We start from the raw sequence: 70,882 nt of genomic DNA, 5'->3' as shown, positions 1-70,882 counted from the left end.
GGCTGCTTTCGGCTCAGGTCATGATCCTGGAGTCCCGGGATCGAGTCCCGCATCGGGCTCCCTGCTCGGCAGGGAGTCTGGTTCTCCCTCTGACCCTCCTCCCTCTCATGCTCTCTGTCTCTCATTCTCTCTCTCTCTCAAATAAAAAAAAATAAAAAAAAAATCTTTAAAAAAAAAAGTACTCTTTGTTCATTAATAATTTTAGCAGAATATTTTGTCAGATTTAGATTAGCAACTTAGGGCAAAAACTGAGGATTTATGTATACTTCATAAAAGAAATTAAAACAGGGCAGAGAATAACTAATCGTAGTGTTCGAAGATCATTTGCTTTTCTAGTGACTAAAAGTTTAGTTATATATAATTTGAAAACAGAAGAGGAGGACATAGGGTTAAATTATAATATGAAGAATTTAAGTGAAGAAAAAACAAACCTTGTAAACCAAAGCAGGAGAATTTTCTGTAGGATGTAGAGAATATTTTGAAGAGAGGAAGTGTTTGGTTATGAACAAGGTCTTGAGTGATAAAATGAAGTAGGGCTGCTGTGTCCCCTTTAGAATTTGCTTTGCATTCTCTAGTTATTTATATTTATTTAGTGTTGTGGTTTGGGTCTGTATTTTGGAACTTTGGATATTTTTAACATGCTTGATAAATTTGACAATGTGTTACGTTTTATAAGGAAACAAAGCGTGTATTTTAAAAAAATCATATTTTGACTGTTGTCATTGTTTTAAAGAGATGTACAAGAACGTTTTCATTAGCTTCATTTCCATTTCTTTGTAGATGTTTGTAATGTGATAAATTGTGAAAGAGAAGTTATGACTTGTATTATATACAGTGTATAATATTGTATGTTTATCATCTTAATAATTAGAAAAATGTTATCTTTGCCATCTATTGGAAACACATGAAAAGTGCAGTGCTCATGTGAAATATATTCTTAAAAATAACCTCCAGTTATGTTTTTATGTTTTTCAAATGGGACAGAAGTGATGGTGAAAGTTCACGTTGTTGATCTTAAGGCAGAATCTGTAGCTGCTCCTGTCACAGTTCGTGCTTACTTAAATCAAACAGTCACAGAGTTCAAACAACTTATTTCAAAGGTAAGTTTTAAAATTGGTCAGTGAGTATTTTTGAGTGCCTGCTCCATATAAAGCATTATGTGTTAGTTACGAGTAAGGTATAGAAACTAGTATTTCCTGGCAGGAGGTAAGTATATTTAGAAGAGAAGGACACTTTGAGTGGAAGACACCAATTGACCAAAGTAGGGAGGTCAGGAAGGGTGAGGCGAGTGCACACAGCAACAGCACATGTGTTTGGCTGGATCTCTGTCAAGTACCTGCCTAGAAATAGAAAGTAGTTTATTTCATGGAGGGTCTTTAAGTAGTAAACACAAAAGGATGGGCTCTACTTGATGTAGGCAATAGGAAGTAGGATATTTGTTTGTTTTCCTAAGAACAGCAGTGGTATGTTGAGAGCTGTGCTGTAGAATGGTTAAGTCTGGTGACACTAGACTAGTGTTCCACACGGATGGAGGGGGAGACAGGAATGTAGATGGGGAGGCTGTTGAAATAACGCAGGTGATGGCATAGGACCAGAAATGAGAGGTGTAGATTGTTACAATGATTCTATAAATAGAATCTGCCAGACTTGTGATTGGTTGGAGTAAGGCAGGAAGGAGCACAGATGACCTGAGGAGTTGCAAACTTGGGTAACCACAGAGGTGTAGTGATCTAGTGATAGAAATAGAAGAGCAGGGTGGGGGAGCAGATTTGACAGGGAAGGTGATGAATTAAATGTTGACCACATTCAGTGAGTTAGTGATAAAGAACAAACTCATTCAGAATTTTTGAGCTGGAAAAGTTTGATGAAAACATTCAAATTTCCTTGGACAAAAAGCTGGTCCACTCCAAATAAAACTGTTATACCATACTCTGTAGAACATTGAGCACACAAACATAGGTAAAATTGTTCAGGGTTCTTAAGCCCTAGGTTCAGATGCCTTGGTGTAGTGGAAATTGTTCAGTAATAGCAAAGCAAGAAGTTGATCTACTTTCCAGTCATTCATCTTAAGGCAGTATTGGCTTTTATCTCATCTGGGGTCTTTTAATGCCTACTTTAACAGGGTTGTTGTGAATGTTAATGGAATAAATAAATGCTTTGTGGGGGAAAAAATTGTTAAGTATTACATAAAAGTTGGGTTTTCTTACTACATTAACAAAGCAACAACTTCTAACACTTCTGCCTGAGTAATAACTGGAGGAGACAAATCATGTTTTGGAGTTATATTTTACAATTAAATTGCTCATAAAAGGACTGCATTAGTGTACTTGCTCTGTATTACAGTTTAATCTAGAGTATGAACACTGAGGTAGAATACAAAAGAAACACATGATGTTCCTTTCCCTGAAAAAACTAGTAATTTTGTTGGGGAAAAATATGTCTGTAGAGAATAAAGGCAGTTACAAAATATTTTGCCAAGAAATGCAGTGGTTAAAGTATAACTAGACTGCCTAAGAATTAGTTATCATTAGTTGTATTGAAAACAAATCATATTTTTTAAAACGCAAATTTTTTTGTTCATTTCTTGTGAAATTCCTATAATGACACCTCAAATTAAGGATGTGTAATTTTAGAATAACTTTAAATTTTACTTATTAATTAATATCATTTTACATAGAAGAAGAATGATTTAGAAAAGTATTAACAACTGTTCACAGAATACAAAATAACCCATCAAAAGTTCAGAAGTTAAACAGGTATTGGTTTGACATCCACTCTCAAAGAGTCAGTTATTCTGTTTCGTTGGAACCAGATCACCTCATTTACTTTGCAAGTATGAGAGGAATAGAAGTTTTAGTAAAAAATCGTTACCTTAAAAATAGTTTCAGAGCATACATTTGTTAAGTGATACTTTGTTCACCTAATTTAGAACATAATTAATGGATAAGACTAAAATTTTTCCACAGATCCCTAAAAATTTTGTAAACCTCTACAAAAATTATTTTCTCTGAATTTTTTCTGCTGTTTTTAAGAAGAACTCAGCAGTGTCTCATTGTCCACATTTCCAAGTCAAGAAGAATTATCCTTGCGAGTCCTTTTTTTATCAAATCATTTCCGTTATAGGCCATCCACTTACCTGCTGAAACAATGCGGATAGTGCTGGAACGCTGCTACAATGACCTCCGCCTTCTCACTGTGCCCAGTAAGACCCTGAAAGCTGAAGGGTTTTTTAGAAGTAACAAGGTACGTCTTTTAATTGTTCATTACTATTTTCTATGCTGGTTACAGTAAATTAAGTTTTATATTTTAAGGCTGGCCTCTAGAGCTCTCCACCATTTGTCTTTAATTTACCTTGTGAATTCTCCCATTCTCTCAATAATTATCTTCCTTTGTAATCGGTCAGATCAGGCTTCTTTCGGTCCTTCTCAGTCAGTCCTGCTGGTTCTCCTTTATGTCTTGTTCACCTGCAGTGTTCTTCCCCCTCTCCCTACATTTATTTTTCAAGCCCCAGATTAGTCCTGCCTCTGGTGAAGCCTTATGACTGTTTCTATCCACAACAGTCATGTCCTCTGAATTCTTGAATTATGATTCTGTGAATTATGTTATGTTCATTATTGAGCTTCTCCCATAAAGCAGTACTTCATGGTGAAAGTCAAAGACATGCCTACTCTAGAGAAGGTTGTCATTTTGGGTTCACCCAACATGATTCCCTTTCTCTACTTAGTTATCTCTGATAGAAAAGAGAAAGCTCTCATTAATCTGTTTGTTTCACCTCTTGATACCATTATGTGTTCTATCATTCATTTATCATTTTTCCTGTGTGTTTATTCCTAATGCCATCAGTTTACTCTAGATAAATTGTATCCAGAATTTTCCTTGTTTGCCATGTTTTATTTATTGCCTTTTCCAGTCTCATTCATCTTAATGCAGTCTCGAGTCTTTTATCTCATTTAACCTTTTTTGGTGTTGTCATATTAATCCCAATGTGTAATTTTTATTCACCTCTGTTTTCTTTGGATACTTTTGCACAGTGCTTGTGTGTGTGTCATTAAAATCTCTAATGCATCCTAATGCCGTTGTAGGGTGAAAAGTGGGAGGGATCACACTTTATTTTTTTCTTTAAATGGTCAGCTAATAGTCCTGATTGTAACATTTATTGAAAGTTATCAGCTCTCGTTTGATTTATATTTAACCACCTACTTCCCTCAGATTATTTGAAAAACATCCCCAGATGAAATATTATTTCATCTATAAATAATCTGAATATATATCTCTAAAAGGTGAGAACTTTTTTAAAAAAATAACTATAATTATATTATTACATCTAGAAAATTAAGAGATGCTTTAATATCAACTGATATCTAGTCAGTATTCACATTTCCCTGATTATCTTGTAAAATTTTTTTCTGATAAGATTTGTTTGTTCAAATAGGATCCAAATAAAGTCCATGATATACCTCTCAAGTTTATTTTAATCTAAAGCTCCCCCATGTGTGTTTATTTCCTTGCCATTTATTTGCTCTAGAATCAAGTCATTTGTCCATTGGATTTTTTTTCTATAATCTGGATTTTGGTATTGCATTCCCAACATGTCTTTATACATGTTCCTCTATCTGTATTCGTGCTAAACTCGTTTTCCTAATGGGCAAGATAATGGAGTACAAAAACATTCTGAAAATGGGCAACCCAGTAAACAAGATATCTGTGTATGCGTGTGTGCATCTGTGTGTCCCTTCTGTCTTAGCAGTTTTATGGCTAATTACAAAGACATATGAACATAATATTAATTTTATTTAGTCTCCAAAAACAGTACACATTCCCTTTAGAAATGTTATTATCCCAAATTTTACAACTTATTATGCACTTTCTTGTATTGAGGTGATATGATGAACGAGAATGAATGTCACTAAAATTAATGATGTAATGTAACTCTTTGGCTTACTATGTAGGTGTTTGTTGAAAGTTCTGAGACTTTGGATTACCAGATGGCCTTTACAGACTCTCATTTGTGGAAACTCCTGGATCGTCATGCAAATACGATCAGATTATTTGTTTTGTTACCTGAACAGTCCCCAGGATCTTACTCCAAAAGGACAGCAGGCCAGAAAGCTGGGGGCGATTCTGGTAATGTGGATGATGACTGTGAAAGAGTTAAAGGACCTGTGGGGAGCCTGAAGTCTGTGGAAGCTATTCTAGAAGAAAGCACTGAAAAACTCAAAAGCTTGTCACTACAGCAGCAGCAAGATGGTGATAATGGGGACAGCAGCAAAAGTACTGAGACAAGTGACTTTGAAAACATAGAATCGCCTCTCAATGAGAGGGACTCTTCAGCATCAGTGGACAATAGAGAACTTGAACAGCACATTCAGACTTCTGATCCTGAAAATTTTCAGTCTGAAGAACGGTCAGACTCAGATGTGAATAATGACAGGAGTACAAGTTCAGTGGACAGTGACATTCTTAGCTCCAGTCATAGCAGTGACACTTTGTGCAATGCAGATAATGCTCAGATTCCTTTGGCTAATGGACTTGACTCTCATAGCATCACAAGTAGTAGAAGAACTAAAGCAAATGAAGGGAAAAAAGAGACATGGGATACAGCAGAAGAAGACTCTGGAACTGATAGTGAATACGATGAGAGTGGCAAGAGCAGGGGAGAAATACAGTACATGTATTTCAAAGCAGAACCCTATGCTGCAGACGAAGGTTCTGGGGAAGGACATAAATGTATGTACTTAGAAAGAAAAAGGCTCCTTGAAACAGCACCATTTGTTTTCTGTTTATTTAAATTTTTAGTTAAGAAAAGAATCAGCTAAGAGTTAGGTACTTTGTTCTAAGACCACCCGTAACTTCCTAGATTGTAAGAATGTCTTCTGTTGTGTTTGCTTTCATTTTCGGTGCAGTTGTAGTAGCAAGTGTTCTTGGACCTCTGCAACACATCAGACCTGTGACAGCAGTGATATCACAGCTTTGGGGAAGATAAGTGAAAAAGAGAAAAGAATTAAGAATTTTGTAAAGGAAAGAATTATGATAAAAGTACTAAGTAAAAAAATTAAGGAATAGCTTAAAAAGTAAATAATATACCAAAAAGAAAGGGCTAGACAAGAAAATTTGATATTTACTGCCCAGGACAATTGTTTATTTGTGCATCCCCTCTCTTTTCTTTATCCCACAATGCAGAGAACTCCCTCCCCACCCCCCTTAAATAGTCCATAATTAACTGGGAAAGTCAAAAAAGCGAAACGGGCTTTTTTTTTTAGTTGATACTATGAAAAAAAAATTGATACTATGAAGTAAGCTCCAGGCAAAGTATAAACTAGAAATTCTCAATTGCATAATCACAAAAAGATTGAAGAGATCTGTCAGTTCGGGCCTTTGGGATAAGCAACAACAACAAAAACACACCAATATTAAAATAAAACAACTTTTTTGGGCGCCTGGGTGGCTCAGTTGGTTAAGCGACTGCCTTCGGCTCAGGTCATGATCCTGGAGTCCCGGGATCGAGTCCCGCATTGGGCTCCCTGCTCGGCAGGGAGTCTGCTTCTCCCTCTGACCCTCCTCCCTCTCATGTTCTCTGTCTCTCATTCTCTCTCTCTCAAAAAAAAAAAAAAAAAAAATCTTAAAAAAATTTAAAAAAATAAAACAACTTTTTATAAAACATCAGACTAAAAACAGGCCAGAGAATTAGCAGGACAACCAGGTTCAATATACAAAATTTTCTTCAGGTTTATAAGGGATAGCTCAAAAACCTAAATACTTTGCATTAGTCTTTAACAATGCAAATATTAATACTACCCCTTATATTTTTATATCTTAGTTTTCAAAACACTTGTTTGTTCTCACTTGAAGCTTTTCTGAGATTAATAAAGCAAATATTGATATTCTCATTTGACTGATAAGAAAACTGAAGCTCATAAAGGATGAATGACTTGCCCAAAAGTACATGTATAGCTAGTAAGTAGTGGAACCATTACTAGAATTTAAGTCTGAATTGAATGCCTTTGCTCCGTTACCTTTGTAATAGTGGGGAGGGAGTCCCACTCTTTATCCCTCCGTTGATCCACCCACCCAATTAATATTCCTGGATCCATTCAAGATGCCAGGCCCTACGTAGATTTTAGAAGTAGAGATGACAAAGATGCGGCCTTATGTTTCATCTGGTGGGAGAAGACACAAACAACCAGTATAAAAGTTAAGTGCTATGATGCTTATAGTCTCAAATTTAGTCTTTTAAAAGTGGTAGAAATTATGGAATCAGTGTAAAAATACATAAATTTGTGTTTTTAACTAGTTCCAAATAACACTGAAACCATGTGACATCCATATGCATATCTTGCAGAAACCTCAAGTGGGAAAATACGGATTGGTGAGCCACAGTGGAGACAGAAACTCTATACTAATGCTTTAACTTCCTATGGAGTTTTTACTTCATAAGGCTCAGTAACTTACTTTATTTCATTTAGTTCTCAACAACTGTGTGAAATTGATGTTGTTAGACACTTTTCACTGATGAAGAAACTGGTTGCAACTGGCTAAAATAATTTGCCAGAGGTCACACAGCTAGTGGGTCACATTGCTGGGATCAAACTCATATATTCTGATTATAAGCCTGGTATGTATTTCTCTATTTCTTAACTGCTACCACTCACTGTCCCTTACTTTCCTCACATCATAGTAAAGGAAAAATAGCTAGTAGCTATGGTTACTTGCTTTCTTACCATCCTCAACCCTTCTAGGGCACTGGAAAAATTAAAAGTAGCTCCTCTTAGGAAGAGGTTAGAAATTTCTTTTAAGTGGTTTGTTTTGTAATGATGTGCTGGATATTTGACTGCATGAGAGTCTCAACCTTAAGAATTTAATGGGAATACTTAGAATTATAGTGTGCAGAGTCTCATTCCACCTTTTTGGAAATTCATAGTGGACTAATTTACTAGCATTTATTGAAATAGTAAACATGATCAAGAGGACCCATTTAAATACTACAGTTTATTTCAGCTTTCAGAAGCCACACAGAAAGCTTGTTTGTGTTTGAAAAGAAAAAGTGAAAACCATGGAAACTGGCTTAGAGGGAGAGGAGTGGGGATGATAGCCAGCAGCCAGGTGTTTCAGGAGTCTGTACTAAGTAAGGCTGGTTCATCACAGTTCCTCAGTGATCTGAACGTAGGTGCCTGGGTAACGTAGATAATATAATACAGATTCGGAAGAGGGATGAAATGGCAAGGTATAATAGACAAAGAACTTGCTACCTGAAGAATGACATTCTATGTACAGTATAGGAATTAACTTAGGTAATAACTGAAATACACTTAAAGAGATGGTCTTTAAGCTATTTGTTAAAATCCAGGAATTGTTTCAGGGAGTAATTATAGACCTTTCTCTGAAAATACTGTTCCACTGTGACCTAGTTGCAGTCTGCAGGCATTCAGGTATAGACAGCGAGATCAAGGTAATAAAAATGGCAGTGTGTTTGCACTGAAAATTTCTTTGTACAATTTTGGTTACCACCTCATTCAAGAAATACATAAAGGAAAGAAAAAGAAAAACCTTTTTAAAGATATTTTGAGGTTGCACTGAAGAGACTGAACTCTTCTGTTTGAAGAGGTAAATAGGAAAAATGGTATGATGGTAATCTCTAAATTATAATTATAGCCAGTCAATTAAGCCATCAATTTTGGCCTGGGCTATATTAAGCATTTTACATATACTGACCCCAAAACACATGAGGTTGTAAATACTCTTGTCTCCATTTTATAATAGAGGTAATTGAAGTACAGAGAAGTTAAGTCAGAGTCACAAATCTAATGTACAAGGAGGGGGCAGGAATTCATTCAGGCCAGGCTGTTTCACTGCAACAACGAACACTTGTGTCTTCCTGTGATACATTACTACAGGTTATCACAGAAACCAAAATGGCAGTAATAGCTTATTATTTAGTAATGATTTAGAATTTGCTGCATTTGTCGTAACAGCAATCAACGAGACTGGTGTAATGATCCCATGAGAAAACTGAGGCTCAGAGACATTGGATGACTTACTGATAGTCATTTATTAGGCAACAGCAGCAAAGCTGAAATCTAGTCATTGACGTCTGATTTCTAATCAAGTAATTTTTTCGTTATATCCTTCTCAAGAAATGTACCTCCTGGATAGTATAAATAGAGGCTTATTTGCCAAAAGCTGGATTATTAACATTTAGGGACACTCCTTAAAGTTTAGAAATGGACATTTTAAAGAAATTAAATGCTGCCTGAAAAGGTATATATAACAAAAAAGTTCATCACCATGTTTCTATTCTAATTCATACTTGTCACCTTTTCTGTAGTCTATCTGAATCTTATAACCAGGAAAACAGTAAATGAACATTAATTTATTTGAAGAAGTCCACTCAAAAATTCATCAACCCAAAAGTTGGGATGACCTGAGAACATAAACCAGGCGTGTTTTAGGGTCTCATCCTTGACTAGTGATGTAAATTTCACAGAAAACCAAAGCCTACCCCAGAGAGAGGCTTATGGCTATGGCTCCAGAGGCCTCATGGGCCTACGACAGCATGCAGCTCATGTATTCTGTACTGCCTATTGTAAGAGAAAGAGAAAAATGAGTGTAGTTGTTGCTCTTTTAATATGAAGACTCGAGTAAATAGAAATATTCCAGAAGTATGCTCATGAGTGGCTTATAAAGGACAAAAGAGTAATAAGTATTAAAAAAAAATAAAGCTCACCAAAAATAATCCTATTACAATGCCAAGAGAGCTTTTTATAGAAGTTTGGAGGATGGTGGGAGTTTCTGCTCCATTTAGATACTCTTCCTATTCCAGTCCAACCACATGATAAACAGACATCTTCATATGCTAGTCTTGACATTTTTATTCTAGTAGAAATCCCAGAACTAGATTTACTAACACTTTCTGAAGTAAGTACTAGATTTTGGCACTGTGCCAAGAGCATGATAAACCTATTAACCCCATTGAATTCCCACTGCAATCCCATGAGGTAGGTGCTATTCTCTCCATTGTTTAAATGAAGAAGTGGATATACAGAGGCTGGGGGCTTGCTCCATGTCACGTGGCTAGTCAGGAAGCAGAAGAGATAGGGGTGGAGCCCGGCCAGAGCCACATTATTACTGTGTAGAACTAGAAATGTATGTAATGGAAAAGAATTCCTGGAAGCTTGGTTTGGAATTCAGCAGCCTAAATAAATAAATAAGCACTTAAATATCTCTGAACATTTGAAGCTGTTGGAGTCTATCATATGCTCAGTGTCCATGTTTTTTGTCCATTCAGTGTTGTGTATGAGCTAAAAGTCAAGTAACTGAAAGGGGGTACTTTTTTCCTGCTTACAGTATAATAAAAAGCATATGATCTGTTTTATTTATATTCTAAGAGGTTTCTTTTACATTTTTGTTTCTGTTTTGTTTTGGTTTTTTTGTACTTAGGGTTGATGGTGCATGTTGATAAAAGAATTACTCTGGCCGCTTTCAAACAACATTTAGAGCCCTTTGTTGGAGTTTTGTCCTCTCACTTCAAGGTCTTTCGAGTGTATGCCAGCAATCAAGAGTTTGAGAGCGTCCGACTGAATGAGACACTTTCATCATTTTCAGATGACAATAAGGTTGATTAAAATAATTTTGAATAATTAGAGTCTGTTTTAAGTGATAGATTTGAGAACATCTTGCCCTGTTTCCAAGTAAGGTGAAATAGATAACCCTAAAAGGGTAATTTTATTTTTATGTTTAGTGGTTGTTTTTGTTGTTGTTGTTGTTTTTCTTCATTCATCTAACAAAGCTTTGTTAAATGTTCACTCTGTGTCAGTTACTATTCTAGGTGCTGGGAATCAGAGGTAAAAGATATACCTGTTCTCAAAGAGTCCATAATCTAGAGAATTTTTGAAGACCAAACTAAACAATGTGGGGAGAATGGGTTGTTTATTCTGCTGAGATAATACATCTAAAAAAAAATGTTTTAATTTATAGATTACAATTAGACTGGGGAGAGCACTTAAAAAAGGAGAATACAGAGTTAAAGTGTACCAGCTTCTGGTCAATGAACAAGAGGTAAGTAATACCCTTCAGAGCAATGTAAGGTCACTTTTGGCAGTTAATGAAAACATAGAGTGCAGAGATTTTATGACTAGTCATTTCTTTTTATCTCTTTAAAGCAGAGGCCAGCACACTATTTCCAGAAAATATTTTAGTTGTGTAGACCATACTGCCTCTGTTGCAGCTGCTCATTTTTGCCACTGTAGCACAAAAGCAGACGTAGATGATACACAAACCAGTGGGATTAGCTATGTCCCAGTAAAATTTTATTTACAAAAACAGGCAGCAGGTGAAGTGGCTCTCAGGCCTTTTTTTTTTTTTTTTTTTTTGCCATCCCTCTGCTTTAAAGTGTTGATACCAGTGCTGGAGTGAGGCAGAAATTTCCTGCATTTAAAAGGGGCATTGTTTGTGCTTGTTTTCTAGAAATGATCGTGTAGTGCAGGATCATGAAGTACAGGACAGCAGTTGATCTGTAGAGTCCTTATATCGGACTTTTTGTGTTCAGAGAGTCATTTTAGTTTTTAGCAAGCATTGACCTAGTAGCATTTACCATATGCTCGCAGATATTAACTCCTGTAATCCTCATCAGTTAGCTATGATATGAGTACTATTTATTATTCCCATTTTATAGATAAAGAAACTGAGGCAAAAAGAAATTATGCAATTTGCCCAAGGTCATACAACAGATGCCAAGCAATGGAAAAAAGCCAGAAGAAAAAGGCAAAGTCCCTGTTTTCAGGGTGTTTATAACATCTTATTGAAGACCTAGACAAGTGTGAAAACCAAACAGCAAATGTAATAGTGCTCCCCCCTTATCCACAGGGGATATGTTCCCAGACCCCGCCCCCCCCATGGATGCCTGAAACCGCGGATAGTACCACACCTACATAAACTATGCTTTTTCCTTGCATACCTTGATAAAGTTTAATTTACCAAATTAGGCAGAGTAAGAGATTAACAATTACCAATTAAATAGTACAGTTTTAACAGTATACTATAATAAAAGGTATGTGAATGTGGTCTCTCATAATATCTTATTGTGCTATATTTCCTGTCACCTTCTTGTGATGAAATGATGAAATGCTTGTGTGATGAGGCGCAGTGAAGGTACATGGCGTAGGCACTGATTATTACAGTGTACCATTGGGCTATTACGGGCCTTCTGGCGAGTTGTCAGAAGGAGGATTATTTGCTTCCAGACCCCAAGTGGCTACAAGTAACTAAAGATGCAGAAAGGGAAGCCATGGGTAAAGAGAGACTACTGGAAGGGGATAATTTTTTCCTAAAATGCCTTCATTTGTTCAACAGATATTTTATTGAGCATCTGTCATATCTCTTATATGTGAATGTTTCTTCCAGCGTTGGGGTTTGCAGAGACAGTGTCCCTTCTGAGACAATGAATAAATGTATTTGGAGAATTAGTATGCATATCCCTCATCTTAGTCCATAAAAGGGATTCTTTTTACTTTAAAAATTGTGATCATTTTGTTATAAGAAGAGAAATATAAATGTTATTTAATCTCCACAGTGACTCTGTGAGGAAGACACTGTCCCCAGTTTACAGATGAAAAAAAGGCACAGAAGTGTTAAGTAAACTTGCTCAAGATAGCAGTTAGTCAGTAGTAGAGCCAAGACTTGAACCTAGGAAGATAGATTCCTAAACTCAGGCCTGTAATTGTCACACTATAAAGTGCAAATAAAATGTCTCATATATCCCTATTTGAATGTGTAATTGAATTCTCTGATGATGTTTATATTCCTAGCCATGCAAGTTTCTGCTAGATGCTGTGTTTGCTAAAGGAATGACTGTACGGCAATCAAAAGAGGAATTAATTCCTCAACTCAGGGAGCAGTGTGGTTTAGAGCTCAGTATTGACAGGTAAAGTAAAATTACAGTGTCATCAGCAATTGGAAGGAAGAAAGACTGTGTGGTCAGTTGATATGGATTGGTATAATTTTCTCAAACTAGAATTAAAAATTCCTGTCCTATTCAGAATTTTAGTACTACAGATTAATTTTTAGTAGAACTAAGCAAAACTATTAGAATTTGTTTGAACTTCCTCTGTAGGACCCTAAATTTGAAGTTTGAGCAGCATCTCATATTTTTCCAAAATTTTAATTAATAACCACTTGACATTTGTATTTAAACATAGTTCATTTTTCCTTGATGTCAGATTCATGTCATTTTTTTAAGTTAAGAATCTCAAAATACAGTAATTTAAAATGTCTTATCACATTTGTAGATTTCGTCTAAGGAAAAAAACATGGAAGAATCCTGGCACTGTCTTTTTGGATTATCATATTTATGAAGAAGATATTAATATCTCCAGCAACTGGGAGGTTTTCCTTGAAGTTCTTGATGGTATTATCCATGTTTTTGTGGGGAAATATCAGTTAGAAATGCTCTGGCACTAATAGAAGCCTATAGTTTTGTTTTTTTTTTTATCACATAGCAAGTTTTCTTCTGTCTTTAGTCTGGGTTCCAGTTACCTTTTAAATATTTCTCTTCTCTAATTTTGAAAATATTAATTTCTCCTTACAGGGAAGTTGCAGTTTCAAAGTTGCATTTTTAAGTACTTTTTAAAGAAAATTCTGCTAATGTTTTCTTACCTGGGTTTGTTATTTAGTTTCTTTCTTCATTATGGCTTATTTTTGTTAGAGGGTGTAGTATTGATAATTGATCAGAGATTTTGAGAACAATAACTGTATTAGTTTCCTAGGCTGCCATAACAAAGTACCACAAACTGGATGGTTTAAACAACAGAAATTGTTTCACTGTTTTGGAGGCTGGAAGTCTGAGATCAAGGTGTCAGCAGGGTTGGTTTCTTCTGAGAGCTGTGAGGGAAAATTTGTTCCATGTCCCTCTCCTAGCTTCTCGTGGTTGGTTGGCAGTCTTTGGTGTTTGTTGGTTTGGAAATGCATCTCCTGATCTCTGCTTTCATCTGCACATAATGTCCTCCCTGTGGGCTTGTGTGTCTGTTTCCAAATTTCCCCCATATTTCCCCATGACCCCCCCTGGTCATGCTGGATTAAGGCCCCCCCTAATGACCTCATTTTAACCTGATTACCACTATAACAACCTTATTTCCAAAGTAGGTCATAATCTGAGGTACTAGGGTATAGGACTTTAAATGTCTCTTGGAGGAGACACGTTCAACCTGTAACAGTAACCTAGAAGAGGACTTGTGTTTGTCACACCTCCTGGTTTTAATGTTCAACATTGGAACATTTAAAGTACTGGTTTTTTGGAGGAGGTAATGGGAGAAAAGTTGACTTTGGGGAGATCATATCAAGGAAACAACTAGTTCTGTGTTCTTTGGTGAATGCTGTTGCCTAGAAAGATTTTGATTTTCCTTTTTTTCCCCCCCATAGAAATTAAAATATCATAAGATTGTGATAGTTTTCAGAGGGTTCAATAATACTAACACCTCACCTATTTCAGGCTATTTTGGGTCCAGTTTTAAATTTCAGTTGTTAAAGCTCTGATTAATTGACAGGTAAACGGGAGAGACAAGGAACAACTAGGACACTGTCTACCATGCTGTGTAGGCAGGTGCTCCAGACTGTGATTCCTTCTCTGAGTGTCTCGGGCCTTAGAGAATAATCACTTTGTCTGGTAGGCCAGGAAGAGATGATGAAGAACATAGAAGTTCCCCTTGTTAGGAGGGATTGAGATGGATTAGCTGCAAGATGTTACTGGATGGTGGGTGCCTGCATCAGTATCATTTCAGTATATATTTTAGCATCAAAATAGTTGAGTAAGAAATAAATCACGTGATTACATCTCAAACATTTATTAACCTGTAAATTGCCAGACACTGCTAATCTCTGTTGCTACAGAAATGAATAAGAAGAACCAGTGATTGCCCTTATAGATACATAGTCTATAAGAGAACCAGAACTGCAAACCTGTAATTCCCAAATCCTAGTTACTAAGGACCAAATCAGTCGTTTGCTCTTGTATACGTCAGAGAGAAAGGAGACAATTGAGCTGGGTTTCGAAGAATCAGTAAGCGTTGAGTAAATGAAAAGAGGGATTAATGATAGTCTGAGTGAAGAAAGAAGATGAAGTGAAGATGATTTGTGGGGGTAGTAACCAACACAGAGGCAAAGATTGGCAATCCGGAGAAGAGAGTAGTTGGTAGAGCAGTGTCCAGCAGGACTCGGGAAGGAGAATTCGGAGTCCTGGTGAAAGGAGAGCTTGCAAAAGAGTAAGGAATTCTCCTCAGAGACTGGAGGGAAGAGAGGAAGTATTGTATTCTCAAAAACTCCTTGGGATAACTGGGTTATTTTATATCCACTATCTCAGCATAACACTTGAAGTAAATCTTTTTGGGTAGTCAGGCAATACAGAAAAAGTCAAAGTACGAACCTCTAGAGAAAAGAGAAAGATGACGTAATCTTGTATCTTCATAGGGGTGGAGAAGATGAAATCCATGTCCCAGCTTGCAGTTCTGTCAAGAAGGTGGAGACCGTCAGAGATGAAGCTGGATCCCTTCCAGGAGGTTGTGTTGGAAAGCAGTAGCGTTGATGAGCTGCGAGAGAAGGTAAGTTCATTTTAAAGCAAATTGAACTAACATGTGTTTTTCTGTGTTACTTAAGAGAGGGCCTAGGAAATGAGTGCCAAACACTAATGTGGCAACCTTTCTTTCTTTGTCTCTTTCATACCTTGTGACACTTTGTCACGCACTCCTTGTTTCTTTAGGTTCCTGGTGCTTTGAAAAATTATACTGGCTTTTGGCCATCCAGAAGTGGACCCTCACTTTTAGTTACTTGGATCAAGTTTTTCCTCAGTAATTAGGATTAGTTAGAAGTTACTAGAGTAAATTGCTGTATATATTTTAAAAAGCCAAATAATGTGGAATTGAATAAAGAATCCAGATGAAGTTCTCTTTTGCATTATTCATTTTAAAGGTGGGAATTCTACAGTTCTATGGGGATTGGGTGAATTATTCCTAAGCAGTACTAGGACAATTAGCATCTTGAGAAAAAAATTTTATTTCCATAATTCACACCAAACACAAAAATAAATTCTAAATATATTAAATTTATATAAAAATAAAATGACAAATGTACTGGATGAAAATATTGAAAATATTTTTATATCCTGGAAAGGGAAAGATATTTGTAAGCGTAATACCAGAAACTAAAAAAAGAAGAGATCACATAAAAGCATAAACCTTTCACACATAGCCTCCTCCCCATTTTTTTTTAAACAACCCATAAACAAAGTTAAAAAACAAGAAAGGGGAAAAATATTTAAAACAGATATGAAACACGATCATCCGTATTTATAAGGAGCTACCGCGTTAATAAAAAAAAGATGAACAATCTAATTTTAAAATAGGCAAAGAACTTGATTAGGCAGTTTGTTGAAGAAGAAATACAAGTTAAAACAGTAATAGCATTCTTTACCTCTTAAAGTGGTGAAAATTTAGAACATGAAAAATACCTAGAATCATCAAGGTTTGGGGAAAACAGGCAATATCATACAACATTGATAAGTAGTTAAATTGATACAGTTTTTTCAGGCTTCAGTTTGGCATTAGCAACATTTCAGATGTGCAGTTCCACATCTAAGAATTCAACCGAAAAGAAATACTTGCAGAAATATGCAAGGATATTCATGAAGGTATATAGTATAGCGTTGTAACTGGGAAAAATTAAAAACAGATTTGATGTCCCTCAGGAGGGAATAAAATAGTATATTAAGCTGTTGAAGAGAATGAGGTTACTCTGTATCCTGTTCTTATAAATAGGCTGTATAAAATTATTCTATAGAGATGTTTCATAAATGTAATTTTATGTATTTTAGAAATATGTGATGTAGTTTATATATGCATAGGAAAGGGTCTGGAAGGAATATACTAAATTGGTATTTCTGGGACATGGCATTTGCAGGGGAGAAGGGGGACAATTCATCTTTCTGCTTTTTTTTCCCTAATATTTTATAGCAAACTTTACATCTTTGAAAAAAAAATCAAGCTATTTCTGTGTGGGTTAAAAGGTTGATGGTTGAGCACTGGGTATTATACGCAAACAATGAATCACGGAACACTACATCAAAAACTAATGATGTCATGTATGGTGATTAACATAATAAAATTTAAAAAAAGGATGACTTATTTTAACAAATTTAGTTTTTTAAATGAACTCATATAAAATGTTTCCTTTTACAGCTTTCTGAAATCAGTCGAATTCCTTTGGAAGATATTGAATTTGCCAAGGTAAAGCCCTGAGAATGTTTGCATTTGCATACTAGTGCTCAGTAAACATGGCTAACAGCATGATTTATTCATTCATTCATTTTTTCCCTAGGGTAGAGGAACTTTTCCCTGTGATATTTCTGTCCTTGATATTCATCAGGATTTGGACTGGAATCCTAAAGTTTCTACCCTGAATGTCTGGCCTCTTTATATCTGTGATGATGGTGCAGTCATATTTTATAGGTACATTTACACTGTATTTGTTACTCCCAGTGATGTCACATTTTTTGTGTGTGCATAGTATCTTGTTTTCTGTAAATGCCTTTACTATGTTTTTTTTTTTCCTTTACTATGTTTATGATATAGAGCGGCCCTAATCAGTAGTAGTTAATACAAGAGGCACCCATTACATTTTGAATTTTTCTTGTAGCCACACTTTAAAAAGCTTTTTAAAAAGAAACTGGTGAAATTAATAAAGTATTTTAACCCACTGTGTCCAAAATGTTAATCATTACATGTAATCAATATAAAAAGTCATTCATGAGATGTTTTACATCTTTTTTCTTATAGTAAGTCCTAGAAATAGTGTGTGTTACACTTCTAGTAGGTTTCAAGCATTCGGTAGGCACATGGAGGAGGAGGTTACCGTATGAGCCAACACAGATACAGAGGAAAAGAATAGTCATTGGAGCCTGTGACAGATATGAGTTCAGATTAGGCTTTGTTATTTACCTAGCTCCTCATCTGTAAAATGGTGACAATGATGTCAACCTTGCAGGATTTTATGAGAACTAGAGCTATTGCATTTAAAAAAACTGGCATAGTACCTGTTATATATAAATGTTCAATAAGTGATAGCTATTATTATACCAATAATAGCATGGAAGTTATTCTATGCCATTTTTAGAAGTGAGTGCTGTGTTAATAAACATATTAGAAATCCAGGACATCTTAAGGTGTGAGATTAGTTAACTTCACCAGTGACAATCACATTTCATTTTCTCACCAAGGAGCATTATAACATTCAAGCATAAGTCAATAAAGGCAGATGGCTGTACTGATCTAATACGTAATTAATATTTTAAACAGGGATAAGACAGAAGAATTAATGGAGTTAACAGATGAGCAAAGAAATGAACTGATGAAAAAAGAAAGCAGTCGACTCCAGAAGACGGGACATCGTGTAACTTACTCACCTCGGAAAGAGAAAGCACTAAAAATATATCTGGATGGAGCACCAAATAAAGATCTGACTCAAGACTGACTCTGCTAGTATAGCATTTTCCCTGGGGGATTTTTGGTTTTAATTAGATGGTTCACTGCTACTGTGTAGTGCCATTATGGCCGGACATGGTTAGGGGTAACCCAGTGACACCAGCACTGATTGGACAGCCCTTGACCAGTCAGAAGCTCAGGGCCCGATGGGCCACTGTTTTGACTTGGAATCATGTTGTGCACTATAGTCAAATGTACTGTAAAGTGAAAAGGGATGTGCAAAAAAATAAAACAAAAAAAAAGCAAAACCTGCTACTAGAAAAGGGGGAAGGGGAATGAGTACTTCTTTTATCGCGGACAAATGTGCACCTAGCCGCTAGTAAAACTAGCCTCAGACAGGATGCTCATAGCTTCATAATAAAAGCTGTGCAAAGGCCATGAATGAATGAATTTTCTGTTTATTTCACTGATACACACATTACCTCATTGACAATTCGGAAGTAAATGCAACGTATGTTGACCTTTGGAAAGCAGCAAAAATAGGAGCTGAAGAAAGAAATTCTTAGAACCAGCCATAACCCAGTAAAGAATTGTGAAGTTGTGTTTTTATTTTGTTTCGTTCTTTGCGAAGTATTAAGAACATTATTATGGAACATCAAAACATTTCCCTTAGACCTCTTCCAGCAGGTAGCAGCTCAAATTGCTGCAATATTGTAATTATAACTGATTGTACTTAAGTTATGGATGTAGAGAATACGTTTCACTCGTTCATTTAGCATGTAAATAAAATTGATCCTATTGAGTTATCATAATTGCAGTTCAACTATTTCCCATCGTTATTCTTTTCACATATCATTCATGATGTACATTTGTGTACATTGAGGAGTATAGCAGTCTGTGTAAATGTAATCCTCAGTGAGGTTCCTCAGTGCTGGGTCCCATACGATTGTATTTGCCCTTGTTAATGAGGTTTTTCTGTTCAGCAGCTTCAGTTTTTTTTTTCTTTGTACATTTATTTTTGAAGGTTTACTTCAAGTTTGAATCTTCTAGAACCCTTGTAAGTCCCACTTTAATTTTTGGAGTCGATTTGTAGTTACATGTAGTTTAACTTTGCGGAAGCGTCTTAACATCGTGTTGAAAAAACTTGCTAGTAAGTCAGGTCACTGCACAGGCTGATGCAGTCAACATGATTTCATTGCAAAGTCTATTAGAATTGGCAAGTTTTTGCTTTGCTAAATAGGACTTCAATGAACACAATCCTACATAAATTTTGAAAATGCCATCTAATTTATAAAAGTCAATAAAAAGGTTTTGGTAAAATTTTTTCATGCCAGATGCTGTTTACAACAATGAACATGCCAATAAAACATTTGTTCATTCTGTTGTGTTATTTTAGTCATTAAACTTTTGTGGATGAAGAATCTGGATTAAGAATAGATTTGTTTTAACATTTTGTAACATGTACTGAATAATTATCTCATTTCTGTAAGGTACGTTTACAGTAAAGTTCTCATAAGAGAGATGAAAAGATGTTAATACTTAACTTTGGAGGATCCTATCAATATTTCAAAATCAGGTTTTTACCTTCTTTCCTTTTAAGAAAGATAGAATTAGAAAATAGTATTAGCAGATGTTGGCTCTGTACTTTGAACATAATAATTGAGAATTCCATAATATCTTTAAAGTTTCTTGAAATCCACAGGGGGAAAAAATATTTTCTAAGGTATTTTTCTGGCTAATTTTTATTCCATGTAAACTGTGTAGCATTCTGCTAAATTTCACTGAAGTATGTTCCAAGTTTGCATTTAGTGGAGTTGGCGTTCTCAGAGGAAAAACTTGGAAGCATTTTTGGTGCATTGTCTTTTGGATCACTTGGATTTTCTGATGTAACACGACAGCTCTTTGGTTCTAATACAGGCCTACTTACTTGGAATGTAGGGGTTAATAAATTGAGTTTCTGCTCTTGAGGACCCACTCTCTGGAGCAGAAGAGGCTGATTGTAAACAAAATGGGCTTTGGGTTTGGTTTGGTTTGGTTTGGTTTGGTGTTCCTTTAAGAGTAAATGGTAAAATTCTCACACCTGCTCCTCATTTTGTGCCTTCTGCCCTGCTTTTTGTTTTTGTGTTTGCTTGCAGGCATACCACAAATATCAAGAGTAAAGAAAATATAGAAAAGAACAATTTAAAGCTTCTTGCTTTTCAGTGCCTGATAGAGTGAGAACACAATGCTGCAGTTTAACAATTTCAGCAAAGGGGTGGTGAACTTTTCAAACTCAATTTGTGGTGATGGGAGTGGTAATTCACGTGAGGGAAGTGAACGTGTGTCCGCCTCCCTCAGGTTAAGAGAATCCTGTGAGGACCCGTCAGCCGAGAGTTAGAGCACGGACTGTGTGGGGCAGGTGACACAAGCCACATGCAATAAACTGTGACCCTGTTCCTCACAGGTCACACCAAGGTTTTGAAGAGCTTCTACCATGGGAAAGATGGGTTTGCGTCAGCCAGGCATGCCAGGTGAGAACCAAGTACCTACATATCTGAGACAGGTGCTGAAGGCGAGGGGTATGTTCTGGTCAAAGAAAAGCTTGTGGTTTCATGACCATGCTGTGTCTGGCTGGTCTGTACAGAAGCTTGCAGCTGGAAGTCCAGTTGCCAAACCAAGGAAGTGTGAGTAGGGGCTGATAGTCATGATGAGATAAAAACAGTGAAGGAGCCCTACACTAGAGTCTTAGATGGTCTCTTCCATAATGGATGGAAAGTACTTAGAGAAGATGGCGGCAGGGGGAGGGAGGCTGTGAACCTACGCCTGAGCTAGAAAACCATTGCCAGGCTGCATGGTTGGAAGGGTGTTGTGTCTACTCTAGGCCGGGAGAGCGGGAGAGAGGGAGAACTTACAGCGTGGACTAAGCTAAATGAGGGCATGGAATCAGAGCATTGCTAATCAGTGTCGTTGCTAAATCTGGAAGTGACCTGTGAATGTATGGAATACAATAAAATCATTTATTCTGGTTCATTCGCTGGTATTTGCTTTCCGATTGGAAAAGATCTCCCTCTGAATTTTGTCCCGTTGTTTAGCATCAAGACCCTAGCCAACTCTCGCATTTGTGACTTACAAATTGTAGTCTAAAGTATATGGAATAGAGGATAATCTGAAGTAGCAGGGTTTTTTTAATTTGCTAAATAAAATTATTCCATCTAAATTGTTTAATTTTTGAAAAGCAAATCAGTATTTTGGTCACTAGTAGTCAGAAGCCTTATAAGGCAATTCAAGTCTTTTAAAAAAGCAAAACTGTGTGTAACGTATAGTTTTCTGGGGGGCTAGTAAACTATTTTTATCAGGTTTGCAAAGGAGTTGAGGGCCCAAATAAAGGTTGTGGCCAATCGAGACTAGGTGTACACGAAAGCAGAAGACACTCCTTCAGTGTTGTTCCTGTGGGGAAGAAGGGTGCTATATGACCACTTGGTTAGATACAGTGTTTTCAAAACTTGACTTTTAGGAACAAGGGTACATGACAAAATCAAGAGTGTGTGAAGGCATGTGTGACCATTTAGAAAAGAATGCAGCAATCATAGTGGCAAAGCTAGGAGGGCAAAAAAGCGTCGGGGAGGAATGCTCTGCCCCTTCCCCGTGACAGCACCGACTCTTTCTCCGCTTACCAGCTACTCTCTACTGGAGAAGCAGGTCTTCCGACTGGTCAGAGCCTGAGAATTCACCAGCCCAGGAATTATTAGTAGACCATATAGCCTTGCCTGAGAAGTGGGGACCATGCTCCCTCTCTGCTTTCTTTGCTCCCAGTCTGCCTCTTTCCCCAGTACAGAGGGCACACTTAGTGTTCAGCATCTTTTATGATGCTTGAGTAACCCATTTAATTCAGGAGTACCGACTTGTTGAGATACAAATACGCAGGGGTTCTGTTTTTCCAGTAACTGTGCCAACTGTGTTCTGTCGATTGCAGTTTCCCCCTGGAAGGGGGCTCTGATGACAAAAGTGGTGCAGGATAGAATTCCATGGGGGAGGACCTAGTCTTATCTCATGTTCCACCTTCTCCTGGCACTTAATATAGGTAGGGCCTGACATACAGTAGGAACTCAGTAACATTTTCGTTGACTGAAACCATTTCAAGCCTCTTCTTCAAACACTTGTTCAAATTTACCTTGCCTTCCAGCCACTGTGAATTACTTTGTTCCCTCTATATACCATCCCTTTTTCTGCCCCTGGCTCGGAGTGCCCCTTCCTACTCCTTCGGACCGCCTGATAAACTCCTCTGATCTTTGAGAGCCAGTCCCCATGCCAGTGCTCCCAAACCAAGTGCTCCTTTGAGGCTCCCATAACACTGTTCTGACACCCGGTTGACTGCTTTTGCTTTGTGGGTGCTGGGTTTAGTGTGTATGCCTTGGGAGGCCGTGATGCGTTCAGGGTAGGAGCCCTCTCTGGATCCACTTGGCACCCCCAGAGCCTATCACAGCACCTGGTTCTGAGCAGCTCTCAGTAAATAACTGTTGAGTGATAAGGATGTAGCGTGGTCGTGATGACTTTGACATTGAATAGAGAGCAGCTCTATATTTGATCTTAAAATTAATTAGTATATCCTGAGCAGACTATACTAGATACTATTTTTGTTTGACTTTTAGCTCTATCACCCAATATTTTTGAGCTTCCATTTTTTTCATCTGTTAAATGAAGAAAATACCCCTAGATTCAATGAAGATTAAATGAGGTAATATAGGTAGCCTGCCTAATCTGGCGCCTGCCACCCAGCTGACCTTAATATATAGTTTTATGATTACAGTCCCTAAAGATCTGTGTTATGATCGGAACCACATTTGAATAGAAAGAAAAGAGCCAGGGGCGCCTGGGTGGCTCAGTTAAGCATCTGCCTTCAGCTCAGGTCATGATCCCAGGGGCTTGGGATCGAGCCCCGCATCAGGCTCCAGCCCCACATCGGGCTCCCTGCTCAGTGGGGGAGTCTGCTTCTCTCTTTCTCCCTCTGGCCCTTCCCCAACTCCTGCTCTTTTTTTTTTAGAGTCATATACATTCCATTTACTCTTTCAGAAGACAGTGAAGTATTCCCACTCTTAAGACTAATCCCTGACAAAAATGGTTAGCATTTCTAAAATATTTTGGTGCTAAAACAGGTGTGCTTCACTTGTCTGGAAAATTCGCTTATGTGGAAGTCTTTTCGGGTTTTGTTTTTTTTTTAACAAGGCAGTTCATTTCCATTTTATTTTTTCTGGCTCAAAGTGTTTTTTACTTATTCAAAGTCAAAAGGAAAAAAGACATCCAAGAACTACAAAGGAGTAGTTTAAGTGATTTATGCTTGATTTTTAAATGCAACATAGGTGTTTATACATAATTTAAAACTCAAAGCATGCTTATACAATCATGTGCAATTTTAAAATTTAATAACTCTGGATGAATACTTGATGGAAACAGTCCATGGCACCTGCAAATATCGCTTACGGAATAACATGCAGCCCAGTGCTCTCAGTTTGGATATTACAGCCGTATTTCATAAAACCTTGCTTTGATTTTCTCCATGTGGTTGATAATGGTCTGCAGTTGCTGGTAAGTGATTTTGCAAATTTCATTTATAATCCTGGCCCTACAATTACTTAAGTACTGTTTCTGGCAAGTGGACGTATATATTCTGCACCAACCAAGCACCTTCCAAGTCGCTAACATAACCACCTGCCATAGGGGGAGAGTGTTGATACCATTTGCTTCTGCACTGGGATGATGGCCACCCCCACACTAGGGAGAATGCTACGTCTAACAGTAGAAGTTTAATCTTACAGTGAACTAGACTGACCTCAATTCCGGATATGCCTCAAAAGAAAAATTCCCATCCAGCCACCTTTTAGAGGGAACTTTAGGTGGCACTGGCCTGGCGGGGAGGGGTAGGGAAAGCATGTGCTTGGAATCACACCTGGGAGCAATCCTGCACTGGTCTTCACTCGCTGTGTGACCCGGGCAAGCAACTTGGTGTCTCTGAGACTCCAAGATGCTGACAGATGGGGAGACCGCCACTGTCCTTGCCAGGTTGTGGTGAGGGGTATGAAACTGCTGCCCCCAGACAGACGTAGGAGCTGAGGAACACTGCTGACAGGACAGGGATGCACATGACACGGAGCGAGCAGAACACGTCACCCACAGCAGTGGAACGCACAGCTTGCCTGTGCCCATGGGAAGAAGTACATGGAAAATTCATTTCTTACATTTCGCCAGGCTCACATTTGCAAAGCAGGGCACCGTTCTCCATATGTATGAGTCCACATTTCCCCAAAACCCATCATGGGGACATCTACATCCTTTTCCGGCCCCTCCCCTCCTCCAATTCTCAAGGTGATGTAGAAAAAAGGAAACGTGCCAGGTGCCAGCCACGAGAGGCCCAAGTGGCCAGTAATCTGGACCAGCGCGGCAGCCCTGCACCCTCCCACACACTCCCCGCACCCCTCCCCACTGCCTGACCCAGGCACCCGGACTGTGAGGATGGTGTACAGCCCGCGGGAGCTGGACAAATACACAGCACCTTGTTTTGTTTTAAGCCAGAGGGAAAATGTACTGGGAAGAGGCCATGGAAAAAAGCCCACACCTAGAGGACACAGCTGGGGAAATAAATTAGCTATTTCTATCGCATGTCTACCCGCAGAACAGGCCTCCGTCTAAATCTCTTCTCCTTCCAGCAGCTCAGAGGCAGCACCGGGCTCCCCGAGTGCCATTTCCACAGACAGGCTCCTCTCCAGGTTCTCCAGCTCCTGGCGCACCTCTTCAATGAAGCTGCCATCCTCGTACTCGTCGGGGGCCTCCCTGGGCCCCAGGCTCTCTCCGTCTTCAGCTCGGCTCCCAGGGAAGGCCGGCTTGCACACATACACCAGGCTGTGGCTGGGGAGAGACCGGGGCTGGGCTCAGCCGAAGGCCCTGGCTCTGCGCTGTGGGGGAGGGGTGACGCGGGGGCCCTCAACACGGGGGAGGCCCGCGCCCGAAACAAGGCCCCTCGCTTTGAGCTCACCCTCACACCTCCTCTAACACCTCAACAGAGTCTTACCTTCCCGTCCACATCGTACCTTAAAAAAGATGGCTGAGGGATGGTCACTTTTCCAGGGGCACCCCCACCCCGCACCTCCAGGGGAGGTCTGTCTTCCGGTGAGACTCTCTGGGGCAGGCCCTGAGCACTGCGGGGCCTGAGAGTTTACGGTAGTGTGTGGCCCCTCTCAGCCGCCTGCCCATCTGGGCCTCCACGTGGCAGCAGCCCCTGACTGTCACATCAGCTGCACCTGTGGGCAGCCCCAGGGCCTCGTGAGGCGGGGCCGGGGAGTCCTCTGTGTCTGCCCAGCCACCCTGGATGCTGCTGGGCAGCGAGGAAGGTGAGTAGTGACTGCAGGGAGGCCACACCTCAGATGCTTCATGGTGTCTCAGCAGCTTAGGACACTATTAGCAGACCCCAATTTGGGGGCCCTCTCTCCCAGTTTCCCTTCTACTTCTGTGCCTTCTCAGGCACCTCTGCCGGCTCTTCCTCGGTCTGTCCCTCACTGTGAAGGGCCTGGGTTCCCGCCTCAGCTCCCAGCTCTTCTGCCTCCTCACCCTCCCCCTGGATCACCTCCTCATGAGGCTTCAACCACCATGCAGATGAGCTCCAAATCCGTAACCCCAGCCACACCTTCTCCTGAGCCCCAGACCGACAGTCACTGACTGCTGTGAGACTCAGCCTCTGGATGATCCAAGGACACCTCCACTTAAACCTACCCTAAACTACCCTAAACACATCACCCCTCTGCTCCTGAGATCCCACTGGGTAGCACCTCATCTGCTCTCGACCTCTGATAGGGAGGGCAGGTGGGGCCTCACCTGTGGGGCTGGCAGAGAAGGCCACGGGCACACGGGCATCGGTCCAAAGCTCCGTCAGACTCTAACTCCCAGGTGATGAGGTCCAGAAGCCGGCTGGCGGGGTCATGGCACAGCTCACCCTCCACGGGCAGGGGTGTGCACACAGGAAACAGCAGACCTGGGGCCAGTGGACAGTCATCCCTGCGTGCCCAGCATCGAGCAGGGGGCACCACGGAAGGGAGCAGAGAAATGGGGGACAGCCCCGACCTTCCCCCCTCAACCGCAAAGTGGAGATTAAAACTGAAGAGGTGGGATGAGAAGAAACAAGGGCAGGATGGGCTCAGGAGGGCTGGAGCACTTAGGGAGGACTGCGTGGAGACGAGGGCTTATGCTGGGTTTTGAAGCCAAAAGCCTGGAGAAATCAAGAGTCTAAGAAAGGCACTCAAGGCTGGGACACAGCGCCAATAAAGGCCTGGGGTTGGGCGTGGTGGGAAAGGCTGGGAGCCCTGGAGAGAGAAGGCGGACAGAGAAGCTGCAGCTGGTCGAGGCCTTGAAAGGCAGACTGAGGAGCCAGAACAGAGCAACCACGCTGCGAGAGCTGACCTGGGGAAAATGGCTGGGACAGCAGGGAGCAGGTGGACTGGGGGCTGCAGGGGCTGAGCTGGGGAGGCAGCTAAGGGAGAGATTTTCAGAAACCCGGCAGGAAGGGGAGTGCCTGAGCAACCTCACCCGGGAGGGGCAGTGAGAATGGAATAGGAATAGAAGGGGGCTGTACTCAGGAAAGAGCACGGAGCCAGGTGCTACCTTCGGGGCCTGGGAAATGAGCTGGAGGGTGGAGAGGGGTTGTTCAAATCCCACCCATCTGGGGGTGTTCCTCCTGCCCTGAGCTCATGCATCCTGAAGGAATTTAACTTCTCTAGGTGTCAACAGGGGACAGAGAGAGAGCAAGAGAGATGGTGGTCCACTCCAGGCGGGGGCCTGCCTCAGGCAGAGGTTGTGGGGCTGGGACACACCCTGAGTGAGCATCTGGGGGCCTGCCCAGGCGGTGGGACCCTGAAAAGGTGTGTCTGGCATGGATGGAGCCCCAGGAAGCCTCGTGTGGTGGAGCGTGGGACAGCCCCGTACTCAGCGCAGAGCCCACCCACCTCTCTGGAAGGCACAGCACAGCCCACGCTGACAGTCCCTCTGCTTGTCACAGATGGTCCCGTTGCCGCCTTTGGAGGCTGTTTTGGTGCAGTGACCCCAGACGCACAGCTGGTCTCCACAGCACTCACTGTCCCGGGTACAGAGCTGCAGAGAGGTGGGCAAACGCAAGCATGCCGGCTCCCGCACTTGAGAGAACCCAGCCTGCTTGGCTCCTAGCCCTGAAAGCCTGAAGACGCCACAGGTGTGTTAAGCACATGCTCTCATCACCCTGGGTGAGGGGGCAAGTGGGGTGCGGGGGGCAACGGCCGAGGTCTTGGTTTGTGGGGCTTTCAGTGGAAGGCAGGGGGCAGAGATGGGAGATGTGAGGGGTCTGGACACTGGGAAAGTGGCACCTGAGGCGAGTCCTGTGTCTGGGTCTTCCTAGGCAACTTGAGATTTTGCAAAGGACGCAGTGTGTCCCGCAGTTTCCCCCACAGGCTTGTGCCTTGGCTCCTTTCTATTAGCTCCGTAGTCAGGACGGAAGGTGGCTTCTGGCCCACAGAGGCAGGGAGCAGCCGGATTCTGAGAGCTAACTCAAGGCCCAACCCGGAGGCCTGGTGGATGGGGAGGGCCCGCGGGTGCCGCCGCTGGGAGTGGGCACAACAGCCTGGGACCCCGCGGTCGGGCTCAGACACGGCAGGCGCGAGGGACACCTGCAGTTGCCTGACCACGGACAGCACCGACAGGGGAGTAAGAAGCCCTCCATTTCCCACACTTGTCATCGTGCTGTGTTACTGTCTTAATCATGAAAAAGGACAAGAGAAGCCAATGAGCCCATATGGCTTTGTCCAAAACAGCTGTTGGGTGGAGGGAGTTTCCGCTTCCCGGGCTTCGTGCTTCTTTGTGAAATGTCTACCGGGGCCGCACTCTGCCTCCCTCCTGGCCTCCTCCTGCCTTCTCTGGGCGGATCGGGAGAAAGATCTGGAGGGTGGGGGTGGGGCTGCAGTAGTGTTACAGCCTGGGGACGGGTCTGCCCCAGGGGAAGGGGCAGGTGTGGGGCTCTGTCTTCCCTCTCTCCCTCTGTCACCCATGAGGCAGGCAGTGGAGCCAGGGACCACGCGGCAGGTCTGCACATGGCTTCCTAGTCCCTCCAGGAGTCAGCCCCCCTGCTGGGCATCATGGAGAGGCTCTTCCCAGCATGGCCATGGTTAAGCCCACTGAAGGCTTCTGGAAGCCCAACTGAGAACCATGGGGCTGCCGGCCTTCCCCCCCAGGTCCTCCTCTCTGGGACCCAGCCCAGCCCCCATGGCCCCCATGCTGCAGCCGCAGAGGCCTCTGGGCGCACTCACGGTCTGCTGGTCCCGGCAAGGCTGGCAGGTGTACTCGAAGCTGGCAAACTGGCAATACCTGGTGGGCCCGCAGTCCTCGTCGATGATGCACTCCTGCGGAGAGGGAGGGAGCGGCGTCATCAGTGAAAGGCCAGGCAGCGAGCCCGCGGTGCCCTGCAAGGGCAAAGCCCCCTGCCTCCCAGGCCCCGCAGGCTCTGGGGGCTGCAGAAGGGGCTCCAGACCCCCCTCCCTCCAGAGCCCAGTTAGCTCCTGCGGCTCAGCGTCCGCACCCTCCAGGCCGGGCGGGGCCCTCGCCCCCACAGCACGCCTGGGCGTCTGCCCTCCAGGATGCCGTCCCAGTTCACACAATGTCATCTGTGTGCAGCCCCCCGCCACATATCCAGGGCGGGGAGCGCCGAGACGCGGGGCCGTCTCCAAGCAGAGCAGATGGATTTAATAAAAGAGTAATGAGTTCCAGCCCCAGGGCGGTGGCACAGGAGGAGGCGGAGCCCAGGCTGTTGACCAGGAAGGAAAGGGCTGCAGAGGGCTTCGCGTGGCCCCCTCCTTAGAGTCCTGGGTCCGGGTTCGGGTCCAGGTCCGGGTCCGGCAGGCCAAGGCAGCTTCTAGCTTCCCAAGGGCGGAGGGGTGTGGCTGCCATGGGCGCTGCGGCCCAGGTGCCTTCTCGGAGCTGCCAGCCCGTGGGGCTGGAGAATGGAGAGAGGGAGGCCACGGAGAGGGCCGGTGTTGGGAAGAGTGCCCGTACCCCAAACTAGCCATACCATGTTGGGGAACCTCTCTGAGCCTCCATTTCTAGGTCAGCGACAGGGGAAAGTAATCTCTCCCTGCTGCCTGTCGGTCGGAGTCACGAGGCAGATCGGGGGTGTCGAGCCCCCCCGGGGGCTGCACCATGCCGGGTCATCGGTGGTGGGTCTTGTCAGGGCCTCAGCATGGCAAGGTGGGGCAGCTCGGCGAGAGGGGCTCTTCCTCGCAAAAGGAAGGGTCAGTGCTTATCCTCTTCCCATATGGGCAACCCGAAAATGCCAGCATGCCTGCTGGAAGGGCTGGGCCAGGGCGGAGGGCTGCGCCCTCAGGCTGTTTGACCCCAGAGCCCATCATGCTTGAGAAGTCCACGGTGCAGGAAGTAAGCCACCAGACCATCACGCCCTCTAGACACACTCAACTCGGCCAGTTCGGCTGGAAGAGTCCAGGTCCAGACACTTCTTCCAAAGCAGAAGAGCAAGAGAATGGGCTGGGAGTGATGGAGGGAGGGCCAACGGGCTCTGCGGAGCTTCTCTGAATCGGGCCCGCATCTGCAGGCACTCAGATGTAAACATGAATGTGAAAAAGTCCTTGCCCTCAGGGCGCCTGGGTGGCTCAGTCATTAAGCATCTGCCTTCGGCTCAGGTCGTGATCACAGCCTCCTGGGATTGAGCCCCGGATCGGGCTTCCTGCTCGCATTGGGCTCCCTGCTCAGTGGGAAGCCTGCTTCTCCCTCTCCCACTCCCCCTGCTTGTGTTCCCTCTCTCGCTGTGTCTGTCAAATAAATACATAAAATCTTTAAAAAAAAAAAAAAAAGTCCTTGCTCTCAAAAATTTATAACTCAATTGAAACCAACAACAAAAAAAAGGCAAATAGATAAGGAGACAAAAGATGCGAACAATTTACGATAATAGAAACCATTCCGCCTCCTCACATAGAAAAAGATGTTTAACCTCACAAATAATTGACAAAATGCAACTTAGAAGAGCAGGATACCATGTTTTCACTTAGAGTGGACACCACTAAAAAGGCTGATAGTACCTGCAGTAGGCAGAGAAATACCCCGCTCCCAAAAGGTCCACATCCGACTCCCTGGAACCTGTGCACGCGTGAGGCTACAAGGTAAGGGGACATTCAGGTCACAGGTGGAATTCAGGATGCTAGTCAGCTGACCTGATAAGAAGAGAATCCTAATTATCCAGGCGAGCCCAAGGTAATTGTAAGGGGCTCTGAAAATGGGAGGGGGGCAGAAGAGTGTCAGAGTAACACCAGGTGAGAGAGACTCCAGACTTCGCTGAGTTTTTAAGATTTGAGAGAGAGAGAGAGCATGCGCATGAGTGGGGGGAGGGGTAGAGAGAGCAGGGGAGAGAGAGAGAATCTCAAGCAGACTCCCCACAGCGCAGAGCCTGACATGGGGCTCAATCTCACGACCCTGAAATCATGACCGGAGCCGAAACCAAGAGTCAGAGGCTCAACCGACTAAGCCACCCAGGTGCCCCCAGACTTTGCCGGTTTTGAAGATGGGAGGGGACCACGGGCTAAGAACAATCTCTCCTAGAGCCTCTAGAATGATCGCAGTCCTGCTGACACTGTGATTTCAGATTTCAGCCTGGTGAGACTCGTGTCAGACTTCTGACCGCCGGAACTGTAAGACGACAAATTTGTGTTGTTTTAAGCCCACCAAATTTATGGTAGGTTGTTACAGCAGCAATAGGAAACGAATATAATATCCAATATTGGTAGGGATTTGAGGAAATAGGCATTGCCAGATGCTTTGGGGGTAATTAAAACTGAATGAGATGCGTTTTGCAGGCAATTCATCAGTATTCACACAAAAAATTTAAATGTGTATCTCCTCTGACCCTGTAATTTCCCTTCCAGGTGACAATCCTCAGAAACACTTGTCCAGATGGGCAAATACTGGGGTACAGGGATGTTTAAGGCTATAGTGTTGCTATATTATAATCCAGAAATAGTGCAAAGGCCCAACAAGAGGGAACGGATAAAATAGATATGTGGTCACTTCCCAGGGAAATGCCACTGGGCAGACATGAAAAAGAATGAGGTAGTTCTTTGCACTGTACTGTTCACAATACCTCAGTAAGTAAATTGAGCAAGTGAAAGACCCATTGAATCCCACTTCTGTAAAGCAGGGTAACTATGTGTGATCCGCGTCTGCGCCCCGCACGGTGCCTGGCGTCTAGGGGGCGCACGAGAGTTCGGTGTGGGATGGATGAAACCACTTGTACGTCACTGTGACAATCAGGCCAACAAAATGCTGATCATTAGCAAGTTTTTGGGAACCAAGGCAAAAAACCTACACCTTCCATTAATCTGGCTTCTCATTTCCCAAGAATCCTATAGACTTGGCATTTTCACTATATGCTTCCTTTTCCAGATCTTAAATTTTAAAAAATAGGCCCTAAGACCCCACAAGCATCAATCCCTGCAAGGCACTGCTATTTACCACTCTCCATCATGAGGAGTGCACATGCATCCTTCGGAATATCTTCCTTCCCCTCATGACAAAGCATTCCCTGCAAAGCCCCAGCGAAGCAATTCAGTTTCTTCTAGGTATGGGAACATTTTTGGCACGGAACCTTGCCAAACACCTTTGAAAAGTCTCGATACGCTAAAACACTAGGTTTCCTCTGCTGACATGTTTTTGCTAGCTACTAGAGCTCTGGAACGTCAGCTCAGCATGACTTCCCCTGGAGAAAGCCCGGGGCTCTTGTCCTGATCATTGGCCAGCCTGTTTGTTGTAGATATGTGCGCTCGGGAGCCCCTAGAAATGTTCTTTAAGACCTGTCATCACTGGAAAACCTGGAACTCCAAGGTGTGAAGAAACCACAGAGGCCAAAAGAGCATAAACTTTGAATCCTGGTTTTGTCACTTAATAGCTGTGTGACCTTCGGATATATTGATTCAACCCCTTTTGAAAATGAGGGTGGGGGACGCCTGGGTGGCTTTGTCGGTTAAGCATCCAACTCTCGATTTTGGCTCAGGTCATGATCTCAGGGACGGGAGATCGAGCCCTGGGTCGAGCCTAGCGTGGAGCCTGCTTAAGATTCTCTCCTTCTCTCTCTGCCCATCCCCTTCCCACCCCGGCTCACGCTTTCTCTCTCTCTTAAAAAAAAAAAAAAAAAAAAAGAGGGTGATAACAGGACCGACTTCACAGGGCTGTTGAGTTAGTGCCCTGTGAACGGTGGCCATAGCACCAGAAAGCCTTACCCCACGGAGCACCCCTGCCAGGGGACCAGCTTGTCAGCAGAAGGGCAGTCTAAACAGGGGCTGATGTCTCCACCAGCAGCTCTCTGTCTCTATCCCTGGCAACACTTGGGGATTTCACATCTAGTCCTGACTTACCTCGATCCAGAGGGTGTCAGATCAATGGGCTGTGGCCCGTACACACAATAGGAGTGAAGTTCCTGGAGCAGAGTGGCCTCTCCTTGTCGGATGACCAGGCTTTCCATATGATAAGCTCGTTAGTTTGGGGTCTCCTCTGAACACCTTAACTGCAGGAGACAAGGTCCCACCCTTCCTGGTGTTAGAGACCTGGGGGGCAGGGCAAGTCCTCCCACTGTAAACAGAACGGAGTAGGTGGGGGCTGGGGGGACATGGGTTGGTGCCTCTCACGCAGAGCCAGGCCTGGTGCTGAGAAATCCAAGATTTTATTCTATTCAGTCGTTCCAGCTTTTCTTACCTGCTCCCATTTGGGCTGATGTTTTCAAGGGGCCTCAGCACCCCGCTGGGCACAGGATGGCTGCTTCCCTATCTAAAGGGCCGTGGAGGCTCTGTGCTTGGGGTACCTCTGAGGCCATGAGGACTGGAAGAGGACCCCATGCCTCACCAAGGCAAAATTAAAGACACAGCCCGGTGCAGACCTCCGCCAGGGGTCACCTGGGAGGAGATGCCAGGCTGAGTGCCCGTCCTGCAGAGCTACACGACAACCCATGGCGTCCTGACGCAGCCTTGGCACGGCTGCCACTGGGCACACGTTCTCGCGGATCCCCTCAACAGGGTCTTTCACCCCCACCTCCCAGACGGGGAACTGAGGTGTACCGTGAAGGATCTGCCCTCACCCGGCTTAGAGGTGGAGTCGGGAGTTCAACCCTGAAGGCAGGCTCTTTCCATCTCCTGAGAAGATCATCGTTTTTCTCTTCCTTCAGCACTGCCTAGTCTCCTGTCCCTCGGTCACAGCTTAGCAGAGCCTGCCTGGGACAGGGCCCCAGACCCCACACATCCCCAGGGACAGAAGGCAGGCACACAGGGCCAAGGCCATGGCCCCTGGGCATCGGGGCCTCAGTGTCCCTTCCGAGCCGGCTTCGGGCCTCCTCCCCAGTCCTGGCCACCCCCTGTCTGGGCTGCTCCTCTCCCCATACTGCTGGGGAGGTCTGCCTAACAGCCTAGAGCCTAGCCATCAGGACGGAAGCCTTTCAGAGGATCTGGTCTTTGCTGTCTGGAGGAGGACGGAGCTATATTTAGAAAGCTCTGGCCAGAGGCCCCGCAGGGCTCCATGCAGAGGCTGTGTGAGTTGGGGCTGGAGCTTTGGCAGGATGCTGGGCCTGGAGACGGCCCTGGTGCTTCGACGCTATCATGAGATAGTGGAAAATGGCAATGGTGCTGTTCTGCATCTTTGATTTTCCAGTTCAGAGTTTATCAGAGGAGGCAGGAGCCCAGGGTAGTGGGGAGAAAACAGCACATGAGCCCTGTCAGGCTTTCCTTAGCATCCGTGTGGGGCGAGCGGCTCACGGCTTCTCTGTGGCCCTTGTGCTGACACACTAGGCTTTCTCGCGCCGGCCAGACTCCCCTGGGGACGCCGGGCTGTCTCGTTCTTGTGAGGCCCCAAGGAGGAGGTCACCTGGGCGGACGCCTCCTGGACCAGGGCCATCCACAGTGTCCACTCAAGCCCAAGGCTCTGGGCACAACACATGGAATGGAGGCCCAGGGGGCCGCCACCAACCCAAACCCACTCGCCCTCTGCAGCTGGAGGGGAGAGGGCAGCAGTGGATGCCCAGAGAGCACCTACTGTGTGTCTGCACTTGCTTGAGCTCTCGTGGGTTCCCTGGTCCCCACAGCGTCCCGTGAGGTCAGCGCCCACTACGTATCCCCCAGCATGCACTTGGCACACAGCTGCCATTCACTAGAAGGATGAAGGAGGAATGAACAGATGAACTGCTTCTCAGCCTCCACTCTGCAGAGAAGGAAACTGAGGCTCAGAGCCCAAGGCCATTGAGGGAGTCTGAGAAGCTAAGATGTAAACCCAAGTCGCTCAGACCACCGTCCCCCAAGCCAACGCTCGCTCTTCCCACCACACCTGCTGCTTCCAAATGCCCAGTGTGGGGTGAATTGCATGCCTCAAAATTCATAGGTTGAAGTCCTAACCCCCAGTACCTCAGTGACCCTATTGGATACAGAATTATTTTAGATGAATTATTTAAGATGAGGTTATTAGGGTGGACATGGTATCCTTATAAAAGGGAAATTTGGACACAGGCACACGTGGAGGAAGGACGATGTGAAGACAGAGCGAAGACAGCCATCTACAAGCCGAGGAGAGAGGCCTGGACGTGCCCTTCCCTCACGGCTCTCAGAAGCAACCAACCCTGCCAACACCTTGATTTCGGACTCCCAGCCTCCAGAACCGTTAAGAGAATACACATGAGTCGTCCAGTCTGAGGGGCTTTGTTACCTCAGGAATCGAGTACAGGCCCTGCCCCCGGCAAGCGACGGCCCACATCTTCTCTGTTTTGGATCTTCCACCACATTCAGCCCCTGTTCCCGAGCATCAGCCTCTCCCTGAGGTGACAGACCGGAGGCCAGTGGGGACGCACTGGCACATTGTGAAGGATGTTGAACCTCAGGGACCAGAACATGGTTTCCTGGCTGAGCCCACCATCAACCAGAAAGTTCTAGGCTCTAGTACCCCAGGCGAATTCTCTTGTTATTGAGGTTTGGGTGGACGGTCATTTCCTGGCCCCGAGCATGGGGTGGATCTGCCCCCGAATGCTCCCAGGATGACAGACGGTACAGTCTGTGAGATAAACAATGTCCCTCCTGCACGTGCGGCTACTCTCTGACCCCCTGCTCCTCCTGAGCAGAGATGTTCCCACAGAGAAAAGCGGACTATGGGGAACAGTCGTCCTGATTTGCGCAGGACTGAGAGCTGCCAACGCAGAAGGTCCTGGGCACCCAGGAGAGCAGTCCCCAGTGAGGTGCCTGCCCCCACACCACCCTCTGCAGCCGTGTCCCCGCACTCCCCATACTGCTGGCTTACTCCTGTTTCCTCCAGCCCCTCACGGGCCCCTGGCGCCAAGAGAACCTGGAGAAGCATGAGGGGCAGACACAGGTTTGGGGCACATGCCTGGGCTTGAATATGGGTTCACTTACAAGCTGGGTGATCTTGGGCAAATGACTGAGCCTCTCTCTGCCTCAGTTTCCTTATCTGTAAAATGAGAACCTCCTGTGGTTGTTGCACAGATTAGATGGGATGATAGGTACCTGTGTTTAGAACAGCACCTGGCCCCCAGGACTTAACCCCCAGGGTGCACCTCAATCTGGTGCTCACCTCACTGCGAGAGCTTCAACGTGCCCATGGAAAGGCTTGAACAACCTTCTGAGCTTGAGCTTGTGTCAATGGATTTTGTCCTATGTTTCTTTAAAGATTTTATTTATTTATTTGTCAGAGAGAGAGCGCGCGCACAAGCAGGGGGAGGGGCAGGGAGAGGGAGAAGCAGGGTCCCCGCTGAGCAGGGAACCACGATGTGGGGCTCGATCCCAGGACCCCGGGATCATGACCTGAGCCGAAGGCAGACGCTTAACGACTGATTTCGTCCTATTAATGGAATACCTTTTCTACTGAAAAGGCCCAGAATATCAGGTCAAGCCAGGGTTCCTCACCCATGCCCCCAAGACCGCCTCCTGCCCCCGGAGCCCTCTGCTCTGGCAGAAGGAGGGAGCAGGACAGTCACGCAAAACTACAAGGAAGCCCAGGACTCGCCATCTGACCAAGGAGGATAGCAGGAGTGCGAGGAAAAACAACAGAATCGTCCGTGGGTGCTAGGCACCTTGGCATCCGTGATCTATCCTCGCTGTCTTCCGAACCGAACGAGAGGAGCCCCATTTTCTAGACAAGGAAACCAAGGCAATGAGATGAAATCACTCATCAAGGTCATGGGGAGGAAGTGGCAAGGCCAGGGCTCAGCCCAACCTAGTACTCTGCAGAGACAGGTCAGACCCCGGGGTGCAGGCCTGCTGGGGGCCCAGGTGCTGCTTCTGCAGGAGGGCAGGTCCCTGAGGCTGGAGAGAGGTGCTGAGAGAAAGCTGCAGGAAGCTGCCCTTTCATTCCAAGAGATTTCCAAGTCAGCTTTTCCCCTTCCTCAGCCTTTGTTTGACCTTAAAACCAGGCCAGTTGCAGGAATGTGTAAAATGCACATTTGTCTTGAACACGGCAGGGCACCCTGGATCCTGCACTGGAAACTTTCAGCCAGCTCAGGACAGGTGGGGGCCCCAAATCTCACCAGGAGTTCTGGCCCGACCACGAAGCAGAGCTTGCCCTATGGAAAAACCCAAGCAGGAGCCAGGAGCTGATGCTAGCTATTGTTATCCTGAAGTTCCAATGTCTGCAGCAGCTTGGGTCCCCTGCGTCCCTTCCCGCCAATTCTTCCTTCCCCAGGTCACCCAGGCCAGGGAAGAGGAGCGTGCCTCCCCAGCTGGGCTGGCACACCAGGTATGGAGAACACCCACTCCTGACCCTTTGGTGCCATGGAGCCTTTGGGAAATAGTCCTGGAGTTCTTGCTCTCCTCCTGTCCCCCTCTGTCCCTTCCCCACCCCGCCCCCCGACCGGGCCTCTGGCAGCCTCCTCCCTGCACCAGCCTTCACACCACCGAATGTCTTCAGGGCTGGAGACGGGGTGTTCCAGACAAAAGCCTATTTCCTCCTCCAGGGATCCTGTCCTGCTGCCAGCCTAAAAAGCCAGCCAGTCCCACGCTCAGAACTTTCCAACACATTCTTTAGGCCTGAGTGAGGTTTCCCCTATCAAAGTCATGCCTGTATTTAATTCCAAAGGAAATTTCCCCATGTGCCTGAGTCCTCCCTAACCGAATAAGCACTGTTGCCCCACCTCTGTTAGAAACAGTGCAGGGGCGCCTGGGTGGCTCAGTCGTTAAGCATCTGCCTTCGGCTCAGGTCATGATCCCAGGGTCCTGGGATCGAGCCCCGCATCGAGCCCCGCATCGGGCTCCCCGCTCGGCGGGAGGCCTGCTTCTCCCTCTCTCACTCCCCCTGCTTGTGCTCACACTCTTGCTGTCTCTCTCTGTCAAATGAATGGATAAAATCTTTTAAAAAAAAAACAAAAAAACAGTGCAGGGAGCCCTTTCCAGCCCCCACCGTTTCTGGGGTCTTGGGGTCTACACAGCCTGCACCCCCCATTTCCCCCGCAGACAATGGAGTGGAACCACTGGGCCTGGCCTGGGTCTGACCTTTGCCAAACACACATAGGACACAGCGCGCCGTCTGCACAAGACACGTGCTGCTCCAGTCATCAGGAGCCTGCCAGGAACGTGGGGCCCAGAGCACCAACAATGTCAACACCCAGTATCAGAGCATCTCCAGGCTCCCAGCATGAAGAAAGGACCCAGTCCTGACCCCTGCCCTCCACACTGACTCCTTGTTCGGACTTGCATGAGACCCCTGAGTTTTGGGGCCTCACAGCAGGACTGCTGCAGTTAGCAACTAAAAATACAGGATGCCCAGTGAAATTTGAATTTCAGATAAATGAGTAATATTTTAGTAGAGTATGGCCCAAACAGTGCATGGGACAGACTTATATTAAAAATTAGTTTAGTATGATACCAGGCATCTTGTGTTTTATCTGCCAAACCTATCAGCAAGTTTCAACAGGAGTGTTTCTTGGAAGACAGAGAGTGAGAGCGGCCTTGGGCAGGAGGAGGTTGAAGAGGAAGGACCAGTGACCTCAGAGATACCCATGAAGACAAGCCAACAAGGACCCCAGGGAGCCCACTGTAGACTCTGGGCCCTCGGCTGGGAGCAGAAGAACACCCAGAGGGGCCCCGTGTGCAGGCACAGCTTCTGTACTGGGAGGAAAGGCCTCTGGATTCCCTAGGATGAGAGTGATTATAATAACAGAACAATCCAAACAGTCAAAGCTATGTTCCGTTCCCTGCCTGCCAGAGCTGTCCTACACCTAAGCACTAATTTCTGTAATCTTCACAACAGTCCATCGAGAGAGGCACTATTATTATTCCTTTCTATTTCATAGACGAGGAAACAGAAGAACAGAAAACTCAAGTAACTTGCCCCAGGTCACACGGTTCTTGAGCAACAGAGCCGGGCTATGAACCCAGACCTGCTGGCTCCTTGCAAGGTCAGATGGCCAGTGGGAGCCACGATCCAGAAACCTGCCCGGGGCCTTCCTGTGGGGCCTTGGCCTTCCCAGCCGGCCCTGCCCTCTGCCCACGAGCATTTCCCAGAGGGGTAAGAAGAGCAGCAACAGAAGAGGGACACAATCCCCAGTATCAGGAAAGGCACAAATCAGCTTCCCTGCCTGCTCAGTCTTCTCCCATCCACGGGGGAGTACGGCCCACCTGTCCTTGTGCGTTCCACCCCGAGGGGGCCCCATGGCCCCCAGGTCCGGGAAGTGGAGGCCGGGCTGAGCGGGGCCTCTCAGGAGCCACCTCTCTTAGGACTGCTATTTCTGTTCAGGCCCGTGGTGGCTGCAGCCCCGGCACGCGGCCCCCTCGGGCCAGGCCGAGGTCCCACTGGGGACTCTAATGCTGTCAGTAACGGGCAGAGAGCCAGGGGCTTGCCAGGCTCCCAGGACCTGAATCCGGACCGGATCCCAGGAGGAGAGGCTGAATGCCGGGGAGAAACAAAGCCGGCTTCGCTCCTTGAGGCTCCTGCCCCGAGAGGTCTCTATGCTTGCCCTGCTCCTCCGAGTGCCTGGACATTGGGAGAGAGGGGCTCCCTCTCAGACTCCCAGGACCTTAGCACCAGCAGAGCTAGCATTTCTAGGCCACCCCCCAATCCTAGTCTTGACCCCCTGTGCTGGAAGAGAGGTCCATGGCGAGGGTCTTTATGCTTTCTTTTAAAACAAATGTTCTGGGCAATGAATGGCAGATGTCAGAAGGAACGTCTGGGTGGTGATAGTGGGTCCTCCAGAGAACCAGCCGCACCCCCGCCCGCTGAGGTCACACCTCCCTCTTGGCACCACTGGGGTAGCAAAGAGGCTGGTCACCAGCCTGTCTGCCGGGCTCCTGCGGCAGCCTAAATTGTCTTCCTAAGACACAGACCTTGATGACGCACGTCCCTAATCATAGTTGTTCTGAAAGCTGCTCCAGCCGCGGGGCCCTCGAGAAAGCTGAGGTCAGACTAATCCAATCAACACCTAACGGAGGAGACAGGAGGCCCTCCAGGCCCGGGAACGGCCAGACGGCATCCGTGACGTAAGCATAATAAAATAATGTGACAAGCAGGGAGTGAGTCAGAAAGCAGGCGTGTCCCCCAGTGACCTGGGCTTCAGGCAGTGGGGAGCTCCCTACTCTGGCTGCAGCAGGCAAAGCCTAGAACCCATGAATTGCCCTACACAATATCCACCTCCTGTGGTTTGCATTCTTCCCCAGCAAGCTTCAGACCACCAACCTGGCTCCCCAGGACCTTAGCACCAGATAGAGGGTGTCCTGGATGGGGTCTCAACATTTCTGTCACTGGAAAGAGGTGCTCCTCACTCTTGCAAATTAATAACCTCGATTTTTGGTTTACGCATCAGTGAGGTCTGGATATAGTTGGCAAGAGGGCCAAGAATGCCCAGTCTCTGGATCTACAGGGCTCAGGTGAACTGGATTCTAGCAAATTCACGAATGATCTGAGTCTCCCTCAGTCACCCTGAGGACACTCTACCTTGCAACTCACTCTCTTTCCACCTTCCCTGCCAACCATGATCTAGGTCCAAACTCTGCATGGCGTACAGAGCCTATAAGTTCAGGTCAGCCTATGAGGTCAGTTCCCAACCTGCTTTCCTGTTGGGGTTCCTCACCACCCCCCTAAGATCCAATCTTAGTCCCTACTTCTAGAATGCCCTCACTGATTCATCTTTAAGGAGCAGCACGAATGTCTCCTCCTCAATGAAGCCCTCCCTGACTCTCCCCCTGACAGCTAGCACTGTGTCCTTGGTGGCCCTAGCCCTCCGTATCCACCCCAGTAAAAGTCAGGTCAAGAGAGGAGGGCATTTGGCCTCAAAGGACCAATGGAGGTTTATAAGACTTGTCAAGACCCACCGTGCAAAAGCCAAGGTTCAGGTTGTACGGGGGTAGACCACAAAGAAGCACGGCCGGTTGTGGGCCCTTAACGATCTCAAGCCGCCATTCAGAGTGAGGCGGCCAATTCCACATCCCTCTACTTCCTTGCCGTAGAGCTTGGTGGCTGATGGTATGGCTCCTTCATCTCCACTTTGGCCCTCTCTGGCCTCGGCCACTCTACAGCCTCTGTGGCTGTTGGCTGCCCTCCAGGCCAAGCAGGTTTGATGTCATTTTCCTTGGCCGGATGACTCCACTCACTGTTTAAAAGTCCAGCAGAGCTAGCATTTCTAGGAATTCAAGTGATTTTTCATAAAATACCAATCCATGTTGATGTTGAGTCTCTGGGGTTGGCTGCTGGGGGTGCCCCTGTGGTCCTGATCAGCCTCCGAGGAAGAGGCCAACCTCCAATCCTAGTCTTGACCCCCTGGTGCTGGAAGAGAGGTCCATGGTGAGGGTCTTTATGCTTTTTGTCTTTTAAAACAAATCTTCTGGACAATGAATGGTGGGTGTCAGAAGGAACGTCTGGGTGGTGATGGTGGGTCCTCCAGAGCCGTGCTGTGTCTGAGGAGCCAAGAGCACTCCTTGAACTATGATGTGTCAGGGCCCTGGAAGGAGATACAGAATTGTGCCAGCCCTCCTGGAGGGGGAGATGGATTGGGGATATCCCAGGTAGGTCTCCTGGGAGACGGCTCCAGGAAGCCATGACAGGAATGCCTATGGGAAGGCGGGTCATGGTTCCTGTTTCTCACAAGCTTTTCACCACTGGTCTGAAGGGCTGCAGCTGCTTTACCCCTCCTGGCCTCTCTTGAACAAACTCAGCTCCCTCAGGCAAATCTCCATCACCTTCCTCTTCCTCCTTTTCTAGTTCTGAACTGATGCAGCTGTCTGGCTCCCGGGCGGCCTCCCTGTGCCTCCAGTCCTCGGCCACTTTTTGTGACACACGCAACCAGAATGGGAGCTCCCCTTGGTGCTGGCATCTGCCCCGGACAAATAGCGTTCAGCCTGGGAGGACAGCAGAGTTGTTGTCTGGGGAGCAGTGTCTTGGGCCTTTACACTTGTGTGACGAGAGGGGACCACAGCCAGGGCCTCGGGTTGTAGAGCAGGATGATGCTCCACATGCCCAGGGCGGGATCCAGTCGGGGCCTTGTGGGGTAGCCGTCACTGTGTGTCCTCGCCCTCAGAAATCTTATACAGCCCCTAATGAAATCACCTTGCTTCCCACAAAGCAATTAATAGGTTTCAACTTAGCCACATTCCCATCAGGTACCTGCGCTCACTAACCCTGGTATTGTTCGTGTGATCAGTTGTGTGACCCCTTCACTCGTTCGAGGGGAAGAACAACGCAGGAAATGAAGAGTAGGCCTAGGGCAGGTTTCAGGGCAGGGTGCAGGGATCTGCTATGCTTTTCAGTAATTACAGCTGACTCGGTTCTGAGAGTGTTCCTACTGCTCAGGGACATCTCAGTTACGTGCACAACTCTTCCTCCGTCATCGGGGATGGATAGAGTTTCACAGTATTTACTCAGTTGGTATCTTGTTTACTCTTTTCATATGAGTCAGTGAGCTGACTCAGCCCAGCCCAATCTCTTCATAATGATTTTCCTTTGCCTTGGGAGGAAAACACTAAATGTGTCATGTCCCTTTTTACTCTTAGCCCTTGGAGATGGTGCCTAGACAAGATCTAGTTTCTCAGAGTCTGGTGTTCTGAGACTCGGCCCCTAGGCCCATGTACTGGAGAGAACCGTGGGGTGGCGAAGACTAGCCCAGCTTTCTTCTCTTCTTGTCCATCCCAAAGGTGTGGGGCTGGAGTCTTCAGTGGGGCAGGTGAGGTCTTTTCTGGGAAACTACAGTACGGTGATCTTCCTGACATACTGAAGTTCCCCAGCTGGACCTCTTTTCTATATGCTCGAGCTGAGCCTTCAGTGAAACAGGCCTCAGAGGGAGACGGAGGTCAGGAGGTTCTTCAGGAGGCAGTTCACCTGGCGAGCGGCGACCAAGGCCTCCAGCCTTCCCGGAGGGAGGTTGACCTCTGCCGGAGTCCTGAGCAGCAGGAGTCTGCAGGCTTCCTTCCCATCTGGGCCACACAGGTGACAACAGCGACCTGGGAGCACCTGCACACCCCTCCATCTGCGATGGACCCCAATCCCGGCATTTTCAAGAGCCCCCACAATGCTGGCGACCAGGGTTTGTTCAAACTTCAGGGTCCTGCGAATGGGTCTTCATGGTCTTTAGGATTCAAGCCACCTGAATGGAGGCTGGCATTACTCTGAGGGAGGGGTGTCAAGTCCCATCTACAATGGTGGGGATTCCACTCGGAAAATGCAACAGATGGATCCCCTTCAACAACCCCTCTTCCTGTGAGGCCACATCTAAATCCAAATGACTCAGAGGCCCCAGTGTGGGCACTGGCCTTTTTCAAAACAGGGGTGGGGGGGCGCCTGGGTGGCTCACTCAGTTGGGCGTCTGCCTTCAGCTCAGGTCATGATCTTGGGGTCCTGGGATCGAGCCCCATATCAGGCTTCCTGCTTGGCGGGGAGTCTGCTTCTCCCTCTCCCCCTGCCAGTCCCCCTGCTCATGCTCTTTCTCTAAAAAAAAACCCAAACAAACAAAAAACAGGGGTCTTCACCTTTTTTGTGCCATGGACTCCTACGGCAGCTAAATGAAGCCTATGGAACCCGGCTCAGAATAATGCATTTAGATGAACAGAGGAAAACACACAAGATTACAAAGAAAAAAGACTGAAACACAATTACCCAAGTACTTTGAGATGCAGTGGTATGAGCTTCTTTACAAACACGCTCCTTAGTGAGACCTACCAGCAGGCCTGACGACGACCTTAATTCCTAAGCAGTGATGAGTGCAGGTGCTATTTCAAGACACCTGCAGCAGTAGAATGGGAGATTGGTACTGGTAACAAAAGGACCGCTAAGGGGCGCCTGGGTGGCTCAGTTGGTTAAGCATTTGCCTTCAGATGGAGCCCCACGTTGGGCTCCCTGCTCAGCGGAGAGCCTGCTTCTCTCTCTCTCCCTCTGCTGCTCCCTCTGCTTGTTCTCTCTGTCAAATGAATAAATAAAATCTTAAAAAAAAAAAAAAAGCACCGCTAAGAACACTGTGCTTTGTTGGCTACACTCAAGGTTGGAGAAAGCGCCACTTGAATTTCAAAGTTAGTGAAGACAAATACGGATTTCTTTTCCACGAGTTCTAACCAGGTTAAGGAGGTGATTCTCATGCATATCCAAGGTTAAAAACCACTGCTTTGGTGCCTCCAATCTTGTGCCCTCTTTTAAAAATACATCTCAAAGAATGCCTTCAACTTAAAAAAAAAAAAACGGGAAAGAAAGAAAATTTAAAGCAACATGAAACAAACACAAAGTTGTTTCCCCCGTGCAGGAAAAAAGTCACTTCCCCAGCCCTCTGCCAGGCTGCTGGATGGGGGAACCAGCCTGGCATTCACCCTGGGCCTTGAACGCCCTTCCAAACCCCGCAGTCCTGGCCTCTTTCCTGCCCTTAGCGATCATCCTCTCTCCTCCCGACACTACCCACAAAGCTCTACCACCACGAGGGCTGCAAAAGGGGCTTGTGGGATTGTTCAACCTTCCAAGTTGAACCATTTATGTTAAGGAGCCTGGAAAAGACCTTAATATGTTTCAGGTGTGGAAAAACACATGCTTTGGTCTCCTCTTGCCAACGTTGCCACGTCTTCTGGTGCGTCCCTTGGGTGGGATGGCCGGGGAGAGGGAAAGCCGTAGCTGTGTGCAGTGGCCCATGGACGGTGGTCCCGGCACACCCACGTTTCCTGCCCCAGACACCCGGGAGCCACCCATCCTCAATGAGGCGCCAGCCCCGAGGAGTCCCGCCAAGCTGAGAGCCAGGTCCCCGGTTCTGGAAGGACCCACTGCCCCCAGGCTAAGCTCCCCAGATCTGCTTCCTTCCTCACTTCTCCTTGCTGGGCAAGCCACTGACCATCACCGGGCCACGGGAAGATGAAGGGTGCTAAGTGTGGCCAGCTACCATGGCATGTGCCCGGCACCTGATCACTATGAGTGGCCGCCCATCTAACCCTTCTGAAGCATAGTGTTGTATGGGAGGAGGCTAGGCTTTGGAGAAAAACGGACTTATTTCCAAATCTCAGCTCTGCCCCTAACATGCAGGTCATTCTGTGCTTCTTTATTTATTTTTATTTATTTATAAGATTTTATTTATTTATTTGAGAGAGAGCGCGCATGCACGAGCGGGGGGAGGGGGGCACAGGGAGAAGCAGGCTTCCCGCGGAGCAGGGAGCCCAATGCGGGGCTTGATCCTAGGACCCTGGGATCGTGACCTGAGCCGAAGGCAGACGCTTAACTGACTGAGCTACCCGGGTGCCCCTGTGCTTCCTTGTCTTTAAAACAGGGCCAGTGACCCCTGTTTTAGGCGGGCATGGTAAGCATTAAGGAAAAGAGCTTATATGAAATGGTTACACAGTACTAGGCACATAGTAGGTGCTCAGTGAATATTCTCTTTCCCTTCACCTTCCAAATCTTAGCAAAGCTCTTGGTGGGGGGAGGGGAGCAGCTCTGCCAGGCAGGCACTGAGTAGGACTACTGGCCTTTCTGCTGTACGGTGTGTGTTCTTTCCGGGGAAGGAGGTCCCCATAGACGTTGTCGGGGGGAAATGGGGCCCAGAAGCAACGGAAAAAGCAAAAGGGTGCTGGGTAAGGAAATTTGTGCACTTGGGGTTGAACCTCCACCCCGCGGCTTCCAGGGCTTGAGAAGGATGGAGGCTGCTGGCCTCCGTGCACCTCGAGCCTCCCGGGGCCCCAGGGGCCCTGCGTGCAGGCCCTCCTCTGTCCTCCAGCCCTGACATTTTCCACCCTGACCGCTACTCACGAGGCGGAGGCAGTGGGCTCTCCCTACCCTCTGTGCCTGCTCCCTCTTCAGGGAGGCCCTGAGTCATGAGACCATGGAAAATTCGGGCTGTTTCCCTGTGGCTATATTTTCCACATCACATTGTTTGAGATGTGCCATTGGCCAACTTCTTCAGATACGGGCGCACGCCACCCACTTAAAATGCTTTTCTCCGGGGCTTTGGAATGTTCCTCTTCAGGGGCAGCAGGTCTCACACCCGATGGGTGGCAAGAACTAAAGAAAATGGGTGAGAGATTCCACGGCTTCCTGAACACCCCTCCTCTGCCCTCCTCTTCCCGTGACCCCAGGGGGCTCTGCATTCCCCAGGAAGGAAAGATTCCAGCTCTCACTGCCACGGAGTTGTCCTTTGGTGATTTTGGTTTTTCATTTTGCGGGGGGGCAGGGGTGTTTAATGACTCGATATAGAGGACAGGAAGGTAATGAGAGGTGGACGGGTTGTGATAACCTCTTCCAAAGCACCTGGAATCACGGCTGTAAACGTTCTTGACTTAATCAGAAATACATCTTTTGATTCAAAAGGCCAACATTTATGGAGGTGAAAAATGAAACTGAGAGCAGCACTAGACGGAGCCAGGAGGTCTGTGCAAACATTTCCGCGACCCCATCCCCAGTCATTTTCCCTACAGTCTGCCGGATGTGGCACGGCGAGCAGGCGCTCCTGCCCGACAGGGAGACCAGAGGAGCTCATCAGCTGTGGGGCATGATGGTGAGTCCCCATCCTCACCCAGGTCCCTTCCACTGGCCCTACCTGTGAGCCAGAGGGGACAGGGCTTGACCAAGGCCTCCTTCCAGGAAGCCCTCCCTACACCAGTGGGAATTAAAACACTATCACCACCGCCACCAAGCCTCCTTCCTGGAAGTCAGAGCCCCCACCTGAGACCCCGACAGGAAAGTGGGAGGCCTCTGAATGCCTCCATGATTCTTTTAGGAGACCATGGTGTGTGTGTGGGGGGTCTTATAAAGGAGGGTGTGGAGAGGTCACAGGTTGCAAATGGTCAAGAAAATCACATCTTTGGATCCTAGAGCTGAATCTCCAAGATGTAGCCTGAGGCTGCATACAACCCGCCTGGGGTGAGAGGCTGGGGCGAGGGTGAGGACCTCTGGGGAGTGGTGGCAGATACACCTCAAAGACACCCCTTGAAGCTGTGGCTGCCATATGGCAGAGGCAGCCGCTGGGGCTGCTGCTGGGAAGGCAGTGTCTTGGCCAAGGGCAGCAGAGCCCAGGGATTTTTGTCCAGCCTTTCAGCTCACATCGGGCCCTTGGGTCCCCTAGCGCCTACGGTCACGGAAACCAAGAGGCAAGAAAAGTGTCCCGCCTCATGCTCCACTGGTGGGAATGTACATAGGGCAGCTGCTATGGGAAACAGTATGAAAGTTCCTCAAAAAATTACAAACAGAATTACAATATGATCCAGCAATTCCATTTCTCGGTTTATACCCCAAAGAACTGAAATCAGGGACTCTAAGATATATGTGCACATCCATGTTCATAGCAGCATTATTTACAATAGCTAAGAGGTAGACGCAACCCAAGTGCCCACCAACCAATGGCAACAGAATGTGGCGCATACATACAATGCAATATTATTCAACATGAAAGAGCAAAGAAATTCAGACACATGCTACAACATGGATGAGCCCTGAGGACATTACCCTAAGTGAAATAAGCCAGTCACAGAAAAAAAAATACCGTCTGATTCCACTCATATGAGGTCCCTGGAGTGGATAAACTCATGAGACAGAAAGCGGAAGGGTGGCTCAGGGGCTGGGGGAAGGGAGGCCGTAGGGAGTTAGAGTTCAATGGGTATAGTGTTTCAATTCTGCCGGATGAAAAGATTTCTGGAGATCAGTTGCACAGCAATGTGAATGCACTTACTACTGAACCTTATACACAAAAATGATTGGGATGATAAATTTTAAGTTGTATATATTTTGCCACAATTTAAAAAAATATTCCTAATTAAGAACATGGGTTTTAGGAGTTTAGGAATCAACAAGACCTAAGTGATTTGTTTTGTTTTGTTTTCTTTTAGTACTGGTTCTGCCACGTAGCTCTGTTGTACAACTGCTCGGAACCTCAGTTACATCATCTGTAAAATGGGGTCAAAAGGGTATTTGCCTTGTATGGTTGTCACGTGGATCATGGGAGGGGAAGTTGGTCAGGTCCCAAGCACAGAGCCTGGCGCACTGCCAGGACTCCACAAAAAGCAGCTCTTACCTTCATCATCATCTCTTACTATTAACGTCATTATGGTCATTAACTACTATCGAGCATTCAATACATCACAGCGCTGATGGGCTGGTCTGAACTGTTACCAGGATTTACCCTGAAAATGAGAAAGAGGTGGCTCTGGAGACGGGTTAATTAATCTGGTCACTTTCTGAGCCGTACGGACTAAATGAGGGATAGGGTGGGATGTTGTGGCCTTTGATACTATTTTTTTTCCCCTTGATGGTATTTTTAAAACAAAACAAAACAAAATGGACTCATGAGCTTTGTGGGTTTTGTAGAATCATGCCTAGGGGCCAGGAAGGGCAGAGCCATGCATCTTACGGCCAGGATGCCAAGGCTCAGTGGTGAATGTGGTCCAGGCTGCTCTCGGGGGGTCTGTAGGTCCCAGCAGCAGCGGACAGCCACACACCTGCACGGGGAGCTCTTCGGCCCCCGACATGCTCCGGCTACTCAGAAGCCGCAGAAATCGGCTTGTTCTGCAGCAGACACCATCAGCCTAATGAGATTTCAAATTAAATCACTGTCACTTAGCTAGTGGCCCCAAGCAAAAGCAGACTGTTCCACTTCTAAGTAAAAATTTCCAGATTCCAATCTCTGAGGCCAGGCATTTTGTAGGGCACAAGGGACCCAGACCTTGAACTTCAGCAGGATTAAGCAAAACTTTGTCCCCACCAAAGTGTCCACCATCTAAACCCAGTCTTCGTGGTTTTTTCCTGTGGGGATTGTGTGGAACCTCAACACATTGTACATACAGTACAGGTCATATGAAAATGTTTCAGACACAGGATGTTACTAACTCAACACGTATTTCTAATTCCTTGGCTGGGCTCTAGAAGCCCTTGCTGATCTAATTTCTGCTCCCCCGCCCCCACACCCTCCTCTGCTGCGTCCCCAAGCATACATCCAGCTCTGGCACTCTAAACTATGGAGTGTTCCTCAAACATGGTCTTCTTTCCATACGCCTCCTTGACTTTGAACAGAGAACACTTCTGCAAGGAACGCCCTTCTTTCCCACAACTGAGAATTCCTAGACATCACTCAAAATACAGGTCAATTGTCACCTCTTCTGGGAAGCCTGCCGAGAAATGTGAAGGGTCTAAGACCTTAGTCTACTTGCAAGATGACAAGTGAGCCTTCACAGTGTCATGGACGGCAGGAGAAGACATGAGACTCCTGGGTCAGAGACAAAGGACCTGATTGCTGACAGCGCAGAAACAGCACAATTGCAATGGTTCCAAGTCCCATGGGGCAACACAGAGGGGCCCCGGGGGTGCTGTGCATTCAGTGGGTATGCATCGGGGCTAAGGAATGTCAAGCTTAGAGAACCCAAATCTTCTATAATGGACTGCAGTCAAAGCTGCTCTGCTCTGCCCAAGACAAGGAGCTGTCTCTGTCTTCCAAGGCTGCTTGCTGTACATTCTTGACAAGACAGTCTGACAAAAGGGCAATGAGTGTCATAAAATGAGCAGAAATGCCAGAGACTATGAAAGACTGTCTCCCAACAAAATCCTCCCTGCTCCCTGATCTGGCACCTGCACAGAGCTCCCACCATGCCCCGGATGACCTCTGCCTTAGGAAATATGAATTCACCTCGTAATGACCTGTGTATTTTTTTGGCCCGCTACCAGCCTGGGTGCTCTCTGATGTTAGGGACTGTCTTTAGCATTTATAGGTCCGACAGGCAGGAAGTGCTCGATGAATGTGCAAATAAATGAATGAGTCGAATAAGTAATATTGGGAATTTTGATAGCTATGGTTTGGGGGCAATTAAATAATAACAACAGATGGCTGGCATTTACTGATGATGGCTTACTCTTGCATTCCAGGCAATGTATGGCGTGTTTTTTACCTGGATTGTTTTATCCACAGGACACGCTATATGGAAGGTACTTTACGAACCCGCCTGTACCTATGGGGAAACTAAGGCTTAATGCAGTTAAGGAATTTCATCAAAACCCCACGGCTCCTAAGCAATAGAGCTGCACTTTGAACTGGATCTGCCTGTAGCCAGGCACTTAGCCACCCCGCTGACGTGCTCTCATACGGGGGTGTCTAAGCATCTGTTGGGGGTGTTTGTGGAGGGGTGAGGGGAGAAGGAAGGAGGGAGTGCCTGTCTTTTTGCATTTACAGAGATGGAGGCAATAGCCTGCATGTCACCGTCACCCACTCCCCCGAGTGACTCATGGCCCATCAGCCTCTTCACATGGATACTGAACGCTCGGAGAGTTCTCCCCGGAACTTCACACCTTCCTAATCTGCCCCACAGTGGGGCGGATGGTGTCTGGTCTTGGGAACAGTCTGGAATGCAAAACTGACCTTTCTCCCTGCGCAAGGGAGTAAGGATGAGCCATATCTGTGAGGCCTCTGTATTTGCTATGACTCACAACTCAAAAACAGCCATTCCTCTTAACCTAAATAACCAAAGAAATATAAACAAAAAGAAGATCTAGATGGTCGCCCACTGTAACAGCCACCGGCGGCTGAGGGTAAAATTAGCACAACCTTTCTGGAGGAAAACTTGGCAGTATCTCTCAAAATGTTAGATATGCACCCCCTTCGACTTACCCATTTAACTTCTAGGACTTACACAGTGAAACTACTTGCAAAATCATTTAGAAGTATAGGGATAGATGTTATGGCAAAATTATAAATAATTCAGAAGCTCCTTTTTAAAACATTAAAAATATGTAAAAATTGATAAAGGAAAAATCTCTGCACATTTCAATTCCTCCAGGGATATCTACTATTGATGATATAGCATATATTTTTGCTCAGCTTTTTATGCATACTTTTTCTTTCAGAAAATGAAATTCTTTTATATGCAGATGTAGACTGTATTTTCTATACTTTATGTAGTACATATACTGCTCTGCGATTGCTGTTTTTTCACTTAACGTTTTATTGAAGGCATCCCTTCATATCAGCCTACATGAAACCCATCTGAAACTCATTTGTTAACTTCATACTATTTTGATTTGGGAAGTAGAATCATGTATATTTAATGAACTCCCTTTTGAAGGATATTTAGGTTGAGGAGAGTATAATGTAATATAGTCCGCTTCTAGCTCAAAAAGAAATGCCTGCTCCTTAAAGTCGGCCCACCCACATCAAATTTTACTTGGGGATCGTTTATCCATTTCTCAGAACCATCCAGAGCTCCTCAATTTTTCCTATAATTTTTTCCTACTGGATTAAGGCACAAGGGCCTTATACTTGGCCAGAAATCACAAAGTCAACTCAAACTATAAATTTAGAAATGCAAACGTACCCAGATGTCTGGTTATAGGACTAGAGACCTGCAGGCTCGCACAAGACTATTTTAGCACTCTTACAACCCTAAGTGTCTGTTTTCTGTAGAAACCTGTATACATTCTGCCAACTTCCTGCAACTTGTCAGCACCTGACCATCCACTCTTCTTGTCACTCACTGTGGCCCCTCCTTCCCTCAGTGTGTATTCCCAACGCCAACGCCCCAACCAGACACAAATGACTCGCCCAAAGGACAAGAAAAGCAGAGTGAGTCAACCTGAGCAAAGAGCTCTGGCGAAACCTGTGACTCAGAGGGTGAGGCGGGCCCCTGGAGAGCTTAGCCCCAGGCTACAGACATCAAAGGGGAGAAGCCCCGTGGAGGCCTTACACAGACCCTCAGCTGCCCGGCAGATTCCATTCTTTTTGTAGTAGGTTGCTGGGAACCAGGGGAGAAGCCGATGAGAACCCAGTTTTAATTACTTTTCAATAATAATGAGCCTTACACAAAGAGCTTTTATAAACCTTGCCTTCCTAGATTCTCACCCAATTTTGCCAACCAGGGATTATTAGCCCCGTTTGGTAAACGAAGAAACTGAATCACAGAGTTCAGAGTTCATAAGGGTCAGGACAGGGTCTGAACCCAGGTGGGCCTCACACCTTTTTCTGCCTGGGACTCCACCTTAGCCTCCCTGCCCAATGGGACTCTCCAGGAGGCAGGGCCGCTGGGAGCGGACTGAGTTTCTCTAACGGACTCATGCTCTCCCCTATGCATTTCTGTCAAAATAAACCTCCTATGCCTTGTTACCATGGTGTCCTCAGCAATTCCACTGAACTGATAAGGGCAACTCCAGCATCAAATGTCAGGCTCCCAGGAGCAAACAAAGCTGGCACCCCACCCGTGCACCGATCATTCTCTGGGCCAAGGTAGTCTTGGTGACTCGAATTGCTACGATTTGGCTGTTTTGGGCAGTGAAATGTACCTGCGGCCTCAGACGTCTTGAGCAATCTCTTGGAATTGGTTCGACGTGATTGAACCTGTAGGTTCCAACTGGGTATGTTCAGCTGGAAAAACAAACAAACCCACTCTTCTAGATCACGTTCTAACGTGAAAACTGAAAAGACAGCAAAAAGCATGATGTGCTAAGCTTTGTCATTGTGAGCCGGAGCTTAATGAGAGGACATGTCCCTTCAAAATGGGGCCTTGGCTAATTGGGCAAGATTCTTCACGTTTGGGGACACAGTTCTATAAATAAAAGGATCTCGCTTCTGCATCATGGCTTGTCCCCTCTCTGGCTTCCGGCACGCCACTTTCTTTCTGACCGCTCTGCTCACAAGTAGCCCAACATCAATCAGTCCACCCACTGGCCCGTGAAGGGAGCGGGGCTGAGGGCTCAGAACAAAAGCCTCACAGAAAGACGCCAGACCCCATCACCATCGCAGGGGCCCTCAGGTGGAATAATGAGGCACGCTGGCCTGTTCCCCATTCACAGCTGAATGTAAAAACAGACCAATGCCTTGCGCACACTGTGCTAAATTTCCTCGACAGGCATACAGGATTACTGCCTGTCACTTTCCAGGGGCCTCCTCGGGTTACCATACATATTAATACACACACCCGCGTTTGAAGAAAGGAAAATAGGGCATGCTTGGTGGTGATTTGTAATTGAATTCATCTGGGAATTTTAAATCCTGAAAATTCAGCCCAGGTTTACAGTATTTTAAGGTTTGAACAGCATAGGATTTTGTCCTTTTGAATGGCAAATCTCTTCTTTTTCCATTTCAGAGAAAGTTTCTTCAGCTCGGCAGGCCTTTCCAAACCAACTGCAAAAATCATTATATTCAGAAACTAGGGAAAGGGACAGTGGTGACGTCCGTCCCTTTACATCCCTTGGAAGGCAATCTAGTCTTTACGGTTTCCTACTCACTTAAAAGGAGCTCCTTGTGTCTGTAAAGATGGTGCTCAAGCCCTAGCCCAATTGTGTTGGGAAAATGGTGACCCGGGAAGCAAAGAGGAGTTGAATGGGAGACTTCTGTGCGCACGCGAAACCAGCTCTCGATTCTCCGACTCTTGGCAAAGCCACACTGACAACGAGAAATGCCACCATTTCTGCCGCATGATATCCCTTCCAGAGGTGGCTTGAAAAGTCTCCAGCCTGTTCTCTAAAGACCCATGGGATTTGCCAGACATTGGCCAGTCCAGCATCAGGTGCCCCACAACTCCTTTCTAGCCAAGCAAATCGGGATTTATTCCCACAGAGAAACTCAATGAGTTCCTGTCCCAAGGGCCTCAGCAGAAATCAAGAAAAACTCGGTTTCTGGGCTCTATCTCTTACCGTCTACCTCCTGCATTCTCAAGGCCATCACGTATGGGAGTTTGGATTGCACATCGCACAAAGGCACCGCGTGTCCTCCATCACAGGGTGGACTCAAGAGACTGTTCGCAGGTGTGGAGATGCTGGGCCTCCCAGCTGGGCCCAAAGCACAGACGCCTATGGGCACACAAGAGCACGCACACCTGGGCAAGCTGGTGAGCAAATTCACTGGCGGCAGCACGCACATGTGGTAGCTGCTCCCTGACTCGAGCACATTCTTGGCATCTTCAAGATCTTCTCTCTCCCCTGCCCACCACTCTCGGAGCCTCAGTTCCCTTACCACGGGGCTCAGAACCTGACCCGCTCCCCTCCCTTGGGGGCCAGCACAGGGGGCACGGGGTGTGGGTGTGGGCAGGCCACCTGTGCTCCCGGGCCCGGGCACGTGCTGGCTAGTCACTGTCAGGCCTGCTGCCCTCTGGGCTCTGAGAAGCTCCTCGGAGCAAACATGGACCATTGTGCAACAAGATGCTTTTTTTTTTTTTCACTTGACAACAAAGACTATTTTTCTTCTCTAATTCACCGCCCTGAGGGTTCTATTTCCCTGCTCTTTCTATTCCATGGCTTCTGCTGAGGCTTTCCTTTTCTCATGGGGCCCCAACCAGACCTAAATCTGTAATACTCTGAAGCTTTTCCCTCTTGGTACCACGACCATATCTATGGCTGTTTGTTTTGTTTTTCCTTCCCTCTCTCTCTTCCCACCTTTGAAAGCTAGCTTCTCTTTCCTCCTGACCTTAGTCAATCCTGTCTCCACTTCAAAGGCTTCTGTGACCGGGGTGACCCAGCCGGTAAGTGGCAAACTCACGCTTCTAGCCTCGCTGCTAGAGCTCTTTCCGTTTCAGCACAGATCTTGCCCCCACCCAGGTCCCTCAAATGGTGGGTCACCATCATCACACACAACCCTCCGGACCCCCCGGCCTGAAGTAAAATTCTGAACTCTGTGCCAGGAACAAGCAAAAGAACCCACCAACTACCAACCACATCAACACCACCTCCCTAGCCCCGATGGGTACACTTCTCTTCCTGTGATGATGCCAAAAGAGCTGAGGAAAAAATCCCTGACCCCCTCGGAAGGCCAGGGAAGCGCTCTGCACCTTGGAGGGTAAGAACTTGTAGCTGAAGTTTGTGTCAGGCATCTGGGCACAGAAAGACTCTTGGGGTCCCCACAGAGGACGCACATGTTTACGGCTGGCCACGTCACGTGGCAGTCATCTTGTCCACTCCTCACCAGCCATCCGCATCTGAAGCCAGCCACCTCTTTGAGAAGGTAAAGTGCACCTGAGTCACCTGGGGCCTGGGAGTCTGGAGACTAGTGACTCCAATTGGGTCATCTCCCAACCTGTGCCCAGGCTCTCCTTCTGTGAAATGTTCCCCTTCCACCACTAGGACTCTGTCATTTTATAAGAACCATCCCGCCACTGGACAAAGCAGCACACCACTGTGGAGTAGGAACCATCACAAGGGGGCCAGAGCATGAAGCCTGGAGTGGGCGATACCCCTTTTCCCTTAGGCCATGGGGTTCCACTAATTAAGGTGTTGTTGCTCTCAACCTGCCTGATCAGGGCCGAGATTACAAAAGTCCTGGCCACACCAGAGGCTTTGGGGATTCCAGGCTGGATGGGTCAGGTCTTGCTGCCGGGGGCCCCCAGTCAGTGTACCTGATACTTCCTTGTTCCCTTTCAGGGCTGAGAGGGAGCCACGCAAATGACAATGGAATTTCCTTTCTCTGTTGCTTCTGACGCAAAGAGCATTGCGCTAGAGCCTGTTATCAGACCGCATCGCTCTGGTCAGAAATGCAGGACCTGGGGAATCTTACTAGAAAGGAGGCAGGAGAGGTGAATGAGAGCTCCCTTCTGCCCACGGCCTGAAGTCTGGGGCACCCTTCACAAGCTAAGGGGGTGAGCCCAGGAGAGAAGACAACTCACGTGGTTCCTTTTGCCTTCTTCATCTCCGACAGACGTGATGACCGTCTCGGAGAAGACCGTTTGTCCGGTCTGGTTGTTGGTGACCTACGGCAGAGCAAGGACAGTGAACATGAAACAGAAGGAATTCTGGGCAAATCTCACAAGCTGGTTTCTTTTTTTTTTCCATCTTCTGAAGCAGGAGTGTCTGCCAAAGTCAACAGAATGCCCACTCGTCGGGCGGACAGGCCCCTCTCGGTGCAGCCATCAGAAACACAACAGAGTCTACCTCACGGGGCTGCTCCGCGGAGCGATGAGGGTGCTCTGTGCAGAGCGCTCAGCGCAGAGCCTGGCACGCGGCAAATACTCAGCAGGAGCTATTCTTGGGGCTCACCACCCGACACTCAGCGTCAATGTCCTTTTCAACAACGACCGGTCTGGGTGTCTCATCAAATGTCTCACGAGAAGCAAGCAGGTTTTAGCTACAGCTGCCCCCCTCCAGATTCTGGTGAAATATTTCATCTCAGAAGTGCTTAAGTACAAAGGGAGGCTCCCCTATCTGCTGTCTGCACCTGATTGTGTTCACCGGCAGCAAACGCCTCCAAGCTGAGCCTCCGCATCCTGCCCGCGCCCCAGGCCACTCCTGCCCCATCCGAGGTCCTGTCTAAGGAACACTTGAGCTGGGGATGAAGACAGAAGGGACGCCGGCCCAAGGAGGTAGGACATCTGGGTTCTTTGAGTCTCGGCTCAGCTACCAACAACCATCTAGTGTGTCACCTGGAATAAGTCACTTCTCTGATTCACGATGTCCTCATTGCTAGGTCATCTGTAAAGTTCCTGCCAGCTCCAGTATCACAAGGAGGCTGCATCCAGAACAGAGTAGAAACACAGCCTACTTTGTCATAGTGGACCAAATTCGAGTTCTGGGGAGATAAGGATCATGTCTTCACCAACATACTTTAATACTTTTAGCTAAATAAATCCTCAGATTTTTGCTGAATTAACTGATGGCATAGTTTCTAAAAATTCTACGGTCTTTTACTGCAGGTACAGGTTGCAGGACTTCTAACTGCCTTTATTATACTAATGTGCATTTCCCTATCTCTAGGAGAAATAATTAAGATGTTTTCCAAATATGTTTCACCACCAGCCAGCCCCTCATGAAGCACTGCACAGGATAGACACTCCATGGAACCCACTGGAAAGCCGCTCCATGGTGCTGAGGACCTAACTTTACTGAAAGAAACAGGAATAGAAGAACAACTCGCTGTTGCAAGCGCTTTGTAGTTTACAATGAGCTCTCACGTACCTTAAGTCATCTGACTCCCAGGTTACTGTCATGTATGTATTGATCTCCCTATTTCATAAATATGGTTAGTGAGGGACGTAAAATTCAAATGATTTTTCAAAATCATACTAAGACGAACCATGAGAGACTATGGACTCTGAGAAACAAACTGAGTGTTTTAGAGGGGAGGGGGGTGGCAGGATGGGTTAGCTTGGTGATGGGTATTAAGGAGGGCACGTACTGCATGGAGCACTGGGTGTTATACGCAAACAATGAATCATGGAACACTACATCAACAACTAATGATGTAATGTATGGTGATTAACATAAAATAAAATAAAATAAAATAAAATAAAATAAAAATCATACTAGTTACTGGTAGGACTCACACTTGGATTTTCCAACATCTACAAGAAGCAACCTTAAGCAGAGCCAAACCTGTTGGCTAATTATTGTCAAAGAAAATGACTCAATATTGGTTTTGACAAAAGTAAAACAATGACTTTTGGAAATATTCTCCAGTCCTCCGATGAGCAAGGCTAAAGGATTCTGGTCAGCAGGTGACTCATTCATTTATCTGGGGGTGGGGTGGGGGGTACACACTGAAGCTGGGCCCATCAGCTGGGGGTACACGCTGAAGCTGGGCACAGCGGGAGGAGAGCCACACAAAGGCTACTTTATAATCAATGCAATGGCCCATAAAAATCGACCCCTTTATGCTCCATGACACAGAAACACTCTTGTTTCAACCAAGTCATTACCTGGGCCCTTGAACAAAAGTGGAGTCTCTCGTGAGAGCCATTGGGCCTTGCATATATGAGTTGAGATGAGTTTTGAGGTCAAGCTCCTTGATGCTCACAAGAGAACATCAACTCGACAGCCTCTACCAATGACCCTGAATATCTACGCACCAGACTCTCTTCAAGAGAAACCAGGCTCACAAGGTCTGCCCTCCCCGTCCTGCCTAAGTCACACCGGACACATCTCATGCCAGGGCAGGCTAATGCTACGATGCCTCTGGATTTGCAACGTTTTCTTCCTCAAGTCAGGCGGGGAATGAACCTGCTTGCTCCTCATGCCAGATATTAAACCAGAAGACACTTAGCCATGTGGCGGGCTAGAAACAACTCTGCTATAGAAATTTGAGTGGATAACCAGCAAACGAATATTCAGTCATGTGGCGATAGCGTCTTCCCTTTCCAAAGACGGAGAATATCACATTTGAGTTCCTCCTAAGGAATCAGTGAAGATCTATTCACCAAACATGGCCTCTATTTCAACTCTCTACTAAAACACACATTAAAACCTCTGAAATAAATTCCTCAAATTCAATACTAGAGAAGTATCTCCCTAGACACTTGTTTGCACCCTTTTATCAAATGATAAAAACCCCCAACCATTCCTTTGCAATCGGACTGGCAGGCAGCTTAGAGTTAAATTTATTACTTAAATGCAAAAGCAATTTAGGGTTCTGATACACAGCTCTCCCTCTTAAGTAACTCCCTCACTTTCTCTGGTTTTTAATCTGTGTTTTACCAACTTCATTTGCATCTTTGGCTTGTGGATCAAATTTGTAAACAAGACCTTAGTTCTCTGATGGGATGGGGAGCTACAGAAGGGAGGTGGGCTGGCCACGGCCACCCTTACCTTGTGAATTTCTCGGTGCACATGGATGGTATTGTTTCCCACCTTGGTTTCCGTGTTGGTCTCATTGTGATAGCTGGAAGGTAAGCTTGCCACATTCACTTCTGATGTTTTAGCAGCAGCTTCTTCTGCTTCCATCTATTAAATCAATGAACTTAATGAGAAAAATTGTTTTCTCTTGATATAAATCAGTCCATGAGAAAAAAAGAACCACTTCTCTTTTCCTCTTCTGCAATTACAAATAATGGTAGCAGTAATAGGTACCATTAACGGCCCACCAGGATAAGACATCGTACGAAATGTTTTACAAATAATATAGCCTTAAATCTCACAGCCTCCCTAGGAGGTAGGTGTGAATATACCCATTTTACAAATGGGGAGAGTGAGGCTCAGGGAGACTGGATAACTTCTCAAGATTGTCAGTGAAGGACATGACTCATGATCAGGGAAATGCAAATCAAAACCACAATCAGATATCACTGCACAACTGTCAGAATGACTAAAATAAAAAACACAAGAAACAACAAGTGTTGGCGAGGATGTGGAGAAAAAGTAACCCCCGTGCACTCTTGGTGGGAACGCAAACTGGTGGTGCAGAAACAGTATGGAGCTTCCTCAAAAAATTAAAAATAGAATTACCCTATAATCCAGTAATTCCACTACTGGGTATTTACCCAAAGAATACAAAAACACTAACTTGAAGATACATGCACCCCGGTGCTTACTGCAGGATTATTTACAATAGCGAAACTATGGAAGCAGTCCAATTCATAAATGAATGGATAAAGAGAATGTGGTATATATATATATATATATATATATATATATATATATAATAGTATTATTCAGCCTGAAAAGGAATGAAATCTTGCCATTTACAAACACATGGGTGGATCTAGAGGGTATAATGCTAAGTGAAATAGTCAGAGAAAGACAAATACCAGAGGATTTCACTCATATGTAGAATCTAAGAAACAAAACAAATGAACAAAGAAAAAAAAGAAACAAGAAAACAGATTCTTTTTTTTTTTTTTAAGATTTTATTTATTTATTTGACAGAGAGAGAGACAGCGAGAGCAGGAACACAAGCAGGAGGAGTGGGAGAGGGAGAAGCAGGCTTCCCGCTGAGCAGGGAGCCCGATGCGGGGCTCAATCCCAGGACCCTGGGATCATGACCTGAGCCGAAGGCAGATGCTCAACGACTGAGCCACCAGGCGCCCCAAGAAAACAGATTCTTAACTACAGAAAACAAACGGATGGTCACCAGAGGGGAGGAGCGTGGGGGGCTGGTGAAACAGGTGATGGGGATTAAGAGTTCACTTATCCTGGTGAGCACTGAGTAATGCACAGAATTGTTGAATCACTGTGTTGTACACCTGAAACTAATATAACACTGTTTACTGGAATTACAATCTTAAAAAATTCACTGTAGTCTATCCACAAGACACATAAAAAAGAAAAAAAGGACTGCCAGGGAAGGGCAGAGCTGGGATCTGAGCATGCTTCCATTGAACAGTCTTGGCCCCCAACGGGGCTGCTGGGGCCCCGTCCATCTCCCCGTGACCTAACCCGGAGGTCATGTGCATTCAACTGCCTTACATGCCAACAACCAGCCCTGTCTCTCTCTGAGAGCACTCTCTGGCTGCTCAGTGTGCTCAATCTGCACAGATGCTAGGGAGTTAACACCCCAGGAACCGTCCTCAATCAGTGAGGGACAGGCTATGGGGGAAAGTACCCCAGCTCCCTCTCCCCTCAAAGGGGCAGTCTCTCTCTGAGGACCCCCAGTGGACTGAGCCCCAGTGGCACCTAGCAGTAACCTGCTCATTAGCACAGGCTTTATTCCCTCTCTTCTCATCCATCTTACTTTCCCATCTCCTCCTAGTGTTTCTGGGATCACTTCCCAAATAAATTATTTGCTCCCAAACCTTTGTTGTAGGGCCTGGTGGTGGGCAGACCCAAACAGCCCCCAGGACAGCCCCTTTCCTGAGTTAGGGCCACAGCTAGGGCCACAGCTATGTCTCCTTCCCCACCCCACCTCTTGGGTACAAGAGGGACCCTTGTAGAGGGTCAGCTGACTAGTTCCCAGGGTCTACCCTCCTTCTTGCTCTTCTTCCACATGTGTTCCTCTCTGGCGTCAGGTTTCTGAGGCTGTTCTCAGATCCTCCAGGTTCATGAGCCTCCATGACATCTACACCAGATATATCAGTCAACCTGAATCTGTACCCAATTTCCCCTTATGGATTTACCGCCGCGCCCCACCCCGAGTGGGCAGTTGATAATGGGGCCAGCTCACAGCTGGTTGGACTCAAAAAGAGGCCACATCATGGACTGTTTGAGCCAGATACTCTCTCTCTAGGAATTTAAAACAAGAGACACAAAGAGAAGTTCTAGTTGGTGGCTGGCAGTTTTCCAACACTATCTTTGACTCTGAGCTATTTTTACTTCTTAAAACTAATCCTCAAAAAGATTCCCCTATTTTTTTAAAAAACCACTGTCTTCTATTCCCTTATGTACTAAATGAGGCACCTCTTTTCTTGTCTCTCCCAACCAGATTTGCTGAGCTGGGGTGGATATGGGGAAAGAATTGCCATGTTTCAGTGCAGCACAAAAACACTGAACTCCAAGCGGGGAGTCTGGAAGACACAAAAGCTCAAATGATCAATAAGGACTTGGTCAGAAACTGCTGTGTTTGACCCTGAGAGGATTGCCAAGATGTCTGAAACTCAATCACTGGCTTCACCATCACCATCATCATCACCATCATCATCATCACCATCACCACCAGGATCACCATCACCATCATCACCATCACCATCATCACTGTCATCACCATCATCATCACCATCATCATCATCACCATCACCATCATCATCATCACCATCACCACCAGGATCACCATCACCATCATCACTGTCATCACCATCATCATCACCATCATCATCACCATCACCATCATCATCACCATCACCATCACCACCATCACCATCATCACCGTCATCACCATCATCATCACCATCACCATCATCACCATCACCATCATCACCATCATCATCACCATCACCATCACCACCAGGATCATCACCATCACCATCATCACCATCACCATCATCACCATCATCATCACCATCACCATCATCATCATCATCACCATCACCATCACCACCAGGATCATCACCATCACCATCATCACCATCATCACCATCATCATCACCATCACCATCACCACCAGGATCATCACCATCACCATCATCACCGTCATCACCATCATCATCACCATCACCATCACCACCAGGATCATCACCATCACCATCATCACCGTCATCACCATCATCATCATCATCACCATCACCATCATCATCATCACCATCACCATCATCATCACCATCATCATCATCACCACCACAATGATGGCCTCCATGTTTGGGCATCAGCTATGCCTGAGCCATTGCACCATACCTTCCATGGCTCCTTGGATACTCACAGCACCTCCATGAGGAAGGTATTGCTGCCCTCATTCTGCAGATGAAAAGAACGAGGTGAAGGGACCCGTCTATCGTCATCACATTGTTAGTAGGCGGCAAAGCTCAGACAGAACTCAGGTCAGTCTGACTCCAGATTTGGGGCCTTGTGCAGTATGTGCTTCTGCCCTGCCTGAGAAGCTTATGCATTTACTGGGGAGATAGCAGAGCCCCACAGCTAAACCAGTTTGAGGATGATGATGATGGCTTCTAGAAGCAAGCCAGGGGTTCAAAAAAAAAAAAGAAAAGAAAGGCCTCCAGGAGGAGGAGGAGGAGGCACGATTGAGCTGGTCTCCAAGGATGGGTAGGATTTGAACAGAAAGCACAGAGGAGGCAAAGCTGTGGCTGCCTGGACAAGAATGGTGTGTGTTGTAGGCTGGGGGACAGGGTCCATGCTGGGCACGGGATAAAATCGTGGATGATGAAGGAGAGAGGGACTGACAGGCAGATCCAGGGGCAGTTCTAAAGCAGAGGGTGTTGGCCTGGTTCTCAACTGGGAGAGTTCATCAGAGTCATACCTGAAACTTTAAAAAGGTATCTATCATAGATATATAACCAGGAGAGTTAGGCCTGTATATTTACACACACACACCTGGATCCCTTCCCAGACCTGCTGAATTAGAACTTCGGCAGGTGCAATCCCAGGTATCAAAGAGCTTCTCAAATGATTCAGAGGTATTTCCTCCCCTCCACTTGCCCCCAGGAAAAAACCTCTGCTCCAGGCGATGGGGAGGGATAACAAGTTCTAAAGACTAGTTGGTAAATAATAAAGAATCTGCAGAAGATAGAGAGGGGGGTGAGGGAACTGGCCAAAATGAGGCGTGGGAGTAGGAAGTTATACCTGGGGGAGGAGGGGACCGCTAGGTAGCAGAGGTTACAAATAAGTCCAGGTGGGCCAAGCCCCGGAGAGCTAGCCATGAGGTAAGGCAAAATGTTGCCCGCAGCATGTCAGAAGGAAGAGCCAGGGTTTTGGAGTTAGGGAAGGTGGGGCCAAGTCTCAGCTCAGCCCAGAAGCAGCTGTGTGACCTTGGCAAGACACCAAGTGTCTCTCAACCTCAGCTTTCTCGTTTGTATAGTGGAGATGGTCCTACCTTGCTGAGTGGATGCAATAATTAAGGATCATAAAATCCAAGTGCCTGCCTCAGTACCTGGCACCCAGCACAGACGTAATACATAGCTACTTTCATAATATTGTCCTGTAAGAAAGCAGTTTTAGGAGAGGTTAGTTTGCTAGGGTATGTTCGGGTAGAAATGGAAAGAGCAGACAGTAGATACCATGTGTTTGAAGAATTCTCTAACAGAATGAAGTGGAATGGAGCTAAAATAGGAGGCAGGATGAACATGAAAAGGACTTAAAAAAATTTTTTTTTTAAAGTGAGAGATCTTGGGGCAACTGGGTGTCTCAGTCATTAAGCGTCTGCCTTCGGCTCAGGTCATGATCCCAGGGTCCTGGGATCGAGCCCCGCGTCGGGCTCCCTGCTCATCGGGAAGCCTGCTTCTCCCTTTCCCACTCCCCCTGCTTGTGTTCCCTCTCTCGCTGTGTCTCTCTCTGTCAAATAAATGAATAAAATCTAAAATAAATAAATAAATAATAAAAAATTTAAAAAATAAAGTGAGAGATCTTGGCGTGTTTTGTGATAGAAAAGATACAGCTGGAAAAGAGTAAGAGACTAAGATGCTGGAGAGGCTAAATCCAGAAGCAGAAGGGATGTCTTCATGTTTTTACAATTCCCATTGGAATCAGAATCCTCCAGTCTGGCTTTCAAATGATTGACAAGTTACCAAATCTGGAGTTTGCTTTGGGCTGAGCAGATAGTCTTTTTAGAAAACCTTCTTCCCTCTCAACCAGTGGTTATTTCAATAGAATGAGTTAATAGTTCTCTAAGGGCACCACGAACCCAAAAGTACAGTTTACAATGGAAATTTCAACCACAACTATTACCGCCACTAGCAAGAGAAACTTAAGCCCAAAGCAAGAGAAGCTGTGTCATAGAGGAGGAATGTGCATGTTATAAAATACGGCATTTATAGTTGGTTGACTGTGTGTGTCCATTAAAGGGGTAGAGTAGGAAAAATTAGAGAGACGAATCGTACTGGGGTTCTTCCTAGGACTGGGTGAGGTGACTAAGAATATTCCAGAACATGTCAGTTACAGATATCACAATGAGCAGGGGGGAAGGAGGGGAAGACAGTGGTTTTATCCTCAAAACACATTTATCAGTAACACAGAATATTAAGACAGGAAAATAGGAATAGCCTAGATTGAACCATTTGAACATTTGCTTCCCCAAATAATGATCCTACAAGTAGCGTTAACTTCGTCTTTCCCTGAAGAGCAATCAACAGCTTGAGTCAGCTGGAATATTTAAAAGGTCAGGAAGTTACTTGAAAGAAGATTCCTGGAGCAACCATGTAAACAACGAATTCATCTGGCCTGGTCCTTCCCCTGGACAACAAGTAAACAGCAACTCTCCTGTGTTGATGAGATGTAAGGGGCTTTCTGGCAGTCTCTTTTTTAAAAAATTCATACTAATAGCCACAATCTCTTGAGACTCTATTATATATCAGATACTGCTGGTTCTTTGTTGGCAGCATGCTGGTACTATTGATAGGATGATAATGGCAGCCATTATTTACTGAGAACCAACAATCTCCCATACCCCTGACAACAGCCTCGGGGCGGGGGGACTTACATCACACAACCTTACTTAACCCCATTTTAGATGGTCAGATAACTTGCTTTACTTGCATCAGCTCATTTAAATCCCCCCTTATCCTAAACGGGGCAGGGGGAGGGGGGAGACATTTCCTGGATCCCACCACTAGTAAGTGGCAGAGCCAGGATCTGATGAAGGAAGATGTGATCCCCACAGCTGTTCCGCCACACAGGGGTTCAGCCTCTCTCAACCTATCCCCACTACATCGAGAACACTCTGTGGGGCAGGGGTCCCACTGAGCGGGACAGAGGTAGCAGCCAGCAACTCTCCTGGTGGCAAACTTCAACCAGCCTGTCTTCACAACCCAAGCAGAGTAGCATCTGGAAGGAGGAAGCTGGGCCCTGGCAGAGCCAATGGGGACAACTTCCACGGAGGAGCTATGCCACTCCTGCTGGTCCCAAACTGCTCTGATCAGTGAAGAGACCAGAGAGGTCCCTGCTGCTCCCCGCCCCCTTCCCCAGCAACAGCTCCCAGTAGAAGACCGTGCTGCACAAACAAGTTCACACAGAACAGAAACATGGAGTTGACCTCATCGGTCTCACTGGGAATCCATGAGCAGGAGGGAAAATCCTGGAACCCAGATAAGGAAAGCAGATGATCCGCCCTGGCACCAGAAGGATCATGAACTCCAGTTAATAGGAAGGGGCAGAGTTAAGAGATATGGGGGCCCACCCAACTCCCCACTCCTTTTAATTATTCCATGTCATGATTCTTTTGCTTTCGCAGGAAACAGAACATCTGTCCATGGGTTTTGGAATCTGGCCTGTCCAGTGGATGTTCAGGACAGCTTCCCACACACCTGCCTCCCAATCCAGTGTCCCCTCCACTGCATGCTCCATCAGGCTGACTGCTCTGGGAGGCAGGGTTGTGGGGAGAGTGTAGACCAGAGCTAGCATTTAAGGCTCTGTCCTAGTGGAATGTGGAGAAGCAGGGGTGGGAAGACGCCTCACCCACCAGCATGGACATCTGGTCTCTTGCTGACTCCTTCACTGGGATGGCTGGCTTCTCTCCAAAAACAGGCTGCAGCCAGAGCCAGGCCCAACAGTGACCATGCCCACTGACCCCAGGCACCAGGGACAGCTCCTGACACCTGGGCTGGGTGAGCTGGGCCAGCTGTGCCTCCTGCCCAGACAGCCCTGCCAACACCCACGTGCTCACCCTAGGGGATGCCATCCATAGTGTCTGGTCCTGGGAGGTGATCGAAGGAAGAAGCCAGGCCAAGCTTTGCTAAGGTATCTGGTATCTGATAGTAACAGCTGTTGTACATTGCCCACCTATTCTATGACAGGTGCCCACACATACCATGGCATTTAATTCTAACAGGAAACAGGAGAGGATGTTAAGGGACTTGCCCAATGTCGCCCTGCTAGTGAGTGGCAGAGGAGGACCTCGAGCCTAGGACTGACTCCAAAGCAGTACTGGGGTGGAGGTGGGCGGCCTTTCAGTGCCCCTCCCCCACCCCCATCTGAACATTTACACTGCTGGGGTTTAGGATTCTGATTTTCCTTCTCTGCCTCGTGGCATTTGGGGAAGCCCAGACAGAGAAGCGGCAAAGCTATCCGGGCTTTTTGTCCTCACACGGCATCCTAACTATGTCTTGGGAAGATGGCATAAGATCAAAGCCCAACATACAAGCTAGAACTTGAGATCCCCGGAGCTTCCTCAGCCTCTCTGCGAAACCACAGCGCTGGAATACCAGGGGCCATGCAAGCGCCCGCTTACACAGGGGGGCGGGGGACAATTGCACGCTTAAAGACAATTGCGGGGTAGCGGCCAGCAGCCCGTAAACAGGTGGTGACCCCGGCTGCCCCTGGTTGCGTCCAGCCGGAGACTCTCGGTGAACAGGCTCAGATCCAGAGCTTTTGGCCGGAAGTCAAAATGAGGTGGGAGATGAGCTCACCCCGCGCGGCCGCCCGATCACTCCGAATCTGCCGCCGGCTCTTCCCGGCCCCTTCGCGGAACGGACCATCCCGGCCAGCGCTCGCAGCGCTGCTTCCCCCGGCCCACGCCGCCCCCAGCCAGGCGCTCCCCCCGAACCCCATCCCGCCAGACGCACCCACCTCCTCCACCGCGCTGCGCAGTTTGTGCTGCGTGTCCTCCATCAGCTCCTCAACCTCGCGGAACATCTCGTTGAGGGTGGCCTCCTCCTGCGGGTAGCTGAGAGCCGGGCCGGGCTCGACGGCAGCCGCGGTCGCTGTGGGGGCCGGCGCGGGGGCCGTGGGGACGGCCGCCGCCAGCAGCAGGCACAGCAGGGTGCCCCCGAGCCGCCGCATCTCCGCTCTGCGCCCGCCGCCGCCGCCACCTGCGTCCCGGAACCCGGTCAGAGGCGCGCCGACCATCCCCTCGGCGGCCCCGCCGCCCCGCCCCGCCCCGGCGCCCCGCCCCGCCCCCGGCGCCCCTCTTCCCCGCACCCACCCTGGAGGGGACGAACCCGAGGGCCGTCCGGACGCGCGCCCCCTCCCCTCCGCTCCCCCACCCCCTCCTCGGGCCCGGCCTGAGCTCTTCGCCCTCCCACACCCCCAGGGATGCCCCCACCCGGAGCAGCAACAGAGCCGAATCCCCAACGCCCGCGGCGCCCCCGCTCACCCCCGCGCGGTCCCGGGTTCGAGCCCGGCCCCTCCACGACCAGGTCCGAGCGCAGCTCCGGCGCCGCGACCCCACATCCACCCCGGCCCCGTGCAGCCCACTCCGGGGCGATCCGAGCGCCCGTGGGCACCCTCCCCGCGGGGTCGGAATCCAGTCGAGCGCCTGGCCCCTCACCCGCCCAGGCGAGACCGAGCAGAGCCGCCCCCCCGCAATTCCCCACCGCCGTCCCTCACCCACCCGACTGGACCGAGCTGTGCGCGGGCTGGACCTGCCAGACCTCACGGGGACGCCGCCGCGGGCTGCGGAAACAGGAGCGGGAGCGGCGCGGGGGCGGGGAACGCGCGGGGATGCGGCAGCGCTGGTACCCGGCGAGCCCGCAGCGCGCCCCGCCCGCCCGACCGCCCGGCCCCCGCCCGGCCCCCGCCCCGCGGGAGGGGCTGCCGCCCGGCCCCACACCATTGGCCCGCTGCCGCCCGCGACCTGGCGCCGCAAGCCTGCCTCCTCCGCCTCGGCGAGCCGCCCCTTCCCTGCATCCCTCGGCCGCCGCCGCGTCCCGGTCCATTGTCGTCTCCGGCTTGGATTCTCGCTACAGCTTACCGGAGGCGCCGGGAGGGTGAGCTTCCCGCGTCCCCCTTGCCCCTCCCAAGCCATCCTCTAGCCGGCATGCAGGGTCAAGGCCCAGCCCCTCAGCCTGGCGGCCAAGGCCCGTCACTGGCTGGCCTTCATCCGCCTACCGTGCTTGACGCCTTACTCCAGCCAAGCTAACCCACTTTTAGCTCCCGGAGTAGGTCGTGAGAATGTCAGCAAGCTCCTCCAGGGCGACAGAGCAGAGTGGCTGAGAGCAGGCAACGGCGGCCAGACTGCCTGGTGTGAATCCCAGCTCTGCTCCTTACGACTTTACCAATCTGGCCAAGTCCCCAGATGGGTCTGCGCCCCGGTTAGCCCGAATGGAAAATGGAGGTTAGGGTAGTGAGTGTACCTAGTAGTTAAGGAGCATGATACATGCAGTCGAGCGCGGGGCTGAGTGGGCTCTGTTAGCTAATCACCGTGGGAACGCAACTTTGTCTTATTCACAGCAGTCTCCCCAGCACCTAGAACGAGGGGCACTCACTGTTTTCTAACAATTTTTTAAATATGTGAGTTTCCAGAACAGGAAGCACTCACATATTTTTTTAATAAACGAGTGTTTTCTTTTCTTTTTTTTTTCTCAAAGATGTATTTATTTATTTGAGAGAGGGAGTGAGAGAGAGAAGGAGCAGGGGGAAGAGGGAGGGAGAAGAAGACTCCCTGCTGAGCAGGGAGCCTGCCATGGGGCTCAATCCCAGAACTCCAGGATCAGGCAGACGCTTAACCGACTGAGCCATCCAGGTGCCCCTAAATGAGTGTTTTCTTAAACCTCCTCCGATTTCTCCCTATTACTCTTTCTGTCTGGCCAGCCCTCCCTTCTCCCATTGGTCTAGCTAACTCCTCCACATCTTTCAAGAACTAGGAGTCTCTCCTGAGCTTTCCCTACTCCTCCCCACTTCTCCTTTGTACCCCCACCCCCCAGCACCACGTGCTGCCCCATTGCCCCAGACTTGCCATGGTCTTTCTAGTCACTGGCCCGTTTCCCCCCAGTGACCAGGAGGAGCCCCTGGGTGGCAGAGAATGACTTGTTCACGTTTGTGTCACCATGGCCACAGCCATAATATACACTCGGCTTCTGAGAAATGGATGGGCTAATCAGTATAACAATGGCTGTTTTTTAAAAAAGATCTTATTTATTTGAGAGAGAGTGACAGACAGCATGAGAGAGAGAGAGAGCAAGAGAGAGTGAACATGAGCGGGAGGGTGGAAGGGCGGAGGGAGAGGGAGAAGCAGGCTCCCTGCTGAGTGGGGAGCCTGGCATGGGGCTCCGCCTGGCATGGGGCTCAATCCTAGGACCCCGGGATCATGGCCTGAGCCGAAGGCAGATGCTTAACTTACTGAGCCACCCAAGCACCCCAGTGATACTTATTGATACTTTGAAATAGCAATACCATTCCTGAGTGCCATGTGCCAGGAACAGGTGTTAACTCATTTAATTTTCAGACAAACTCTGAGGTTGGTACTACTACTTTTATTCCCATTTTACAAATAAGGAAACTTTCCTAAGGCCACGTAGCCATTAAGTGGTTGAACTGGGATTTGAACCCAGGAATCTGGTTCCAGAGTCTTCATCCTTCACTGCCAAACTCCTCTGCTCTAAACTGGCTGGGAGGTGTTGGAGCTGACTTGAGAGTATTAAATGAACAATTTCTGCAGGTGACCACTTGGAAAACGTGTTTGAAGATGAAGGAATTCAGGACATGCCACTGCAAATACTGATTATTTTGAGCTGAGGGCACTTGAGAAATAGCAGATGCAGGAAAGGCTCTCAGACCTCCCCTTTCTACCTAAAAACAGGCCATGAATTGCCCTGTGAGGAAGGTGCCTTCCCTGTACCAGCAAGCAAAGAATGTCCTTATCATTAAGTAGGTTCTGGGAACTGATGTCAAAATGGATCTGTACAAGCAAATGCACTAAAATGACACTATCTTCAACTAGTCCCGCCCCCCCAATCTAGTCACTTCTCCACAATTTACCATCCAGAGCCTAGAGCCCTTTGCCTGGTCATTTCTTCACAGATTTATTGTTTTGTTTTGTTTTTTAAGATTTAATTTATTTATTTGATAGAGACAGAGATAGCAAGAGCAGGAACACAAGCAGGGGGAGTGAGAGAGGGACAAGTGGGCTTCCCGCTGAGGAGGGAGCCCAATGCGGGGCTTGATCCCAGGACTCTGGGATCATGACCTGAGCCGAAGGCAGATGCTTAACGACTGAGCCACCCAGGCGCCCACAAATTTCTTGTTTCTTTGTCAAAAAGTCAGTAAGCTTTCTGCTCTGGTCACTTCCTTGGGTCCTCATTTTCTTGTGAAGTCTCCCATGTACATGTGAAATTTTAGTAAAATGTATATACTTTCTGTGGCTCTGCCTTATGTCAGTTCAATTCTTAGGCCCAGCTGGAGACCCTACAAGGGTAGAAGAGAAATTTTTCCTCCCCTACAGGACGCATGGCCTCTTTGTCCTGTTCATACACTTGAGTCCACAGCAGAGTGTCAAGTGGGGAGAAAGCATATTTGAGGCCTTCTTGGCACTGGACACTGTGCACACCCCAACTCCCTAGTGAGGGCGTGGAGACTCAGAGAAGTTAGGCCATCCTCTCAAAGCCAGACAGTAAGCGAGGGGTCGTCTGCAAGGAGACTTCGGAGCTAGTGTTTCTTTGTGGAACTTTCCGCATCACTGTTTATCACAAAAAAATGAGGCTTCTAGCTATGTTCTCTTCAGCTTCTGAACCTCTGGGCTGGGCTTTCCTGAAAATCCAGGGAAAGCCCCTTCCCCCAGCATCCTCTGCTCTGTCCTCTGGATATTTGGCGACTCACCTATCCATTAGCTTTCTGGAGGTGGCTGAGCCCATGCAAAGGACCTGGGCCAACTCTCCAGGCACACACCTTGCCCCTTGAGGTGCACATTCTAGGAAGAAACTGAAGCAGGTCTGCAGGCTGTGGCCGGGGGGCACCCCGGGGCTAAGCCACTAGCTGCCAGGGTGCGGATTTATAGAGCAAACTGCCTCTTTCAGCCCTCCATGACGCTGGCTGTGACCACT

At 47.2% G+C, this 70,882-nt stretch overlaps 2 protein-coding genes across 5 annotated transcripts in view; one reads left to right on the top strand and one right to left on the bottom strand.

The window, feature by feature from the left end:
- USP47 (ubiquitin specific peptidase 47) overlaps positions 1-19,838 on the top strand; it is a 109,934-nt gene extending 90,096 nt beyond the window's left edge. For 3 of the 4 annotated variants that reach the window (XM_081798598.1, XM_006747341.3, XM_081798600.1), the window contains 11 exons: positions 985-1,100; positions 3,124-3,243; positions 4,950-5,727; positions 10,435-10,610; positions 10,972-11,052; positions 12,801-12,916; positions 13,281-13,399; positions 15,454-15,584; positions 17,217-17,264; positions 17,356-17,486; positions 18,333-19,838. In XM_081798598.1, coding sequence (XP_081654724.1) covers positions 985-1,100; positions 3,124-3,243; positions 4,950-5,727; positions 10,435-10,610; positions 10,972-11,052; positions 12,801-12,916; positions 13,281-13,399; positions 15,454-15,584; positions 17,217-17,264; positions 17,356-17,486; positions 18,333-18,507 — 1,991 coding nt within the window. In that variant the 3' untranslated portion in view covers positions 18,508-19,838. The remainder of the gene's footprint in view (positions 1-984; positions 1,101-3,123; positions 3,244-4,949; positions 5,728-10,434; positions 10,611-10,971; positions 11,053-12,800; positions 12,917-13,280; positions 13,400-15,453; positions 15,585-17,216; positions 17,265-17,355; positions 17,487-18,332) is intronic. The other variant, XM_081798599.1, reaches the window with a different exon arrangement.
- A 3,914-nt stretch (positions 19,839-23,752) lies between these two features.
- Positions 23,753-67,581, bottom strand: DKK3 (dickkopf Wnt signaling pathway inhibitor 3). Its single transcript, XM_081798601.1, has 8 exons — positions 67,456-67,581; positions 66,693-66,934; positions 58,401-58,535; positions 55,490-55,573; positions 28,754-28,846; positions 27,425-27,569; positions 26,301-26,457; positions 23,753-25,337 (listed from the first exon to the last, which is right to left on the bottom strand). The coding sequence occupies exons 2-8, from the start codon at positions 66,903-66,905 to the stop codon at positions 25,118-25,120; spliced, it is 1,047 nt and encodes a 348-aa protein (XP_081654727.1). The 5' UTR covers positions 66,906-66,934; positions 67,456-67,581; the 3' UTR covers positions 23,753-25,117.
- Positions 67,582-70,882: the final 3,301 nt, after the last annotated feature.

The sequence above is a fragment of the Leptonychotes weddellii genome, chromosome 11, assembly GCF_054177405.1.
Source record: "Leptonychotes weddellii isolate Sample4059 chromosome 11, ASM5417740v2, whole genome shotgun sequence".
NCBI classification, from domain to species: Eukaryota; Metazoa; Chordata; class Mammalia; order Carnivora; family Phocidae; genus Leptonychotes; species Leptonychotes weddellii.
This window is presented reverse-complemented; position numbering and strand designations above follow the sequence as displayed.

Excerpts from the sequence above, each read along its gene's own strand:
- DKK3 (XM_081798601.1), bottom strand. The coding sequence starts at position 66,905 with ATGCGGCGGCTCGGGGGCACCCTGCTGTGCCTGCTGCTGGCGGCGGCC. Across the intron at positions 58,536-66,692 it reads TGCGCAGCGCGGTGGAGGAG|ATGGAAGCAGAAGAAGCTGC; the intron begins GTGGGTGCGTCT and ends TTGATTTAATAG. Across the intron at positions 25,338-26,300 it reads CTTCTCTGCCAGCCCCACAG|CCACAGCCTGGTGTATGTGT; the intron begins GTGAGGCCCCAC and ends GTCTCTCCCCAG.